General features: G+C 31.6%; 3 protein-coding genes across 4 annotated transcripts in view; all 3 read right to left on the bottom strand.

Annotated features, from left to right (window-relative positions):
• Positions 1-52,647: 52,647 nt before the first annotated feature.
• On the bottom strand, positions 52,648-60,460 carry LOC112277401 (E4 SUMO-protein ligase PIAL2). Of its 2 annotated transcripts, XM_024509626.3 has the most exons (17): positions 60,350-60,460; positions 59,981-60,232; positions 59,677-59,749; positions 59,309-59,374; positions 58,855-58,929; positions 58,155-58,282; positions 57,868-57,919; positions 57,515-57,577; positions 57,160-57,227; positions 56,575-56,626; positions 56,372-56,456; positions 55,719-55,890; positions 55,316-55,367; positions 54,684-54,800; positions 53,901-54,578; positions 53,612-53,659; positions 52,648-53,229 (listed from the first exon to the last, which is right to left on the bottom strand). In XM_024509626.3, the coding sequence occupies exons 2-17, from the start codon at positions 60,148-60,150 to the stop codon at positions 52,759-52,761; spliced, it is 2,370 nt and encodes a 789-aa protein (XP_024365394.1). In that variant the 5' UTR covers positions 60,151-60,232; positions 60,350-60,460; the 3' UTR covers positions 52,648-52,758. The 2 variants fall into 2 exon arrangements, with proteins under 2 accessions (XP_024365394.1, XP_024365395.1); XM_024509627.3 differs by lacking the exon at positions 53,612-53,659 and having other exon boundaries at positions 54,102-54,578.
• A 7,733-nt stretch (positions 60,461-68,193) lies between these two features.
• LOC112277217 (protein FATTY ACID EXPORT 6) lies at positions 68,194-69,871 on the bottom strand. Its single transcript, XM_024509296.3, has 3 exons — positions 69,528-69,871; positions 68,684-68,771; positions 68,194-68,439 (listed from the first exon to the last, which is right to left on the bottom strand). Exons 1-3 carry the CDS (start codon positions 69,724-69,726, stop codon positions 68,367-68,369), a joined length of 360 nt encoding a protein of 119 aa, XP_024365064.1. The 5' UTR covers positions 69,727-69,871; the 3' UTR covers positions 68,194-68,366.
• A 1,015-nt stretch (positions 69,872-70,886) lies between these two features.
• LOC112277216 (NF-X1-type zinc finger protein NFXL1) overlaps positions 70,887-72,089 on the bottom strand; it is a 6,246-nt gene continuing 5,043 nt past the window's right edge. The window contains exon 4 of the mRNA XM_024509295.3: positions 70,887-72,089. This exon is cut by the window's right edge and continues 581 nt beyond it. Within this exon, the coding sequence (XP_024365063.1) occupies positions 71,036-72,089 (1,054 nt within the window). The 3' untranslated portion in view covers positions 70,887-71,035.

Below are 72,089 nucleotides of genomic sequence, written 5' to 3'. Positions count from 1 at the left end.
TATCTTCAAAATTAATACACTTTTCTTGCATCTTTTCTTATAGTCCCATAGGCAACCCATTCATGATGTGTGAACTTGCCCATCTCACCATGTGGACTACTTCAACTGACATCTTTGACAATTTTGCTTATTTTTTTATACAAGCTCCAATAACTACCAGCTTCGGCAAATTTTTCCACTTCCCTACTTGGGCCACATTGGCTGTCAACTTTGGCACCTTTGCTTGCCTTTAATTTGCAAATATTATTGCTTCCATTTTCGTGGTATCCTTTCTATTTGGTTGGCTTCTTATCTACCTCACGATACTTCTTAAATCTAAGATTGGGATTGGAAGTCATGCGTTGTTTGGATATCTATGCCTTCTTCCCTCACACGTTTCAAATGCACCTTATGTTTACAATGATACCTCAAATGAATCTAATCTAGGTTCAAGGGCAAATTTGGCTTCTGGTTGGCACTCAACTTATATCACAAAAGATACTTTCCTACCTTGTAATGTCATAGATATCTCTATACTTACCTAGATAATATGAATAGGTAGAAGTAGATAAAAGTAGATTAATTTGACAATATCTTATAGAGAAGCTTCTTAGAAGCTTTATAAATATGGTTTTATCTTTAAACATGTCTATAGGTGATTGATAGGTTAAAAATTTGGCCAACAAATTAGCCACGTATTACATGTATTGGTAGTTTGTGGTACAAGCTCACAATATGGTACACTTATAGGAAACTTGCCTTGCAAATTAAGACATGTATCTTGTAAATTGAACATGTGTTGGAGGACCTATAGAATGTTGCTACATAACTCTTTAGTAGATAGTATATATAGAGGTAAGAATAAAGCATTTTTCACTCTTGTCAATTTTTTTCTTTCTTCCAATCTAGTTTCAAGAGTCTCTAGTTTTCTAGTCTTTGGCAATAGTTGTTCTAATTTCTTGTTAAATAAGATATAGTAATCTCTCTTTGATTTATTTCTTACTTGTTTACATTTTTTCTTTGAGTTCTTGTCCTTCATATATGATCCAATTGAAAACTAAGATTCTACCATATTATACCTTCAAAAGAAAATCCAATAGCTTTTTTAGCTTTTTTTTATGCCTTATTGAATGCTTCTTATATTCTAGTAGAAGCTACAACCTACAAACAAACAATTAATTCTTCCAAAGTTGTCAAATAGAAAGAAGTCATTCAAAAAGAATTCAATTTTCATATAGCCAACAATACATGAAAATTCACAATACTTCTATTAAACTATTATTTCATTACTTGTAAGTGAATGTTTAAAATCAAACTCCAAAGCTCCTATAAGATTGTCTAGTTCAAAGCCAAATTTTTGGTCTATGACTTCAATCAAATACCAAGGTTGGATTACACCAATTTTTTTTTTGGTAGTGCACATTCAATCCATTTGACTTATTCTTGCCCTAGCGGTCTAACTCAATCTATATGTATACCAAATAAATGTCAAAATAATATTCTTTAATAGACTTTCCTAAGAGAAAATACACATACAAGCCTTTAAGGGCATCATTCTACCACACCTTAAGCTTATGTATTGCCTTTATAAGATCCTCTACAAATCATACAATTTTCTTACAAATAATTTAAAGTGATCAATGTTAACCTTACTATCTTTGGCTTTATCAACTCCATGGCTAATAGTAATATTTATTACTTAATTCAAGGCTCTGATTTTACTATCTTTATCCTTTGTATAAATAATACTCTAATTATATGCCATAGCCTCTTTCTTTTCTAATACATTAAGGCACAACTTTACTTCCACTATATTAATGTGTGCCGTTTAATACATAAATAATAAAAATTTATATATATTGTACCTATCTTAAGTATACAATTACGTTGATGTTAGTAATTTTTTTGTTTTAATTCAAATTCTTATTTTAGTTCATGTATTTATTTTAATTTATATACTTATTTTAATTTATGTATTTATTTATTATTATAATTTATGTATTTGTTTATTTCTAAATTGAGGATTGGCCATAAGATTGATAATTGAGAAGTTTAAAAGATAAAGATAATGATAAGGTAAATCACATGTAGTGGATTCTCATCTTAGAGTCATCTTGGTGATATTTTTGACGTATGAAGGTGACTTAAGGAAGGAAAGAGAAGTACAAAAATATAGTTATTATAGTTATTGTATCTTTTATTTTGGTTAATAAAAAAAGAAAATTTTAGGATTTAAAAAAAAGTCTATTGTGATTGATTGTAGTCTTTGATTAGAGCAAGCTTTTTCAAAATTATTTAAAATAAGTTTATTTTCTTATATGCAAAGTTTGATAGTGAAAACCAATTAGATCAAAGAAAAATAATGTGCTTAATCAAAGGAAGTCTAGTAATTTTGTAAGAAGGGCAAAAATCTAAGCAACAAAGATCTCCAAAACAAGAAGCTTTGTGCTTTTTTGTACTAATAATTTTTTTTTTGATATATTTTTGGTAAACTTGGTATAAAAAGTTTGAGGTAAAAATTGTATTTATTTGTATGTATAGAACATAGAATGAATAAAGGTGAATAATTGGTTGAACTTGATTGTGGTACTTTGAAAATGTTTGAGACTTTTAATTTGTATATGCATCAATAAAAGATTGAACATCTAAAGGAAGCTTTAGCAACAAAGATATTATATTCTATTATTGATAAATTCGATAAATTTTATGGATGAGATGTTTTAAAGTATACTTAAGTTTATACAAAATAGATGGAAATAAATAGAATTTTAGAGAATAAAATAATTGAGAATTTTGAGCTTGTTGTGATTCTCAAAATTGAAACAAAGTAATAGAAAAGTCGTAGTGCTTCCAAAAATACATTCATATCCCAAGCCATCTTCTTCAACTTCTAAGTTTGAAAATTCAAATATAAATGAGTTGCTAAAGGATATTTAATAATTGAAGATCAAGTTGACTAAGCTTAGGATAAAAAATAAAAATAAAAATAAAAAAATATATAGATGATTCAATTAAGTAATCATTGGGACAAAAATCAAGTTTATTAGAAAAAAGGATGCTTTATGTTGTATATGGTGTAATAATATTGATCATTCATGGAAGAAATGTGAAGACTTAATGAATGCATTAAAGAGGGACAAATTATTTTAAGGATAAAAGGATTTATTTGAAAAAAAGTGGAGCACCATTAAAAAAAAAATTGACAAAAGAGATATGAAGGTTAAAATAGATTGTACATAAAGGATTCATGAAATAGAAGCAAGAACATATGATATTAGAATGAAGCATCTTACTTATAATTATGCAGGTTTAAGTACTGAAGTCTTAAATTATGTAAGTTTATTATAGCCAAGTACTATGAAATTTATCAAAAGAAGGGAGTTTAATAGTAGTAAACTACTTCGTATCAGTAATTCTATTTATTAAACCATAGATTGGAATGATTTGATTGATACTTTATCCATTCATACTTATGTAGCAACAAATTGATATGACAATATCGTGATATAATATAACTAATAAGTGAAAGAGTGTAGAAATTATTATATTATAGAAGACCTTAGAACAAAATATTATAAAAAATTATCTTAGAAATATAGATAATAGTCAAAAGAGTAGTAAAACTAAAAAGTACTAATATTTTTTTTTACAAAATGAGCTTCTATTTATTTTGTGGGGCCATAAATAAGAAAAAAAAAGTAAATTAAAAAATTAAATAATACAAGCATATGTAAGAAAAATTTAAGAATAGATTTTAGCAAAATTTACTTTAAAAAGCCAAGAATTGATACCCAAAGAGGACCAATTATCAACTTGGGTCGAAATTAGATCCTAAGGCACATAACTGCATACCTATGGCAACTCTAGAGTTTTTTTGTAAATTAGAGTATAGAATTTAAGAGCATACTTGATAGGATTTCTATGAGCATTGGTTTTGTCTAATTTAGATTTTTAATTACTTTGTAAGAGCTTTACAAAGTTAAGCTTGTTTCGGATGACTCAAATTTTTGTGGAAGATAATAAGGTTAATGTTTTGGACAATTTCAAGAGTTTTGTATTAGATCTATAGATGAAATTTTGTGGATTAATAGTTATAATGGTGCTTAGTATGTACTGTAAATTTTAGCTTGATCTAATAATTTAATTAAAGAATTTTGAGGTTTAATTGAGTTGAGATCTTGAAAAGTAGAATTTTAGGTCCAATGAGGGTTTTTAAGATTTCTTGCAATCTACTTGTTGGATTGGAGTGAAAGTTATGTGTGTATAGGTAGTAGAATTTTTTTATTATATATATGAGAATTTTGAGATTAATTAAATGATACAAAGAAGAGATGTTAGTACTTGAAGATCAGCATCAAGGTTGGAGAAAGAGGCCAGCCAATATCTGAGTAGATTTTAGGATTTTTCTTTCATTTAGTAAGTGTGATTGTCTTAAGATTTGTTGTACTTATTTTTAATTAAGATATTGAGAGGTGTGTAAAATTTAAAAAAAAATCAAAAGTTTAATCAAAAGATTTTAAGGTTTTATACTACCTTAGGATTTGATTTAGGATTTAGGATTTGATTAGGATTTGGTTTAGGATCTAGAATTTGTTTAAGATTTGGTTTAAAATTTAGGATTTAATAAGTATTTGGCCTAAAGTTTGATTGAAGTCCATTAGAATTTAACTAGGATTAAATTATGATTTGATTGAGATTTATTTAAGATATATTTGTGATTATTATAAGATTTATTTAGAATTTTTTAAGGATTCTTTAAAGGTTTATTTTGGATTTCCTTTGAATTCCTTTAAGATTTCTTATTATTTCATTTATAATTTCTTTTAGGTTCGTTTGGATTTGATTAAAGATTTCTTAGTATTTTTATGGTTTAATTAGATTTTATTTAATATTCTATCATAATTAGAATTTTGTTGTTGTAATTTCTATGCTACCTTTTATAACCAAGTGCTCAATGCATTCACATATTATGACAATATTGTAGTAGAGGGAAAAAAAAGATATAAAATATAAAGGAGTATTTGAAAAAACTATGTAATAAAATAAGGAAAGATAAAAAATGATTCTACTAAAAAAGGATACAATGAATGTTATACTATCTACTTCAAAAAAAAAAATTAAGGTTTAAGCCTAGAAGCTACAATCAAATATTAAAGTGGCAATAAAAATGAAGCAAATTTTAGAGGAGTACATATTAAATAGAAAAATAGAATTTACTTTGAAAAAAATTCTTAGGATTATAAAAAAAGAATTTTATGAGGTTTTCATTAATATTATTAAAAAAATAATGACAAATTATGAAAGAAACTTTGACTTTTAATGCAAATAGAATAAGAGTGGTGAAGGATGATGAAAGTGATGATTATGTATATGGAGATATTTCTCAAGTAGAATTTATCATAGAAGATGGTAAGAATGAAGTATCTAGCCACTATTTTTGTAGTCATTGGATTATAGCAACAATAAAAACATCATTAAAGTTGAGAGATCTTAAGAATTTCTTATAATATTGATTGATTATGATTTGGAGATAAATTTGATGTCAAAATAGTTATATAAAAGAAGAAGGTGGTCTATTGATATGAATCATAGATAGATGATTTATGTAACAAACAATTCAAGGAATTATTTGTATTGAGTATATCCAAATAAGGTTATAATAAGTTATATTAGTAATAAGAAAAAATTCTTTGTGTAAGATAGGACTATATATCCTATCATTTTATGGTATTTATATATCACAAATATCTAGGTGGAAACAAAGGTGATTCAATCATGGATTGATATATATATATATATATATATATATATATATATATCTATCTAAATATATATAAATATAAGAATTAAAATTTTTAATGAAAAAAATCTAATTTTTAATGATTTGTACAAACCATAAAAAAAATTGAAAGAATCAAAAAGAAAATCTTTTATTAAAAAGTATAAAGAATTTAAAGATTTTGAAGATTCAAAGGATATTTAATTCATACCATTGTAAAATAAGGTTGCAATGATGAAAGGGGTGATGGCTTCTTATCAAATAAGAATAATGATAAAACCATTTATATGAATTATATTAGATTATTAAGATATTGGTATTGGAATTTTAATATTTAAATTAGAGTAGGAGGGCGGCAAACACCTAAGTAGATTTTAGAATTTTTCTTCTATTTGGTAAAAGCAATTATCTTCAAATTTTGTGTCCTTATTTCCAACTCACTATGTAAATTTTTAAATAAGATCAACAATTCAATTGATAGATATTGACATACTAAACTATGCTAGAATAAGTTTGAGTAGGATTAGGATTTGGTTTAAGATTTGATTTAGGATTTAAGCTTTGTCTAGGATTTGATCTAGGATTTAAGCTTTGTCTAGGATTTGATTTAGGATTTAGAGTTTATCTAGGATTTGATTTAGGATTTGGTTTGGGGTTCAAGATTTATTTAGGATTCATTTTAAGATTTAGGATTTATCTAGGATTTGATTTAGGATTTAGGATCTTTTTAGGATTTGGTTTAAAGTTTAGGACTTATCTAAGGTTTGATTTAAGGTTTGATTTAGGATTTAGAATTTTTCTAAAATTTGATTTAAGATTTAGTTTAGAATTTAGGATTTGTTTAAGATTTGATTGAAATCTATTAGGATTTCAACTAGGATTAAATTAAAACTTGATTGGAATTTATTTAAAATATATTTTTGATTATTTTAATATTTTTTAGGACTTCTTAAAGCTTCTTTTAAGGTTTATTGTGGATTTTTTTTAACTCCTTTAAGATTTCTTATTATTTCTTTTGTAATTTTTATTAAGGTTTTTTTTGAATTTGATTAAATATTTTTTAGTATTATTAAGATTTAATTAAATATTATTTAATATTCTATTATAATTAAAATTTTATTATTGAAATTTCTATTCTACCTTTCATAACCATGTGCTTGGTGCATTCTTAAGTAAGACTTCACATAATATGACAATAGAAGCTCGTGCCTTTCTTTTATGAAGAGTTGTACGGTGGCACCCTATCTTTTGTAGTTAGGTGCTAAGACAAAGCCTCAAGGATTAAAAATTAGTACATTTGGTGCCAAGTTCCAATTATAACAAACTTACATATGGATCAAAAGTCAAGTTTTTTTAATTGTGGTGCAGTAAGGAAGGAATACTTATTTTTTTATTTCTTTTATTTTTTGTGTCATTTATGGCTATCTCCAAATAAAGAAGCTTATTTGTTATAGTACACAATACAAGTTGCTAGGATGCAATTCCAATGAAGTCTTGGTATGCAACAAGATTGGCCTCCAACAAGGGCAATAAGAAGGATTAGTACGATAAAAGAAAGTAGTTAAAAAATTCCAATGCAATCATCTAAATATATAATTGGCAGGTCAATGTTCTAATTGGCATCAATGAATTTTAAAAATTAGGAATTTCAAGCTACAATAGTGTATAATTTTGAGAGCTAGGATTACTCATATATTGACATGGTTTTCTCTTAGTGGTTTAATTATTGTTCTATATAATTAGATGTGGAATTCTCACATATGATATCTTAATCTAGATCCATCATCATTTAATGAAATTAAAATAATAAAAGTAAATTATCAATATATTTGGTGTTATGTATTAGAACTAAGTACTCACATAATCTGATAAGTGGATGGTCATTTTCTTATTTAATAGTTGTTAAAATTAGTAGAAAGGTTGATTCTAAAAATTCAAGTCATACAATCAATTGAGATGAAGACAAGTCTTGAAGCCATCCAAAATACATCCAAAATAGATTGAATTAAATTACATCAGAAGGATTCATGATTATATCGATCAATACATCTACTTGAAGCTAGATCAATTCTGAGCATTGGAATATTCTTAGGTTGTCATCTAGGCCTTTTTTGTAAGAGATTTTTTGTCTCATTTTTAAGGTTGGAATCAAAATTCAAGACAATTCTATACTTGCATGTCAAAAGTCATGAGGAGGTATTTAAATAAGAGCTCTAAATAACAAAGTGGTGTCATTAGAGCTAAAATTCTAGTTCCAAGCAGTTGGCATAGATTCCATTATTGTACTTATGCCTACCATGGAGTTATTAATCTTGGCCATACTAGAAGCTCAACAACTCATCTTCAATACATAGAAACCTCTTCCAACATTTATACTAGCTTGATTCAAGAAGTGATCTATATAAAAATGATACTTTTTAAAATATCTTAATCTACTTATGATTACAAGATATTGAGAAATACCTTCGAGGAGAATGAATTTGCAACAAGGCCCTTTTATCAATTTCAAGAGTATAATACATAGTATTAGAGGTTGAACAATCAAAGAAGCTTAAATTAAAAAGGTGCACCTTGATTATAAGAGATAATGATTAATATAATTAAATTAAAATACCATTAGATTGAAGGTTTGTATGAATGAGTTATATTGGATGATTTCTTAAAGATGAATTTTTAAGTATGGATGAAGTAGGTAGATAAAATATTATTCAAGGATAAATTGTCTACTTATCTCTACTTTGAATATTTAATAGATGCAATGGATAGAAGAAAATTGTCTACTTTTATTAAGGATGTTTATAAGTTATTCTATTTTAGACATTCTTATATTGAGGTGGATATCATATATTAAGTCTATGAATCAAAAGTTTAAATATATTGAGAGAAAAGACAATATGATTGTAGATATGTTGTAAAGAAAAAGATATAAAGATGAAGGCAAAGTAATTGACGATAAAGAAAATGTAGACACTAACTTTTATTCTATTAATTTTACAAGAAAAGAAAGATTATGCTTACTCATATTACATGAATTATTTTTGGAGGATTATATGAAAAAAAAATTATATATTAGAAAGTACTTAAATATATTAAAGCAGCAAGAAGATTGGACAAATCAAGAATTTAAAAGAGTTTAATAAAAGACCTATGGTTAATTTCTTCAAGATAGATTTTTATAGAAATATCTAAAATAAAAAAGTAGAATACTACAATAAGTTGCATGTGGCTTCAAAATCTAATAAAACATCATTAAAGAATTCCATAAAAATTGGTGAGAAGATATTGAGGTATTTGAGTAACATTTGCTAAAGTGAAAGAAAGGTAGTAGTAGAAGAATGTGCATAAAGATATAGCGAACTTTGTAGGATCTTTAAAAATTTATCAAGTATATTTTAATATATGTCATTAAGCTAGATTGCATTCAACTTATTCATTGGTAAGTTATTACAAGTGGGTAATTGATTTGATTGCAATGCCAATAGAACTTGGTCAAAAAAAGTATTTAGCAAGTACTAAATACTACAAATAAGTAGAAAGAAAAATACTACAAACAAAGACTATAAGGAAGTTTGTCAATTTCTTCTAGAAGATATTATTCATTTTTATGGTTGTATAAAAAAAATCATGATGGATTGAAGAAAATTAAATGTAAAAGAAATACAAGATTTCTTTAACAAAATATAAATTAAATTTGCATTAACTGTGATTTATAATGAAGAAGCTAATGGCAAGAGTGAGTAATGGTATTTATCAATTGTAAAAGCGTTGGATAAAGCATGTAATTACAAATTAATGGATTAGCATAGATTTTTATCATTTGTACTCTAAATAGATTATTATGAGTTAAAATAAACTTCTATTAATAAAAAATATATTCTAATTCATAATAATTAAATTGTCTATATAGTTTATAAATATTATCTATTATTTAAATCTTAATAAAAATACTTTTAATATATCTAATTTAACTTCTTTAATCAATAAAAAACCATCCAAGTTCTAATTTAATCTAACTTTGTTTAGCTCCTAAATTCCATCAAAGTATAAATTCATCTAATATAGAAATTCCACTCTTACGTAAAAATAACTCTTATGATTGCTCCCAATTATAATTTTTATTAGCTACAAATGCTTCTTTTATTATAGTAATAAGATTCTTCAATGCAATATTTCTTCTTACAAGCTTCATTTATAAGAAACTCATTAAATGAATAACAAAGAATCTTTGTACTGAAAATTAATGGAGATATGACATTATATCATGGATGAAAAATCCCTCACATTTGCCCTTGTTTAGCTTCATTGCATGGATTGACTAATGATATGCTTTTAGTCTAAAACTACTCCATCTAGCTCTTCTTACTTTTTGCCACATACTCATGTACAACTTATAGAGCTATAACAACTTAGTTACATTATAACAATTGTGAGTCACTAAATTGACTCACTAGTTGTTTTAGCATAAAAAGATGTATTTAGAGTGCTTAAAATCATAATATATGGTAAGTAGTATAGAAATCTTTGGACGAATAGAAAATTAGAATGTTCTAGAAATAGAATCTTAGTAAGTCTTGGAGATAATTATCTTAATTCATTTAATATTTTTTCCTTATTATTAAATATTAAAGATTATTTATTAAGGCCAATACTTAAATTGGCCTTTTATCTATATATATATATATATATATATATATATATATATTACTTATAGAAAACTATTAATGTTAATTAATAGCTAGAAAAAACATGAAAAAGAACCTCATGTTTTTTTAGTTATTTATATAAAAAGTAGGATTTATAAGTGGATTTAAATTAGTTTTATTACTGTAAAAAATCATCAAGATAGAAAATTATAGACGTTAATTGATATTGATATTATAAAACCATTATAAGAATTTTTATAATTTATTTAGAATTTATTTATAATTTATTTAGAATTTATTTAGAATATTTAGAGTAATTTTTAAGACTTTGGTAAAAATGAATTTTACTACTTTGGAAGCTATTATGAAAAAATGGAGCAAGATTTGAATGCCATGCAAGAATAGCAGGCTAATTTGATGTTTTTGAACACCATGGTAAAGTCAAAATTATAAAAATATTGGATATATTAGTAGAAAATAGGAGGACTAGCAACTAGTATAGTCCTTGTAAGAAAGGAGGTGCTCAAGTTCCATATAGGTTGTAGCACCTTGAAGTTAGTTAGAAGGATAAGACCAAGGCTTCATGGCCTCTCTTAGATATCCTTATATAATTCATGTGAGCCTTGGTGAGGTTCGAATCTTTGATCTATAAGCAAGTTATTCTTGACGTAAAATATTTTTAGTTAACTTTTTATTTATTTACTTATTATTTTTAAACTTTCATAACTTATTCATAGTAACTTGGATTTATATGTTTCTTACACCATTGAAAAGATTTAAAAAATTATATTTCTAAAATTATATTTTTTACTTATATTTTTTTATTTTTTATTAGATAAAAACTCAATAAATAATCCAAATCAAGTTTTGGATTGTATAATTGCTTGATTTCATTTATTTCAATTGTTTTGTATTTATTCTTTTTTTATTCTTATTATTTACTTTTTCTAATTTACACCACCAATTACAAGAATTTTATACTCACATTTTGGTATGTTTGCTAAAAAATGGTACTTCAAATAGTATATGTGAATATGAAGTTGCTTATTGTAATTATCTTGCTTGGTTTAATTGAATAAACAATTCAAATAAGCCGTCATTATTGGCAAGTTGTCTATATCTTTCCTTAATTTTTGTAAACAAGGCATTTTAAATTTCTACTTTATAAGATAGTCAAGAATTTTATTATTAAATTAAAAGTTGATTGCTCTCGGATTTTCATTAATTAATTTTTACTTGTTGCATCTTTTAAGTTGAAACTTTTTGAGGCTATATATTTTTTTGTTAGCTTTTCAAAATTGGGCATCTCTACCATTGAAATCCTTCTAACAAGTACTTCAACCTTGGTACAAATGATTAACTCAAAACATAATCAATAATAGTAGTGCCTTGGCCATAAGAACCTCCAAACATCATTAAGCAAATAACTTACCACACATTATTTGTCACCATTATACCATAGCAATTAGCCTCACTGCCAACTACTTTGACTTCTATCCTTGTATTAAATAGCTACTAGTCCCCTGCAATAAATTAGATAAGAAGTACTTATAGATTAAGGTTGAACTACAAAGAAGAATCAAAAACACTAACAAGGAGAAAAAAAGAAGCAGTTGCAAGAACTCCATTAGAACTCTAGCTAATTCTATAATATTAAATGTTTCATATTCTATAAATCAAAAACTATGATCTATGTAGCTCTTAACTAAGACATTAAAAGTGCTCTTTTTTTGGCTTCTAGTATCATGTGGTAATATAACTATATGATAAAAAATAAAAATAAAAAATATTATTATAAAAAAATATAATAAGAAGTATAATAGAAAAAAAATGAAGAATTGTAAAAAGATAATACAAAATTTAGATTTAATATTGTTTTTTATAAAAATAACTTCTATTTACTTTGTATAGGTATAAATGAATTAAATCAAAATAAATAAGATAATAAATTGATATAAAAATATTTAGAAGAGAATTAAAAATAAGTTATAGCAAAACTTATATCAAATTATCAAAAATTAATACCTAGAGAGGATCATTTGTCAATCTAGGTTGAAATCAGACCTCAAGGCACAAAATTGTGCACCTACAGCAACTATAAGGTTCTTTTGCAAATCAAAGAGTGGAATTTGAAAAAAGACTTTATAAAGTTTCTTTAGGCATTGATTTTGAGCAATTTAAGTTTGTAATGACTTTGTAAGAGCTTTGCAAAGTTAGGGTTTTTTTTGGTGAATTTGATTTTGTGAAATAAAAAAAGATTTATATTTTGGAGTATTTTTTGAGTTTGGTAATAGATCTATAAGTAAAACTTTGTTGGTATGTGATTATAATTGTTTTTATTGCATACTATAAATTTGATCATGATTAAATGGTTAGATTGAAGATTATTGAAGTTCAAATAGATTAAAATCTTAAAAATAGAGATTTGAAGGTTAGTGAGGTTTTTTAAGATCTTTAGTAATTTGCTAGTTAGATTGAAATGAAATTTTTGTTTATGGATAGTAGATTTTTTTTCAAATATATATGTGAATTTTGAGAGATATTTAATAGTGGAATTAAGAGATTTTGGTTTAAGAAGATCAGCATCAAGATTGGAAAAGGAGGTTGGCCAATATCTGAGCAGATTTTAGGATTTATCTTCTATTTGGTGATTGCAATCTTCTTTAAAATGTTTGTATTTATTTCTAGTTTATTTTTTGAGAAGTATGCAAAATTTGAATTAAAAATAATGGTTTGATTGTTAGTTATAAAGGTTTTAATTTACCATAGGATTTGTTAAGAATTTGTTTAAGATTTAGGATTGGTTTAGGATTTAGAGATTTGTTAAGATTTGTTTAAGGTTTAAAATTTTATTAAGATTTTTCTAAAATTTAATTAGGATTTTTTAAATATTTGATTAAAATTTGATTAGAATTTGTCTAAGATTTGATTTGGCTTAGTCTATTGTTTGTCTGGGATTTAATTAAAATTTATCTAGGATTTTTCTAAAACTTGATTAAAATTTAATTAAGATTTATTTAAAATTTCTTTATATTTTTTATAATTTATCTAAAAATTTAATTAGATTTGATCAATATTTGATTATATTTATTAAGCTTTAATTATAATTTATATATAATTCTATTAGAATTATTAGGACTTATTATTGCAATTTTTTTGACTTTCTATAATCAAGTGTTTGGTACATTCTCAAACAAGACTTCACACAATATGACATTGGTACATTTTTGTTTTTAATAAAATGTTATTCATCCAATTTTTGTAATATGGTATTGTAAAATAGATAAATAAACTTTGTGATAAGTTACTGGTTGGTTATTAACAACCTTGAAAATAAGACTGATGGTTAGGCAGTTTAGCTGGTAACAGTAGGTTGTTAGTAGAATAAATGGTTAAGAATTCAAAGGGTCATAACCTTTAGAATCTGTTGGTCGACGGATCATCTTTTTGGTACGATAAATAGGTTGAGGAAAGAGAGATTGAGAGCTAGACTGAGAGTCGTAAGCCGAGAGCTAGACTGAGAGTCGTAAGCCAAGAGCCAGACTGAGAGTCATAAGCCAAGAGCTAGACTGAGGGTCGTAAGCTAAGAGCCAAATTGAGAGTCGTAAGCCGAGGTAAGCTTGGTGCTACCTTTTTGTTTTCTTTATTATTTGCTTATGAAGAATGGTGATTGAGAGAAGTATTGTTGAATTGATAATCGTAGAATAGATTATAAGTTGAATTAAGATGGGAGTAGTAAGCCTCGATGTTTTGTAGTTTGATACATGATTTCAGATAGCCAGAATACAGTCATTTGTGACACTAAGAGACCCAATTCATATAACCAGTCTTTCCCCGTGTTCGAAGCCACGTCTATTAGTTCAATTGCTTTGATCTACTAAAGCTTGAACGCAACGAGAACAACATTTTGGCACTGCTACCGGGGAAATGATTATAATATGAAATGTTAGAAATTGATTGTATGGAAGATGAAATTATATGTTGAATGAGAATGTGAGAAGATCCAGGTCTAGGGTTATAAATATGTGAGTTATAATTTAAGGAAGTATTGATTTTGTAAAGAAGGATGAAAGATTATGAGTGATAATCACGGGAGGGGAGGATTATAAAAAATATAATCGACAAGCAAAAGAAAGATAGGAGTGATTACGCGTAAGAAATAGCCTATGGGAACGACAAAAAGGAATTACAGGTCCAAGAAAAATCAAAGGAAGAAAAATTCAGATTCAAATAGTAAAGAAACCTGTGATAACACCAATAGCCATGGGAGTGCTAGAAGTACCAATTGCAGTACAAATGGGAGCAATAGGAGACCGAACTATAAGTGTGGCACCATTACCTACTTTTAATGGTTGGTCGGGCTCTGATCTCGATCACTATATATCTCATTTCTTGACAACTTGCATGGCTAATAATGGTAAAACTGAAGACATTTAGTTGAAATGGTTGCCAACAACTTTAAAAGATACAGCTTTTGAATGGTATATTTGGCAACCAGTGAGTAGATTTCGTAATTGGGAGGCCTTGAAGAATACCTTCCTAATCTATTTTAGACCAATTAGATTTGAAGATCGGCTTCGAGAAAGTTTTATGAATAGCAGGATGTTTATGAGAGAATCCATAGAGTCTTATTATGGCCGAATCATGGATATACTTCATAAATGGTCAAATAATCAAATGCCAGATGCATTTATATTGTCCATATTAATTAACGGTTTGCATCCACCAGAATTGAAAATATTTGTAAAAGTGGCTCGACCACCTACGATAGAGGCATAGTTGGCATGAACAAAGGTATAGAAAGAATGTCATTATGACTAATTATTAATAGTAAGGGCCACAATGATTCCAAGTTCAAGAAGCCAACAAATACAATTGGAAAATGTGTCGATGGATAATTATCCACAAATGGCTGCCTCCAATGAGAAGAATATTATGTTACAACAACCAATTAATTCTACACCATTCCAAGCAATAGCGCCAATAATGATATCTTATTTTACATCGCCAACCTATCAACAACCGAAGTTGTTTACAAATGCTACTATTAAAGATCCAAATGAAGCCTTATTATTAAATCTAACAAAGAAAATAGAAGAATTGGTTGTGAATTTGGCTAAAGATAAGGAGAAAGGACATAAGCCTTCTAATACGAGACCTAATATATGATATAGTAATTGTAAGGGACAAGGTCATTTTGATACGGAATGTCCATCACTCAGACAAATGGGTGTTCAATGTATATTTTGTAGAGGAAAGTAACCTACCAAAAACTGCTGGCATTTATAAAGGCAATGGCAATTCAGTAATCAGACCATGATTCCATCGACTCAGTGGGAAGTCAATCAAGTTCAAATGGAAAATACATATGGATGGAATGGAAATCGATCTAATCGACAAATTTGAACATTCAATAATTTTTAAAGTTCTAATTTTAATCAGGGGTCTGCATCAAACCCTCAGAACTATGGGAAGGACCAGCAGAGATATCAGCAATATGCTCCATCGACGTCATCGAACCAAGTATCCTCCGTACTAATGGGACAATCAAGATTATTTTCTAACCCTACATGGAACAAGCCTAATAGGTATATACTGGTGGAGACATCCAACATGCCAAATGGGGGTACAGGAAGACCACTTCGTTGTTTCTATTGCAAATAGATTGGTCATTATACGAGTGAATGTCTGAATCCCAGAGTCAGTGACGATTATGCACCAATATGTGCGAATTGCAAACAGTCAGGACATACTTATTAGCAATGTAATGCTCCGTTCAATTTCAATAATCGAGATCAGCAGATCCAAAGCCAAGAAAAAATAGAGGAGATAAATCAAAGTCTTCAAGATTCACTAGTTTATTGGATAGAAGTAGTCCAAGTTGTCCTTACAAGAAGTCAACAAAAAAAGAAAGGACCAATTTAACATTTGGGTGATCCTGAAGCGAAGGGCCAATTGAACCCAATTATGGAGACATCTAATCCAGGTCCTGACATAGGCCCTTTACTCAGTATAAGACCTGAATCGTTTGTATACCCCAATGAGATACCAATTATGGAGGCTTCAATTCCATGTCATTCTGTTTTGTTCTCTACACAATTTCGAGAAGCCTTCTTTTTGTTGAAAGATCCTCTAAAAGGCATGAATTTCAAGGAACCAATATCAGTCCAATTGGGAGAATAATCTTACCCATTGAAAGAATCAATTTTACAGGCTCCATCAAATTGAGTTCTTAGAGCTTTACCAATTTCCAATATAGAAAAAACCAATTTATCTGCATCGATGTCTAGGACTGAGAAGAAGAAATGGACAATGGGAATTACGACTAATACAGAAGCATATGATATTCTAAAATATTTGGACACCATACAGCCCACGATCTCTATGAAGCAACTATTAGCGGTAGCAACTGAGTGTCGGACTATCTTTAATTCCTCATTAATTTGTCGTAGATCTCGAAATAAAGAAACCCAAGAAGTAAGTTTGAATTTCGATCCGAGTGCACCTACGATTGATGTCTTAATTGATGGAGTATTATTATCGTGAGTGTAAGTAGACGGAGAATCTAGTGTAAATCTTATGAATGCCACTACAATAGAGGAACTGGGTTTGGATCACTTATTACCTACTACAGTGGTTTTGAGAATGGCTGACTTCAGTCGAATTAAACCTATGAGTATTTTATGAAGTATTGATATAATAACTTCGGGGATTACCTATAAAATTGATTATATTGTTTTTCGATTACAAAGCTCTATATTTTCATACCCAATTTTATTGAGGCAATCATGGTTGTATCAAGCTAAAGCTCGAAATGACTGGAGCCATGGTACATTGACAATTGAGAAAGGTAATGATAAAATTGTGCTTCAAATGTATCCTCTCCAATATTACGAAGAAACTTAAGTTGCCAATTCAGAATTCACGTCGGATTGTGAAGATGAGTCTACAAAAGAAGAAATTAGTACACCTGCTCCAATTTATGCTGATACAAGGCAAGTTGTCAAGCACACTAGAGTGAACTACCAATGGAGGGGACCGGGAGAGTACTTAGTTCCTCCAAATATTATTGACGATTCTGATCATATGATTGCATATTAGATGAATAGACAAGATGTTAATCATATTAGTGGTATGGAACTAGAGTCGAAAACTTCTAATGTGTCGAATTTTATGAAAGATTCTAGAATTGAACAGAACATCAATCTAGAGACTCCTGAAATTCCACGATGTCAACCAATTAATTTAGGTATAGGAGAGGCTCCCCAAATCATTCAAATTTACGATGGTATAAAAGGCAAGGAGAAAGAAATTTGGATGGATTACTTTTTAATACATAAAAATTCTTTCGCATGATCGTATGTGGATTTGAAAGAAATTCCAATTAAAATTTGTGAACATCAAATTATATTGGAGGAGAACGCTACACCAATATGCCAAAGATAACATCGATTTAATCCAAAATACTCACTTATAGTAAAAAAAGAACTGAATAAACTCTTGGAGGTTGGATTGATTTATCTAGTTCCTTTCAGTGAATGGATTTCACCAATTGTTATGGTATCGAAAAAGAATGGAAAATTTTGCATCTGTCAAGATTTTTGAAAATTAAATACGGTGTCAGGGTAGAGAGAGTTTGCCTCAAGAAAACGCTGGGCTTCTGGCTATCACTAATTATTCAATCAAGCTTGAAAATAAGGGAGGCCCTAAGTTTATATATAATTTTTTTCTTTTTGAATAATTACACCAAATACACAATTCTCAAGTAACCCACAACTTCCAAAATATGATAAAATCTTCTAAATCCTTGTTTATTCTTATGTGGAGATTTTTCCAAACTTCAACACCTCATATCTCTTAATCCGACCGTCCAAACAAACTCTAATTTTACATGAGGTACGGATGTCTTCTTATTAACTTCTACAACAATTTTCAACTGCAAATTCATTGCAGATCTTGAGATATCTTCAAAACCCTAATAGTCGCTTCAAACCCTAATCTTTATATACCCGCGTGCAATTTTCTTCATATCTCACAAACCATAAGTCCAAATACCACGAAACTTGTATAGATAGCTTCTTAACACAAATTTTTACATTCTCCCAAAGTCAGAGCCAAAATTTCGTTCGAAAACTCAAGTTATGGCTCCTAACACTACTTTGAACAAAACCGCTCATTTACTGCCTTTGATTTGAATGCGCTGTCTTTAACTCCCTACAACTCCTTCACATAAACTCCAAATGCAAAATTTCCTTCGCAAAAGATGTATGTTTTGAAGTTTCTCTTCCAACCGCACCTTCCGATCTCCAAAAGCTTCTGTAAGACTCCTCTTAAACTCAAAAGAGTAACAGTAGGTCTCAAATTCATACCTTAACTTCAAATGGCTATAACTTATTCACCCTAACTCCAAACTCTATAAAATTTGTACAAAAATTGTAGCCAAAATCCTAAACTTTACAACCCTTGCCTCTGATTTCCTAATGACCTCTTTGAAGTCGCCGAAACCCTTATCAAGGTCGCGGGCAGCCTCCTAAAAGCCCATTGGGCATGGATTTCGACCAATGGAGATGAAGATCCTTATTTCTACCTTCATCCAACCATGCCTTGGTTTCATCCCTCCCAATTAACCTCCTATTAGTTTAAATCTTCATCTTTAGGCCCCTATCTCCTCTCAAGGCTTCATACTTAACATTAAGGTTCTATAACTTTTATATACTATAATCAAACTAAGTAAGGAAAATAAAATAAAGTTTTTTTTTTTTTTTTTTTTTTTTTTTTTACCAACTCTTTTTAATTTAATCTATTAATCACTTTAATACACATTTAGATTTATTAACATATAATATGTTTTAACTAATTTTTACATACTATAAGCATTTATAGTACGACAACGGCTACCAAGAAGGATTATTTTCCTTTACCATTCACAGATAGTATATTAGATGTTGTCGTTGGACATGAATATTATTCATTTTTTGATGGATTCTCAGGTTATAATCAAGTTAAGATTGCAAAAGAAGACCAATTAAAAACTACTTTTACTATGGATTGGGGGACCTTTGCCTATAAGGTTATGCCGTTTGGGCTTTGTAATATATCCGCTACATTTCAAAGGGTAATGATGCAAGCATTCCAGGATTATCTATGAATTTCAATGGAAATATATCTAGATGATTTTTGTACATTTAGTACAAGAGTCAGGCATTTAAAATGTCTAGGTCAATGTTTGAATCAATGTGCCAAATATGAAATTTCTTTAAATTTGGAAAAGTACCAATTTGGTGTGCCTTCTGGTAAACTGTTGGATCATGTAGTTTCGATGGTAGGCATTGCTACAGATCCAAATAAAATAAAGATTATATTAGAATTAAAGCAACAAGACACTGTTACGAGTGTTCAAACATTTGTTGGCCATGTTAGTTATTATCGGTGATTTATCTATCTATTCACAGTTATATGCCTTTTTCTTAAAAAATCTCTTGAAGAAACCACCAATTGACGGAACCAGTCCATTTTGGACAAAAGAATGTACAATTTCATTCGAAACATTGAAACAGAAATTGATTTCAGTACCAATATTGGTGGCATCTTATTAGACAAAACCATTCCAAGTTTATGTGGATGCATCTAATGTCACGATTGGTTCTCTGCTAAGCCAGAAAGATGACCGGGGTTTTGATCACCCTATTTATTATGCAAGTCGTCAATTGGTAGCAGCTAAAAGAAATTATACAACAACCAAAAGAGAAGCATTGGGAATGATTTATTCCATACAAAAGTTTCGACATTATCTTCTTGGTTATAAATTTGTTTTCTATGTCAACCATGATGCTTTAAAATATATGATTAATAAGCCTCAATTGAGTGGTTGTATTGCATGATGGGTTCTACTCTTGCAGAAATTTGACTTTACTATTTAGGTAAGACCAGGAAAATCATATTCCAATGCGGACCATTTATCTTGGTTATCTAATATATTGGGTAATGAATCCATTAACGATGTACTACCCGATGTGGAACTGTTTGCAGTAGATGTAATTACTCCAAAGTATAGTGAAATAATTCAATACTTGACATTTCAAACCTTTCCACCTAATTTCAATGAAAAGCTTAAACGATGCTTAATATTAAAATGTGTACCTTATACGATGATTGGTGAAGCTTTATATAAAGAAGGCAAGGATGGAGTTTTGCGACATTGTATTTATCAGACTAAAGTGCGTATTATATTTAAAGGTTGCCACTTGGACAATTGTGGTAGATATTTTGCGGGAGACAGCACGGCTCGTAAAACTTTACAGACTGGTTATTGGTGGCCAACAATGTTTGCAGATGCCCATCAATTTGTCCGTCATTGTGATCCATGTCAGAGAACGGGTCGACCTATTGGAACTTCAACAATGCCATTGGTATCAATTCTGGCTCAAACGCCTTTTGAAAAATGGAGAATTGATTTTATAGGACCAATTGCACCAACCTCGAGAAATAGAAAAAAATGGTATATACTGATAGCAATGTATTGCGTAATAAAATGGCCTGAAGCAATAGCTATAAAAATCGATAGTACAAGTATAGTAGCAACGTTTTTGTATGAAAATATTATTACATGGTTCGGTTGTCCACGAGAATTGGTTAGTGATTGGAGAACTCATTTTATCAATAGTACAATTAAAGCACTCACGGCTAAATACGAGATAAAATATCGGATGACTACATTGTATTATCCTAGAGCCAATGGACAAACAGAAAAGACTAATGGAATTTTATGTAAAATCTTAACAAAAACAGTTTCAGAAGCGGGAACAGATTGGAACACTAAGTTATTCACAGCTTTATAGACATACAGTACTACGTATAAAGTTACTACCACTGCTATCCCTTTCCAATTGATTTATGGCCAAGAAGCAATCTTACCTATTGAATTGGAAGTCCAAAGTTTACGAATTGCTATAAATAATAGATTGAGAGATCAAGATTCATTACGACACCGTTTAGAAGAATTAGAAAAATTGGATGAAACTATAGCCAATGTATTAATGATAATAGAAACTATCCAAAAATGAAGGAAGACTTATTATGATAGTAAGCTTAGACCAAAGACTTTTATGCCAAATGATTTGGTACTTCTTTACAATAGTCGATTTAAAAATTTTCTAGAAAAATTTCAAGTTTGATGGCATGGGCCATATCGAGTTCTTGACAGATTTTCAAATGGTTCAATATAATTAGAAGATTTTATGGATAGTAAATTTATGACACAGATCAATGGTAATTGGCTTAAACTTTACTATATATAAACCCGGGATGGATTTTCTATTACAAAAGAGATTGTCGACCCAATTGATTGGACCATGGTAAGAAGTAGAAGGGGGGCTCTTGACAAGCATCGTGTTTTCTTTTGTGGTTAAGGAGAAGATGGCGACCAAGATATCTAAGATAGTAAGGATGGGGATCGATTGGAAGGAATGGCAAGAATGGCTGGAGGTAGAGGTTACAATGTTGTAGACTAAACTAGTAGCATTAGCGAAGGAGGCCAATAATTTAGTATGGACCAATATGCCAATTTCAGCAATAACACCTTCAGAGATACCACCTTCAGAGATACCTTTGAAACTGACAGAAGAATGGCACAAGATGTTGGAGGAGCGTGACAACCAAATTGCTCGACGTGAGTCTCACGTACGAGAATTGGGTTTGTTGAATGAAGATTTGAAGGTGTGTTTGGATAGAGAACCATCGAACACCGAGGCAAACGACGAAGATGTAAAGAAGAGAAGGTCACCAATTCAAAGAATAGTAAGCCAATGCCATTGACTGAAGAAGCCAACGCTACTACGTCTTTATAAATTGAGTCTAAATAATGTTTGTGAGGACGGTACATAATTAGGAGTGGGACTATGTAGAATAAATAAATAAACTTTGTGATAAGTTACTGGTTGGTTATTAACAACCTTAAAAATTAGACTGATGGTTAGGTAGTTTAGCTGGTAACAGTAGGTTATTAATAGAATAAATGGTTAAGAATTCAAAAGGTCATAACCTTTGGAATCTGTTGGCTGACGGATCATCTTTTTGGTAGGAGAAATAAGTTGAAGAAAGAGAGATCGAGAGCCAGACTGAAAGTCATAAACCGAGAGCTAGACTGAGAGTCATAAGCTGGGGTAAGCTTGGTACTACCTCTTTATTTTTTTTATTATTTGCTTATGAAGAATGGTGATTGAGAGAAATATTATTGAATTGATAATCATAGAATGGATTATGGGTTGAATTAAGATGGGAGTAGTAAGCCTCGATGTTTTGTAGTTTGATACCTGATTTCAGATAGCCAGAATACAATCAATTGTGACACTAATAAATCTAATTCATATAACTAATCTTTCCTCGTGTTCGAATCCACTTCTGTTAGTTCAATTACTTTGGTCTATTGAAGCTTGAATGCAACGAGAACAAGAGGTATTAAGGTTAGATGAAAAGTGCTACAAATGAATATCATTGGATAGAGTTTGGATAAAAATGGATGTTTTTTGTGAACAAAAACTTGGATGAGTTGCATGTTGTCAAAATTCCATGGCCATTGAAATGCTACTGAAGCCGAGGACCTACTAAAGCCTTGTTGGAATCTTGTTGGAGCTATTAGAGCTGCTAAAGCTGGAATTTAATTTTATTGATAGTGATTTTTATTTTATTAAATTTTATTTATTGCTAGTAGTAAAAATAATTTTTTTACTCTAATATAACTTGATACTACTACTATTTTTAAATATTATATCTTATAGATCATTTTTTTATTTTTTTCTATAATAAATTATTACTATTGTATTAATTATATTTGGCAATAGCATCTTTAATAGATTGTTGCATAAATTGATTAAATGAGAAAAATTATGGCACATAGATATTTGTTATAAAATACTTGATGTGCATTTTCAAGCTCTATATGTATGTAGATAAGACATTAAAATGTCCTACAAATATTGATGAAAAATTAAAATAAAAATCAAGCAAAGCAAAAGCACAAGCATTGATTACATTCAATATTAAGCCTTTGCAATTAAATTTTATACAGAAATATAATATTGTAAAAGAGATGTGGGATATATTAGCTAAGATCCAAAAGCCCTCAAGTATTATTATTCAGATATTTTTAATAAAGAAATTAAGTAATCTTTGATATGTAAATAGAAAAGCTATGGAGATTTTTTTGAAGAGATTTTTGATCTTAGGAATCAATATATTGAAGCAAATGGTAAAATAGGCGAACAAATCATGGCATTTTTTATATTTACCACATTATTAAAATCTTTGAAGCTACTTATTTAGTCAATTTTATTGAGAAAAAGAAAAGAATTTACAAAAAAGATAGTAAAATTTATTCTTCTTGAGAAAGAGATACAAAAGAAGAAAAAGATTAATTTTCTATTTTTTGCTTTAATAGAGCATGCAAGAAAAAAAAAAGTCTTAAAGAAACACCATAAACAATAAAAAGTAGAAGCTTAAGATTGATAAGTCCAAGAATATTTATAGAGCTTGTGGACAAAAAAAGCATTGATAAGATAATACAAAATGTCCTAAAACAAACATCAATGGTATAATAAATGTTGAATTTATTATTATTTTTTTTAGTTAAAAAAATATTATTTAATTCAAAAATAATGATTGCATCATTGTGTCAATTATGACATTATGTATGCATTCATAGTAAAACAAATGCACACATCTAGAGACAAGGATAAGCTTTTCAATTTTGATAAAAATATAACTATTTAACTCCAAGGCTATAATGGTAGCATTAGCAAATTACAAGGCTCAAATAAAATGCATCTCTCAGTTTTAGATCCTACCAAAAAATATATTTTTGTAGTTGTGAAGGATGTCCACTAGCTTTTTGAAGCACATGATATTTTATTATCAGCTGCAATTTTATGCAAGAAAGTTTAGAAATTTAAATTGGATGTCAATGGAGTTGATTGGATTCTACTTTTAAGTGACTTATTCACACAAGGTATACTAGCAAGTATAGCTTATCTTATGCCTTATAAAATTGAAGAAGTTGCCAAAATTTTTAGCTTATTTAATTTCAAGTTGTATACTTTTTGAATGAAATCAAGCATTACTACATACTTTAATACATATAATATGGAAGGTAGAGTAGATGAATTGTGTTGAAGGATTAAAATTCAAGAAGAAGAAAGATAAAATATCTATATGCAAGTCATGAATTGTTAGTAAGGCCCATAGGCAACTTTTTCATAGAAGCATAAGCATGCCAATGGTATTTTAGATATAATAGTATTTGACCTTAGTGATTCTAATATGGATAGCTTTGGTTGTACTAAATAGTTAGCTATGTGGATTGATGAATATTTTGGCTATTATAGCCTTATACTTCTTCAAACTAAGAACCAAGTATATGTTGCTAATAAGACTTGAAAAGCAAAGGTACAAAGAAGAGCTGAAAGAATGTAAAAACTTTTTTCACTAATCAAGGCACTAAATTCTTGAATAGAAAGTTTGGTTCTTACTTCAAAGCTAAAGGTATTTGGCACATGATCACTCTTATATATATACATGAAATTATTTTTATAATATAGCATATGATGTAGACTATTTTTGAAGGAATATAAATACTTCTAAATAATTCCAAGTTGGATTGTCAATATTAGGTATCTGTTATAAAATTTGTGACTAGAACTCTTAATTTTCTTGTACTTGTAAGACTTTTTGATAAGATACTACATGAAATTTTTTATAAGTGAAAAATCTTCTCTTCAAAATACTCATTGCTTTGGTTTTCCTACTTAGTATCATATACCAAAAAAAAAATGTCAAAAGTTCAATACAGAGGTAAAGAAGGATATTTTTGTTGGATATTTAGAAGTGGCAAAAAAATATAGAATTTTTCTACTTGAGGAGATGAAGGTGATTTTTAGTCAAGATATGATTTTTCTTGATAACAAAGATGAATTACTTCATGAGCCACTAACCATCCAAGTAAAAATTGGAGAAGATATGGATCATAGAATTAATCTTTATGTACTATATTTTCAACATCCAAATGAATTAGAAATATTTCAACCTCAAGCCTTAATATTACATGTATATGATGGATTGGATAGAAAAATAGTTGAAGAAGAATCAAATCCTATACCAATAGAAGTAGTAGAATTCTATTTATTAGAAATAGAGGCAACTACTCAAACTCTACTACCAAGGAGTTGTTATGTAAGTGGCATTGATTCAAAATAATATTATAAGTGGTAGTAGAGTGCATTACATGCCTCAAAAAAAAAAGATTAAAATTTTATTTGAAGAGATTATGACTTGCCAATTGAAACAATGGATGTACTTCATGTTGATGAATATATAAAATTAGAGACTATTGAGCAAGCTATGAATTCACCTTTTTGCAAAAATAGAGTCATGACATGAAAAAAGAACTTGATTCTTTGAAAGATAATGGTATGTGGAAATTTTCATTTTTACCCAATGATAGAAAGGTTTTAGATTCAAAATAGGTTTTCAAAAAAAAACTTACTAGTAATAGCTCTATTGAATTTTTTAAAGCACAATTGATTGCAAAAGATTTTATTCAAGTAAACATATAAGAATATACATATAATATCAAAGCTTTGTCGTTTTTTCATTAAGAGTAGATTATTTCTTTCTCTTGATAAGACATAAGTGTATTAGTAGTTATAGATTACCTTCTTCTATATTGATATTGTTTCTAGAAATTTATTTTCTTGGTTCTTGAGTATTCTATTTTGTGAGAATAGACACCTTTCTTTTTATTGTGCTAGCATGATAGAGCTTGCTCAAATAAAGAGTATAATGGTTCAAATGCAAGAGCAAATGTGAGAGTTAATGCTTATAATGCATCAACTCAATCTACTACCTTAAGAAGTAACAAGATTATCAAGCAATGAAGATATAGAGATGATTGGAATTGCTCCAACATCTACACCAAGCCATATTACTGCTCCTACAATAGAACATCATTCAAATTTCAAAGAACCAAAAATTGAATTGATTGAGAAGTTTGATAGTATAAAATCTAAGTTTTGAGGATTCATCAATCAAGTACAATTAGTAATTGAACTACAACCTCAAAGTTATCCAATTCAAGGATCACAAGTCGAATTTATTAAAACACTACTTTCAGGGTCTGCTTTATCACGGTTTTCATCATTTCTTGAATGATGTGATCTAATATTCGATAATTTGAAAGCATTCTTAGTAGAATTTTGATCTATATTTAGATAACATAATGTAATCCATATTACAACCAATAAGATTTGTATCTTGTGACAAGGCAATCGATGAGTGATATTATACACTTTATAATTTTGATAATTAGTAACAAATATCAAATAGGATGATGCAACACTCATCAGCCAATTTTTCTATGGATTACAATATGAAGTAAAGAAATTGATGCTCAATTTATCTTATTCTCAAACATTGAATCAAGTAATTAACTTATCTATGATATTCTCTTAGAGCATCATCTATATGATTGCTCAATCAATCTTAAAAAAAAGAACTCGGCCACTATTTGATCCAATCTATAGTTTATGACAAAATGAGTTGGCTGAACTCAAGAAGTACATTGATGAGAACTTGGCCAAGAATTTCATATGCCATTCAAAATCTCTTACAAGATCTCTTATCTTATTTGTGAAGAAAAAAGATGGATCATTGTAAATGAGTATAGATTATCAAAGACTCAACACGATTACCATCAAGAATAGATATCCTTTGTCTTTGATATTTAAACTTCTTGATCAATTGAATCAAGCTAAGATCTATACAAAAATAGATCTACAAGGAGCATACAATATAGTCTACATTAAAGAAGGAGATAAATAGAAGATTATATTTTGAACAAGATATGGACACTTTGAATATAATGTCATGCCTTTTGGACTCACAAATGCACCAGCTGCTTTTCAACATCTTATGAATGATGTTTTTTGTGAGTTTTTAGATGATTTTATTATCTATTACTTAATCAACATATTAATCTTCTCTAAGAATGTAAAAAAATATGATGTTCATGTTTGTTATGTGTTATAAAAACTTAGAGATCCAAGATTGTACACCAAGATGGAAAAGTTTTTATTCCATACTACTCAAGTTGACTTTTTAGGATACATTATTTCAAACAATGGTCTAATACTGGATCCTAAAAAATTCACACAATCATAGATTGAAAGATTTCAAAAATAATAAGAGATGTACAATGTTTTTTGAGATTTACCAATTATTATCGGATCTTTATCAAGAACTTTTTTCAAATTGCAGAGTCACTTACATGCTTAACTTATAAAGACAAGCTCTTGTGGAGTAAAGAAACAGAGGCATCATTTGAAGCTTTGAAGAAAGCTATTACTTTTACACCAATCTTACATCACGTCAAGTTCTTCAATACATTTTTTTATGGAGATAGATGCATTTGACTTTACCTTAGGTGCAATCTTATCAAAAATAGGAATAGATGACAAACTCCATCCAATAGCTTTTCATTCAAGAAAATTTTCAACATCCGAGATTAATTATAAGATCTAGGACAAGGAACTTCTTGTAATCATGGATTCTTTTCAAAAATAGTATCAATATTTAAAAGGCACATGAAGTCCAATCACTATATATATGGATCACAAGAATCTCAAGTATTTTATGTCGGCACGTGTTTTAAATCATCACCAAGCTTGTTGGAGCATGTCTTTATTAAGATTTGAGTTCTATATCTCTTATCGGCTAAGAAAACAACAAGGTTTGTCTGATGCCCTTTCTAGATGTTTTAATCTTACACCAAAAGAAGGAAAAGTAGCTTTTAACTAACAAAAGATAATTTTATTGAAGCTAGAATAATTTCATCTCTGAATAATGAAATCAACATTGACTATTGATTTGACTTTTTACAAGCAAATCCAAACAAGTATGTCCTCAAACCTTCTTGTTCATGATATTAAAAATAATTCTTCTAAGTCTTAAGATACTTCTAAGTGTGAGTTTAAGAAGAACTTACTCTATTTTGAAAGACACTTATATGTTCTAGAAGGAGAAGCACAATTACATACTCTTGAAACTCGTCACAATTTTCCTACAACAAGACATTTTGGATATAATGAAACTTTGGAGCTTATATCTAAAGATTTTTGGTGGCCTCAAATGTGGAAGGTTGTTAAAGAATTTTTTCAGACATATAATGTTTGTTCAAGATCAAAAACTCCTCTTCATTGACCTCATAGACTCATCCAACCATTATCTATACTAGAACAACTATGTTTTTCTATTTCTATGGATTTTATCATAGATCTTTCAATTTCAAGTTCATATAATTTTATATTCGTGATTGTAGATCATTTCATTAAAATAGAATATTTTATACCATGTACAAAATCTATTACAAGTGAAAGAATAGCTAAACCCTTCCTTAACAATATCTATCAGTATCATGGATTATTAAGGAATATTATATCAAATAAAAGAACATAATTTTTATTGAGATTTTAAAAAATTCTTTTCAAGATATTAAAGGTGGATATAAAACTATCTTCAGCTTTCCACTATCAAATTGATGGACAAACAGAATGGATAAATCAAATTTTAGAGCACTATTTGAGGTATACCATCAACTATCAACAAGATGATTGGACAACTCTTTTGCCATTGGCAGAGTTTGCTTATAATAATTTGATACATTCTTCTATTCAAAAAATATCTTTCTTTGCCAATTATAGTTATCATCCATAATTTGATACTTTTGACTTTTCAAAAGTTAATAATTCTATGACAAAAGATGTAGCAAATTGATTGTCAAAGCTAAATGCAACAATGAAAGCACAATTAAAAGAAGCTCAAGAATGACAAAAAGCTAATGTAGATGTCTATCGCAAGGAAAAACCTCAATTCTATGTGAGAAATAAAGTATAGTTACTTTATCTTAATATTAAAATTATTTGTCCTTGTGACAAGCTAGATTATCTTAGGTTTGGACCATTTTTTATTTGTGAATAGATCAATCTAATTGCTTATCAATTATACCTATCGATTTCTATGCAAATCCATTTTGTGTTCCATGTTTCTTTACTTGAGCCATTCAAGATAATGGATATACAAGGAAGAAGACAAATGCCACCACCTTCCATAAAAATAGACAATAATAAAAAATTTGAGGTCGAAGAAGTCTTAGATAGTAATCAAATATTAGGATAGTCTTCTTTCTCTAGTATGGAACATTATCGATGATTGAAGGGACCTATCAACTACCTTCAGAGGGAACAAAGATCAATATACATCGCAAACACAATTTGGTGCATCTTGGACTTCATCAACATGTAATCACTGCTCCTTGTAGAACTCATCTCAAGAAGGGGGGATAATATCATGGACATATATATTTATCCTAATAATTATCTAGATAATAAGAATAGATAGAAGTAAGTCAAAGTAGATAAATATGATAATATCTTGTAGAAAGCTTCTTAAAAGCTTCAAAGATGCTACTTTGCCTTCATACATATCTATAGGTGATTGATAGGTTGAAAACTTGGCCAACAAGGAGGCCACATGTCGACATGTTGACCACTTATAGTACAAGTTGGACATATGGCGCACACCTACGAAACTTACTTTACAAATTAGACATATGTCTTGTAAGTTAGACCCATATTAGAGGTCCTATAGCATGTTGCCACATAGTTCTTAGTTAAGTAGTATATATAGAGGTAAGACTGAGGCCTTCTTCACTCTTGTCAACTCTTTTCTTGTTTTTAGTCTAGTTTCAAGAGTCTTACATTTTCTAGACTTTGGCAATAGCCATTCCAGTTCTTCCTTGAATATATATATTTTTTTTCTATTTTTTTATTTTTTTTTTAATATAGATTTCATAAGTTTATATAACTTCTTCCAATTTTTGTCCTTGACAATGGAGTAACTTCACTTATATAAGACTAGATGTCTTATATTTCTTAACCATTATTTACTTGTGATTTTATTTTATCAAATTTTTATGTATTTTTATTTATTTCTTTTATTTCTTTATAATATAAATTATTATTATTCATTTATTATTATTATTATTATATTAATTAATTAAATATTTAAATTACTCACAAATCAGGTTATGAGAGTTTTTACATGCAACACTTTCTTCAAAAACATCCATACTAAAACATTGATCATAACACCACGATTGCTTATTATCACATTAAAAATATGTAAAAGAACCCTTCTTAACTTACAATCTAACGACTACTAAAAATCAACTATCACCTTATAATAATATGGCAAATCATAGGAAATCTACCATAGTTATGAATTCCCAAGCTATGTCCTATCCTTGTTGCTACCAAGTTGTTTTCACATTCCTGCAACACCATTGTCTTGATTTCTTTCAATAGAAATGGCTTCACCTCACTACTTCTTCTGAAACAACTACGCATCTTATATCTGTCAACACCAATACAGTACAGCATCATCATGGCTTTTCTTTCAGTCAACTTGAGCTCTTCTAAAATTGGCACCTCCTCCTCTTTTTAATTGATTATCTTTTATATTAATTTCAATCTACTTCTATTCCTAAGACTAAGAACTTCTTTTTACCGTAACCCTTACTTTCTTCTTTTTAAATTCTTCCACTCATCCTTTAAAATTAAATCACAATTTAGTCTTTTACGTAATTTTAGTACAAATTGTTATTTTTTTTTGTAATCTCCACTTCCTTCTTAAGCACAAAACTTTCTAAGTAGTAAATATGTCCTCAACCAAATCCACCATTGCTCAACTTTCTTGTCTATTATATACCATACCTTTTGCCACCTCATCTTGTTGTCTTCATTAATTTTACCGCATTCAAATTTTGGCACTCCATACCTCATCTATCTAATACTATTGACATAATCTACTAAGTCCAGAACCGTCTAAACTGGAACCTATGTAATTCAGACTGATCCAGTAAAGTAAGTTGTTAGTCTAAGGATTTTTGTTTTTTGTTTTTTGTTTTTTTTTTTTTTTTTTTTAAGTCCCTAACATATCCTTATGAGAGATTATTAAGAGCCCTTTCAAAAGTCTTTTTTATTTTATTTTTGCTTAGAAATAATATGTTTAATTTTTAATATATTTTTTTAGTTCTAAAGATTAAGATAACATATTTTCTATCATTTTTTTATTACTTTATCAATATAATACTACTATCTCTATTTAATCTAATTTTAAACTACAATCATTTCATCCACCATTATAATTTTGCTCAACTCTTAATAAGTAAATAAGACTTTTTTTCAATAATTTATCTTATTTAACTACATCCAAACTTTTTCCTTCCTACTTCCATTGATTTAGTCTAATATTTATTCTAACTACATTGTGAGTCATAAAATTTGGCTTACAAATATTTAAAAGATTTTAGAAGGTTGAGAAGTTCTATTAGAATACAAAAGCAAAGTGTTGTGATTGCTAAAGACTATATATGGTTTGAAGCAATCTGGATGTAGATGGAATAAGTAGTTGGACAAATCTTTATTGAATCTTAATTAAAAGCTCTCAAAATTAGACCTTTATTTATACATAATGTACATTGAGCATCTAATTCTTATATTAATTATTTATGTCAATGACATACTTATTAGTAGCAAGAACTTTGAGATCCTTACAAAATGTAAGGATGAATTATAAGAGTACTACAAGATGAAAGACCTTTGTGAATCTAGTGATTTTCTTCAAATTGATTTTTTTCAAGATAAGAAAAATGGTATTATTAATTTGAGTCAAATTAAGTACATTTGTCAAAAGTTGGAAGAATTTAGAATGAAAGATGCAAAGGCATTGTTATACCAATGGTACAAAATCATGTCACTAAGCATGAGAATGATGATTTTTTGAATGCAAAAGATGTAAAGTTTTATCAAGAAGCTTTGGATTTGATATTGTATCTTGTAAATGATACAAGGTATGATATTATATTTGCTTGTCAATATTTTGTTCAATACATAGCATATCCATATGTTTTGCATTAGCAAGGAATCAAACAAATTATCAGAAATTTTTACAAGGAATAAAATATTTGGTATTACAATATGGTAGAAAAAAAAAAAAAAAAAAAAAAAATCAAGTTATATGCTATAGTGCTACAGATGGAGTAATTTTTGTGGAAATGCATTGTTTAATAGAAGGTGTTGAGAAAAGAACTCTTTAAGTAGTTGCTAATGGTCAATAGACTACAAGTGTTGTTAAGGATATCCCATAAGGTAGGGTGCTGGTCTATAGTGCATTAGAGTACAAGGGGAGGACTGGTCCTAGGAGATATCCCATATGGATTGTAGCACTTAGTACCTTGGTACTAGTATATAAGGAAAGGGTTGTCATGGGAAGAATTATCTCATACCACACTCTATTTGTTATAGTGCAACCTTGCTGGTCCTAACTTACTTGTGTGGAGTATGTTTTCTATGTTTCAATAGGTTATGGGCCCACATTCTCTTACCAAGTAAGTTGTTCTTGCATTTTATTTTCTTTGTTGCTTGTTTGGTGGTTGAGATCTTATGGTATAGTATTACTAGTGTTTTGTTGAAGTCATTACTCCTGGATTTGTGAGTGTATGAGGTTAGTGCAAGACCTTGATAGTGTCTTTGCTGAAGTAACACTAGTATTTGAGAGTTTTATGAGAAATTGAGTCATTTTGAGTGAGGTGATGTGAGGGAGATGTTTGAAAGCCATAGAATTACATGACATAGCATTTCCCACCATTTAGACGTGATTTGGACTCAAAGTATGCAAAAAGTTGCAAAACAGCGAATTCTGAGTTTGTAGTTCAACAATCTTTGAGTAGTCATATCTTTTGCATTACAACTCCAAATCAAGAGATTTTTGGACCTACTTGTAGCTTGAGATGGCATCTTTTGAGAGTGATAGCTTAAGAATGGTAGAAAAGTTTAGAGGTGACAACTTTCACCACTGGAAGGCCAAAATGGAGCTACTTTTGGCATCATTGGATCTTTGGGACATAGTATGTGAGGAAGAAGAGGCACCTGGATTAAAGGCAAGCATGAAGGAGCAAAAAGACTTCAAAAGGCGAGAAAAGAAGGCTTTTGGCATAATTGCCACCAACTTAGATGAAACCAACTTTGCTCATGTCATTTCTTGCAAAGGAGCAGCAGATGCATGGAAGACTCTTTGCAATGTCTATGAGAGTAGGAATCTTTCTAATGTGCTATGGTCAAGGCAAAAGTTCTTCACCGTGAAGATGGAAGAAGGTGAAGATCTCATGGCTCATGTAAATAAGGTAAAAGCACTTGCAAACCAACTTGCTGTTGTTGACAAGCCTTTACTTGAAGAAGATGTTGTGATGACATTGCTCTCAAGCCTTCCGGACTCCTATTCCTCCCTCATTGTGGCATTGAAGTCCATTTCAAGGAAAGACCTCACTTTGGACTATGTCACGGCAAGACTAGCCCATGAAGTGACCAAAAGAAAGCAAAAGGAGTCTATTGGGGAGCAATCAGCACTATTTACAAGACCAAGTAAGGCAAGTGCCCCTTTTCAACATTATCCTCCTAAAACTTGTTACATTTGTGGAAAACCAGGCCATTTTGCTAGAAATTGTTTCAAGGCAAAGAGAGGAGAAAGAGAGAATGTCAACAATTCTTTTCATGACCATGGAGGTGAAGACTTTGCATTCATGGCAAAACAAACTCCTTCCATGTTTGATATGAGCAAATGGATAGTGGATTTCGGATGTACCAAACACATGACTCCATACAAGTGTTCATTTAACACTTATCAACCAATTCAAGCAACCAAGGTTTGGTTAGGTGATAATTGTATGGTACAAGCCATTGGAATAGGCACCATTGTAGTGGAGGTGGTGGTGAAGGGCATAAGCAAGAGAATCACTCTCAAGGATGTGTTGCATGTGCCAAAGATGAAGAAGAACCTCCTTTCGGTGAGTAAACTTGTAACTCATGGGTACAAAGTGCAATTTAACATGAACGGATGTTTTGTGAGAACCATGGAAGGCAAAGAAGTAGCAAAAGCGACTAGGAATGGCAATCTCTATATTATCAATTGCAAGAGGATCAATGGAGTGGAGGTTGCTGCCTTTGCTGAATTTCCATCAAATGAAGAGAAGATGGGCATTTGGCATCAAAGACTTGGGCATTTGAATGCCAAAAGCATGAAGGGGCTTCAATCCAAGGTAAATGGCATAGACCTTGGCCATTCTACCATGAATCTTGCTTGTGACGGATGCATTCAAGGCAAACAACATAGGACACCATTTCCTAGAGGAGTTGTAATAAGAGCAAACCAATTGCTGGAGCTTGTGCATTCGGATGTTTGTGGATCCATGAGGACACCATCTATGAGTGGTAGTGAAAAGTGGGAGATGTGTCCAAGTGGGAGTAGTGGTGTGTTTGTGGACACATCTTCAATTCCAACAAACAAACAAGAAGATGAAGAAGTGCATTCTCAAAGTGAAGAAGGAGAGGAAGTTGCGATGATAGAAGAGCCCAATACTATGAAGACTTCAATTCCAGCAAGATACAACAAGGACAATGAAGAGAATGAAGATGAAGAATACCAACAAATGAGTAAGAGAAAGCACTCCATGAGTCATACAAGGCAGCAAGAGGTGCAAGAAGGCTCATCTTCTTTGCATGAAAGAAGATATCCAACACGTGAGAGAAGACCACAAGGTGAATGGTGAAAGAACCACATCTTTCCACAACAATTGGATGTAAGTGGGTGCTTAGAACCAAGAGAGATGCAAACAATTGAAGGTCAACAATGGGCTATGTATTCTTTGTTTGAGTGGGAGCCATATCTTCGAATAGCAAGAGACAACCAAACATTGCAAGGTCCACAATAGGGGCGGAGTATTTGGCAGCAAGTCATAAAGCAATGGAGGCAATTTGATTGAGGTTGTTATAGGAAGATATTGGACTTGTGTAATTGGAGGCTACTCCATTGAGGTGTGACAATCAAGGATGTCTTGCTTTTGCAAAGAATCCAAAGCATCATGCAAGAACTAAGTACATTGATATTCAGCATCATTTCATAAGACAGAAGATAGAGATGGAGGTTATTGATATGATGTATTGTGAAACCAAAGACATGTTGGCTGATTTATTGACAAAAGCCTTAGTTAGAGAAGGACACAATAAGTTGAGTAAGGCATTAGGATTGAGAGCTAATTGACCAATAGCAAAGTGGGAGTGTTGAGAAAAGAACTCTTTAAGTAGTTGTTAATGGTCAATAGAGTACAAGTGTTGTTAAGGATATCCCATAAGGTAGGGTGCTGGTCTATAGTGCATTAGAGTACAAGGGGAGGACTGGTCCTAGGAGATATCCCATATGGATTGTAGCACTTGGTACCTTGGTACTAGTATATAAGGAAAGGGTTGGCATGGGAAGAATTATCTCATACCACACTCTATTTGTTATAGTGCAACCTTGTTGGTCCTAACTTACTTGTGTGGAGTATGTTTTCTATGTTTCAATAGAAAGTAATATATTTATATTGAATGGAGTAATTATTACTTAATTAAATAAAAAGTAATCTTTAATTTCTATTTTATCAACAGAGGTAAAGTATACAAATTGGAATATTGTAACAAACAAGACTTTGTGACTTTATAAAGTACTTTGGAATTATGATATTCTTGAGCCAAAAAAAAAATATTTATAAAGATAATCAGAATGTTATTATTATTGCCTAAAATTTGGCACATCATGGCCGTACAAAACATTAGGATATAAAATATCATTTTATTAGGCAATGTGTGGAAAAAAGGCAAATTGATTTAAAATATTATCCTATAGAGTAGATGGCAGTAGATATCTTCACAAAACTTCTTCTTAGAAATAATTTTTTAGCTTTTAGGAATATATTAGGTCTTATTTTAGTAAAGAATTAAGTTCCATTTCTAGAGGAAGAGTATTGAATGTTCTATATTTTATGTATCAAAAGCTATGACTTATCTATTTCTTAAACAAGATACTAGAAGTGCTAATTCCTTGGCTTCTAGCATATTTTTATTTACAATAGAATGTTATTCATTCAATTTTGTAATACACAATGCTACCACAAGTTACAAATTAATAACAATCAATACAAAAAAATAGTATGAACCAAAGATATTGCAATAATTCTAGTAATAATACCACCTTCCATATTACACATCTTCTTTTCCATAAATAAGAAGAGATCCACAACTTACAATATAATATATTGTATTAGATGTTCAGATTGTAGTACTTTTGTACTAGAACAATTAATATGTAACAATATACAAATCATACTTTATCAACACTAAGTTACATCTGTCACTCAAAAATCCACCTTCTATTAATGCAACAAAAATAAGTAGCAATCAAATCTTTATGCCAATGTTGTGTTGTGGTTCGGCTACCATGTGAAAATAATGTGTTTATATATTTAATACACAATATATTAGACAATATGGTGAAAGCCATATTAATTGATTTTTGTTGGTTATAGGATTTGGATAGATTACTACCTCAAAAAGAGGTTATTTAAAAGAACTTCTATTAGAATTTTTACAACTTTATTTTCTTTTGACAGAGACTTTTGAAGTTGGTTTTATTGGTAGTAATTTTATACATTTAGAGTCACCTTTATTAGACATTGATGATCCTTAAAGCTTATTTTTTGTTCTTTAATTTGGTGTTTAAGGCATATAATATGTAAATCTTATATGAAAAGGGATTGAAGAGGGGTTTTGGTAGCAAAAAAGGTAGTTAAGATATCTATATGAATGAATGGAGATAGATGATATAAATCTCCATTACTATTGGTCAAAAATCATGACCAATGGGCTTCAAGGAGGCTACCTAAGGCCATATTAGGGATTAGGATTAGTCCTTCGGAGGGATCTAAATATCAAAGGCTAGAGTTGGCAAGTTCAAATTTTTGGCTATGGTTTTGGTGCAAATTTTGAGTCATTTGGAGTTTTTATGAAGGAGATATAGGTACTCAAAGTCAAGGTATTTGTTTTGTATCTACTATCACTCTTTTGGATATAACGTGCGCATATGGAAAGAAATAGAGGATCGACAATTAGGATTGAAGAGAAAAAATTTTCAGATATATTTTACATATACTACTTGATGAATTCTAAGTCAAGATAAAAGAGATATTAGAAGTTGAAGTTAGTGCTTTAAATTTAAGCAGTAATAAGTCATCTGAATTTCTAGTGGTTGTATTTTGAATTATATCTTGTACAATTTGATAAGATTTTGACTAAAAATTTTCAAAAAAAATTATTTTTATGTAATAAACTTTATACATAAGTTTTGTAGTATTTGGATTTTGAGTTTGTGAGATATAAAGAAAATAGTAATCATGTGCTATGAATTAAGGTTTTAGAGTACGTGCTAGGATTTTTGAGATTTTAGACAATTGATAATGAATTTATGGTTAAAATTTTTTATAATAATACTTAGAGTAAATTCTATATTATTTGTAAATTTGAAAAAAATTGAATGGTTGGATCAAGAGATATGAATTTCTAAAGTTTAAAAAAAAGAAATCTTTTGTAGGAAAAATATGCTTTGAAAGGATTTTATTATAATTTGAAAATTTTATACAAAATAAAGGGATTTTTGGAAGTCAAGTCTTTATGCATATATTGAAGATGGATTTATGGAGATATAATTAAATTTTGATATAAAGATAAGCTTTTGAAAGGAGATTATGGATATTCTTTGAAATTATTAAAAATCTAACTTACTAGTAAATGGTTAGTTATGATTTGGTATATCCAAGAATGTTAGGAAATTTCTAGATATTTTAGAAAGCCTTATGTATAAACCTTCTTAAATATAAAAGATTTTACTAGTATGACATCTTTTTAATATTGTTGTATTTATTTATCTTCTATTTTAAAGATTAAATTACTTATTGGAGCTTCATCAATAAGTTAAAACTAAACTTTCTACAACTAGGTACCTAGTGTATTCCCAGATTGAAAACCACGTAATACAACACTGCACCCTAAGTTTATTGAATACTAGCCATATTATTGCACGACCTCTTTGCTCTACTACTTGAGGAAGCCATTGCCTATTCACCACTTCATTACAATCAAAAAGAACAACCTATTCTATTTTGATGTCAAAAAATCACTATATACTTTATTCTACGACTTTAAAAGAAAAATCAGCACCATTGGCCAACAACACAAAAAAATAAAATAAAATAAAATAAATGAATAAAAACCAATAACAACATGTTTAACCAACTAAATAGCAATAATGCCAAGCATTTGTCATGCTATAGACCTCCTCTAGCAATTGCAATATAAATACATGGAAAAATAAAATTAAAAAAGCTTTGTAGAATTCAAAGCTAAAAATTCAGCATGAAAAAGGGAAAAAAAATAAATAAAAAAGAAAAAAGAAAAAATAAAAAAATGCTTCTTGTTTCTTTAGATGACACTTATTAGACGAGAGTCAACTGCAATAGAGAAAATTTTAAGAAGAGTCTTTTGAGAAAATAGGAAGATAGAAAAAAAAACATAAGAAGGAAAAATGGGCTCTAACCAGTCAGAAATAAAGTAGAATAGTTTATTTTTATTTTCTTTTTTTTATTTTTTATTTTATTTATTGAAAATTTATAATATTTTTTTTTCTTTTTTTGAATAAGCTTCAATCAATGATTCTTCTTAATTTTTTTTAATATAATTAATAATTCAATAAAAATAAAATTATTTTTATTAGACCATGAATTTATATTAGCTAAATTGAAGAATAAAATATTTATTTTAAAATTCTTTCTTATAGAATTCTACAAGAGATCTATTATTGTAATATATATTTTATTTTTTTCTATTTATTTTTTTCTATTTATTTCAAAATTTCTATATTAACTAACTAGACTTCGAACTTTATACACATTAAATACATTTTTTGTCCTAAATTTACAAATGAGTTAATTTTGTGACTCACAACCACACCTCTCATAGTATGGTTATAAGATATATGCTGATGGGATTAATGTATGGACAAAAATCAACAATTCCAATTGAAGAAGTGGTACTTATATAGAATGTATTATCCTAGAAGGATGGGCTTAATAGAGATGTATTATTGTCATTAAAAAATTTACAACTTAAGAAGAAATCAAAAGACATTCATATAGTTATAAAGAGATTAAAAACAAGAAATGAAGAATAAAGAGAGATTTAATCATAAGAATTGATTGTAAGCCAAGACTCTTCATAAAAGAGATTGGATGTTGGTTTGTGATAATAGTTTTGATAATCAACATAACACAAGCAAAAAGTTTTTCAAGCAATGGTTTGAATCTTATATTATCATCCAAGCTTATAAAAATGCTATATACTTATTATGAAGGTTAGATAGAATAAAGCTAAAATTATCAATTGTAAGTAGGTAAATTAAGTTGTTTCAAAGAAGAAGTGATAAAATCATAAAAAATAATGAAGACCAAGACCTTGATGACTTTGAAGATGAAGAAATAAACAAAGATTAATATGTATTTACATTATTTAGAGTCTAAATTGGCACATTCTAGAGGATGTGTAAGTTTAGAAGTCATAGATGTCATTATATGGACCTTTTAATAGATAAACAGTAGGCACTCATGTATATTGTGCCTACCTTAAGAATACAATTAGATTAATGTTTGTAGATTATTTTTTTAATTTATATACTTTTATAATTTATATAATTTTTTGTTGTTTTAATTTATATATTTATTTGTTTTTAAGTAGAAGATCATTTATAAGATTAAAAACCAAAAAGATTAAAAGATGAAGATAATAATAATAATAAGATAGACTATATGTGGATTCTCATCTTAGAGTCTTTTTAATGATATTTTTGAAGATTAAAATTAGGATAGAATAGACTATATGTGATAGATTTTCATCTTAAAGTCTTCTTCGTGATATTTTTGAGGATGAAGATAAAGACAAGATAGACCACATGTGGTAAATTTTCATCTTAGAATCACTTGGTGATAATTTTGAGGATAAAGATAAGGATAAGGATAGACCACATGTATTAGATTCTCATCTTGGAGTCCTCTTGGCGATATTTTTGAGGTATCAAGGTGACTTAAAGAAAGAAAGAGAAGTACAAAAATATGGTTGTTATGGTTATTGTATCTTTTATTTTGGTTAATAAAAAAGAAAAAATTTAGATCTTGAAAAAAAATCTATTATAATTGATTTTAAACTTTGATTAAAGTAATATTTTATAAAATTATTTTAAATAATTTTATTTACTTTTATGCAAATTTTGACATTAAAAACTAATTAAATGAAAGAAAAACAAAGTGCTAAATCAAAAGAAGTCCAATAAATTTCTAAATCAATGACAAAACTTTGAGAGATCATAACTTGATGTTTATAAAAGTTGTGGTCATGAAACTTGGAGTATAGTTATTTTCTTAAATCAAAAATTCATTTATTAACTTTTAAGGTATTTTGAAATTTATTTTAAGAAATACATATAAAATAATAATTAGGTATAGGATTGTGAAGAAAAAGTAGTGACCAAAAAATTATCTTAGGAGATTTTCTTACTATAAATAATTTAAGTCATCAATCATTGTAAAAATTTTAATATAAAAAATATATAAAATATGTGATTTATTATAAAAGATTTCAAATCATGTTATTGATTTTACTTTGAGTTATAAGAATTCAAAATGAAATAGATCAGATTAAATGCAAGTGAGGACTTGGTTGACAACTTAGTACAAATCAATACAAAGATGAAAATAGAAACTAAATAAAACATACATGAGCAACAAAAATCTCCACAATAAGAAATTTCGTGCTTTTATAGATCAACAATAAATTTCTTGACATTACTTTCTATTCTTAGATTTAGATAAGGTACATCAATCCTTAGCTTACAAATAATATATACTTTATAATACGATTGGCTTCAAATTATGCAATCTTTGTATATCAAAGAAAAACTCTTGAAATTTGGATTCTTAGAGTTGCACCATGTTTTAACTTTAATCAAACTAGGCATTTATCTCTTTGTAATAAATTGCCTTATTTCCTTTGTGTATAATTCTATAGTATACTTTGCCATGCCACATACTACAAAGTCATTTCTTATACTATAAGCTATTCCAACAAGGCTCAAATAGTATATTTTTCTAGTAAGATCCAAATAATATGTCATCTTGTGATGGTCCATATTACTTGCTATTCCAACAAGGTCTGCAATAATTATTGTCGTGGTTACTTCTATGTTGCCTATTGTCCAGGCTCTATCTACATTAGCTACTACCAAACTTCTTTTTTCTTATACTAATGAAATCGGCTCAATAAATTTGGCCACTATTTATACTCATCTTAATATAGCTTTTTCTATCAATATTATAGCCATATATATGCATAATCTATAAAACAGGATCAGATTATTTCAAAAATCTAAAACTCTTTTAATCCATAGTAATATAAATTCTATCACAACATAATACAAAGTAGACTACAATAAAAGAAAATAGAACAAAATTGAATAAGATGGAAAACCAAACTTAACTAAGAAAAAAGGTCCAAAGCCATATCTAACCACATATGCAAATGGCCCTAGTTAGTCTTATTTATACTTTGTTCAACCATCTTGGAACTTTTTAGAATATTCTTAATGATGGATTTTACTTAGATAACTACTGTATGCTCTTTCTAGAATGTTCTATAGTAGATCCTATATAGTCCATTAATTTAGCCTCAATTCTAAAAACTTCTATAAATCTTTCAAACATGGCTCTAATTATCTATCTCCATGTACTAATAATACAAATATCTTATCTATACCCTGTTACAATTAATCTCCTTCTACTAATATAAAAAGTCTTCCTTTCACTCTCAATAGTATTTTTAAATTATTTCTTGGCAATGGATGAGATTCTATGTAGGTTTCTATATTGTATTGTGGATGAGATAACCTTTTCAGAGGACTTTGTACTAAAATTGTGGATGTCTACTACCATGGTGAAAATAGCGATGTTCCAAAATGCTATCTACTTCATATTATTGTTTGTCATCAACTATAATTGGTAGTGGTGGTGGTTGATATCACTCCAAAAAGTGCCTTAGCTTAGTATAAAATTCCTTGACTTGCAAAACATGAAAAATCAAATGGACTCAAATATGTGGTAGAAGCTCAAGGCGATATGCAATATCAAAAATCATTGTAAAAGTGCAGAAAGTTCCAAGCCATTAAATTACCAACTTATGGATTTGGATTGATATAAAAAATAACAAGGTGGCATTCAAGGATAACATCTAATCACCCTCTTCGAAGGTCTTGTATTTTTGGTGATTATCCATGTACTGCTTCTATCAATTTTGTGCAATAAAGAAGCAATGTTGTACTTCTTGTAAGGTCATTGTAAGTCATTGTCATGTTGTGATTTAGTTGGCATGTGAAAATATTATATTTATATATTTAATATATAATTTATTAAATAATATGATAAGAATCATATTTAAAGTTTTTAATTGATTGTAAAATATAATTAGATTACTATTTTAAAAAGAGATTGTTTAAAATAAGTACTATTAGAATTTATATAACTTTTTTTTTAATATAGTGGCTTTTAAGATTAATTTTGGTTGATAATAACTTTTACATATTTAAAGTCATCTTTGTTAGACATGGATAATCTTTGAAGTCTTATTTTGTTTCTTTTATTTGATGTTTAGGACATATAGTATATAAATCTTATTAGAAAAAAGATTGGAAAGGGAACTTGGTAACAAAAAGAAAATTTAGGGCATCCATATGAATGAATGGAGATGGATGATGAAAATCTCTATTCTTATTGGCCAAAAATCATGCCCAATAGACTTCAAGGATGTTGCCTTAGGCCTTATTAGGAATTAAGGTTATTCTTTTGATGCTATTTGAACTTTTGAAGCTAGGATCAGCAATTTTAGATTTTTTCTATAGTTTTGGTGAAAATTTTATATCATTTGGAGTTTATATGAAAGAAATATAGGCGTTCAAAGTTGAGGTATTGGTTTTGTATCTAATATCACTCTTTTGGACATAACATGTGCATATAGAAAGCAATAAAGGATCAGCAACTGAAATTGGAGAGACCATATTTTTGGCTATACTTTTGGCATATTGATTGATGGATTTTAAGTTAAAATAAAGAAGATATTGGAGGTTGAAGTCAGTACTTGCAAATCCAAAGGTAGTAAGTAACTCGATTCACTAGTGGTTGTGTTTTGACTTATATCTTGAGTAATTTGATAAGATTTTCGCTCAAAATTTCCAAGAATGTATATAGTCATGTTAATAAATTTTACACATAAATGTTGTAGCATTTGAATTTTGGATTTTTGAAGTATGAAGAAAATAGTGCTCAGGTACTTATAAGTTAGGATTTAGAGCCCCTGCTAGGATTTATATTAGTATACATCAATACTTATTGTGAGTCATTGTCATATATTGTAATTTGTAATCTGGAAATACATGGGATATCCAAATGTAGAGAATTTAGCTTTAACTTATTGACTAAACTCTAATAAGTGATTTATTCTACTCATAACTTATATATAAAGTCTTGGCTTTCAAAACCTCATCACTTTATATAAAATGTCCAAATTGTAGCAAAATCCGTTAAAACATATTTTTTCTATAAAGGATTTATTCTTTTTAAACTTTAAAAATTCATATCCCTTAATTCAATCATTTAATTTCTTTCAAATTTTAATATATAAACTTTTCTACAAAAAAAAATAAACTATAAAATCACTACTGATCTTTTGATATCTTAGAAATCCTAGCAAGGATTTTAAATCCTAATTTACAAGCACCTAAGCACTATTTTCTTTATATTTCAAAAATCCAAAATTCAAATACCACAAAATTTGAATTTAAAGTTTACTAACATAATGATATACATTCTTAAAAATTTTAAGCCAAAATCTTTTCAAATTACTTAAGATATAGATCAAAACACAACCAGCAGTGAATTGAATCACTTAGTATCTTTAGATTTGCAAGTACTAACTTCAACCTCCAATATCTCTTTTATTTCAACTTCAAATCCATCAAATAGTATATCAAAAGTATAGCCAAAAAAGTGGTCTCTTCAACTCCAATTGCCAATCCTTTATTTCTTTTTTTATGCACATGTTATATCTAAAAAGGTGAAAATAGATACAAAATCAATACTTCAACTTTGAGTGGCCATAAAGTTATACAAATTCTAATAATAATTATTTTAAATAAAATCTTTTTAAAGTAATAATCTAACTATATTTTAAAATTAATTAAAATCTATTAATATGATTCTTATCATGTTACTTAATAAATTATTTATCAAACATATAAACACAATATTTTCACATGGTAACCGAATCACAATACAACATCCACTTCCTCCAAACTTGTACATCCTCTGATATGTACCAAGAAGAATCAAAGTTGTAGTCCATGTCATATTACTTTTTCAACATTGTCTTTTTTATGATCAATGTCTTCTTCTGCTTCATTTCTAAAGAAATAAATATCTTCTCTAATACCTTCATAAAATTCTTGCTACTTTAACTAGTGCCGCTTATTAATTTTTTTTTTATTTTTTCAATGTACTTCTTTCACAAATAAATCTTCTAAAATTATATATATATATATATATATATATATATATATATATATCTGCTATATTAAGATCTTTATCAAATACATCTACTCTTTTTAGGACTTTTTCAGATTTTTGCACACCTCTTTGCTTTCATTTTTATAAGCTATTAAGCTGTGTATGTATAGCAAATCCATTCTTAGATAATTTTATCCACTTGTATAAAAGGTACTTTTCTTTCTATGCCAAAATATATTTTTTGATGTACTACTATATTTCCGCTCTATAGTAGTACTCTACAAAAATCTTTAAATTCCTTATTATTCCTTGGTAATGAATTATTCTATAGATAATTATGATTGCGCTCATGGTTAGCACCTTCAATTAAGAACTGTACTCCTCTTTTGCCATCTAAGCTTCTGATACGGACATATGTTGATCCATCATCTAATACTTTACTTTCTATTCTCATAGTTGTAATATATGATTGTCCAAAAATTACTAGATATAAAGTAGTATCTTGAACAAAGAAATTTTATTCAAAAGTTGCATCTCTAATTTTCACCTTTATATTAGGATAAGCACCATAAAGATCTATCTATAAATTATTTGCTATCCAAATCACCCAACCATGTTCAGTATCAATGGGCCACTTTCAACATTTTTAAATTTATTTTGACCTAATATTGACCTCATATCCATGGTCAATAAGAGCAATTACTAGATATACTAAGTCTCCTATTTTTACCAAGGTTTCTATGGTGGCTCTAGCCCAATGATTCCTAATATAGTAACTATGGCCCTTATCATTAATCTTGCTTTCATCTAAAGAAAATTGAACCTTTTTATTGATACAACGTTCAGCCAATTCTACTTCTTGTTCTTCTATCACTGTTGTATCTAAAGCATTAGACACTGCAAACTCCCCTATCAATTATCTTTTTATTTAATAATATCAATAATGACATCATGAAATCCTTTCTTTGTAATGCCTAAAATTTTTCATAAAGTAAACTCAATTTTGGCATTCAAATGGATTCACAACAAAAACATCTTTTGATGTTCAAAGAAGAGATTGTTTAGCCAATCCTTGAATATCTACTCGTTTGAGCTTTTGTTTGTTCTTCTTGCTAACAAGTTTCAAATTCTCTATGGATAAAGATAGATTGGATTATTTAGATCTAGTAGAATGATGCATCTACTCAACTATAAACATACCATTCAACTTAACATAATTTTTAATCTATCCAATTCTTTGACAATTTAAATTATAAGCTCCTCCATCTGCAATCCACTTGAGTACCTTCCAATAGGGAAGAGAAACAAAATAGAAATAACTAAAAGATGAATGCTTTCTTGAGTATTACTGGAAGGAAGACTAATCTCAATTTGAATTATTATATAGAAGTATTGTGTATAGGAATGATCCTAAGTAATTTTAATTGTAAAAAAGAATTTTGTATCAAGATTCCAAAAAGCTCGAGTTCTTTTTTTTTTTTGCCTTTTTACAACAAGAAAATTTAAAAAATTACCTACTACAAGAATTAATAATACTTGTTTATTAAAAAAATATATATTCTTTGCAAGAAAATCATACCACATTGAAGAAAGACTCACTTATTTGCATCTCTAGCCAACCTTGTATATATTAGAGAATTCCAACGTGGACTTCCTCCTATCCAATTTGAACTAATTAAATTTTTTAATATATATATAATTGAATTGGGATAGAAAAGGATTCTAAGGCTCTATTGATTGTAAAGGAAATAAAATCTATAAGAAGGTTTAGAAGGTTACCTCTTCTTATGTCTTCCTCCTAGATTCTATCTTCCAATTCCTAACTCCAGCTCCTTGTATTCAAGTAATTTTCTAAAATTTTAAAAAAAGAAATAATTAATAATATTCAAGGACTTACTTGTTTATTGGAAAAAATAATTAAAGCTTGAATGATACTATGGAGAAGATACTTACCTTAAATTGTGACTTCAATTATAGATCTATTTGTTTCTTCTTCTCTATTTTTTATATGCATTTTTTTTTTAAGATTTTTTTATCTACCTTCTATATCTAATTCTTTCTTCTTAAATTTTCTTTTCTTTTCTTGATGAACAATTCTCTTAAATTCTTTTTAAGCTCCTTCTATACTACTTTTGTGAATAGAAGGGATATAAAGGATAGAGGGAGTGATTAAATCTCCCTACCTCTAGAGAAGGTCCCTCAACTAGAAAAATTACAAAGAAGGGGAGTGATGAAACCTTAAAGTCAAGCTCCACCTCTTATGCTTTTGGAACTAATTACCAACTTAAGAAAACCACTAAGTAATGCTAACACTAATAATAAATTAATCAAATATTATTTAAATTTAGAAATAATAATATTACATAAAAAATCAATTAATGAAGAAATAAAAAAAAACATATTAAATTTATTTCAATACATAAAACTTATCATATACATAAAAGAAAAAATGGTATTAATAAATAAAAGTAAGAGTAAAAATTAAAATAAATATTTATAAAAAGACAAGTAAAAGAGAAAATAAAAGTAAAAAATAGAATTAAAATAAAATTTAAAAGTAAATTAAATCTATTAATTTAGTTTAGTTTTAATAATTAATTAGATAATTATTTTAATTTAATATTAATATTTTATTTCTATTTTATTTTTAATTTTATTATTATTTTTAATTTGATATTTATTCTTTTTTATGATATTATTTTATTTCTTTTTATATATATATATATATATATATATATATATATATATATATATGTATATTTTTATTATAATTTTATATAATTAAAAATAATATTTTTAATACAAAAATTTAAAATATAACATAAAATCTAAAATTTAAATGATAATAGAGATAGAAATTACTAACCTCAATTATATTCTGCTCATGGCAATAACTTCTTTCTATTCCAAAAATCGCCACAAATTCAATTTTGATTCAATAGCATTACATGCTTACTACTAAAAACTCAACTTTAAGTTACTTGCTCTCAAAAATTTCTATAATAAGATAATTACTAGGCACTAAGAAATGCCTTTCTAAACAAAGGGTACATAAAACTTCAAAAGCTGTGAATCTCTTCTTAATCTAAAATTCACTAAACTTTCAAATTAAATTTAATTTGAATATATTATAGCTTTTTGAAAAGCTAGCATCATGATACACAACGTCAAAAAGTTTCAAGACAAAAGATATAACATATAAAAATTGATTGATAAAAATTGGATAGCAATCCACATTCAATTCAATCATTGAAATCCTTGACTATCTTATAAAGTGAAAATTTGAAATGCTTTGTTTTTTTACAAATAAGAAAGAAATGTAAAATACTTACTAATGATGAAAACCTTTTTACATTTCTTACTAAATAAAACCAAGTAAGATCAATCACAACAAGCAACTTCATATTCACATACACTATTAGAAGCACCATCTTCCAACAAATGTACCAAAATGTGAGTGTAATATTCACTCTTCAATTCAATTACAAGATGGCTCCAATTAAGAGTTTCTTGTAATGGGTGGTGTAGAGTGGAAGTAGCAAGAATAAGAATAAAAGAAGCAAAACACAAACAAGTGGAACAAGTGCAATCAAGCAATTGTATACTACAAAACTAGCTATAGTTTTTTCATTGAATTCTTACCTAGTAAAAAGTAAAAATTAAAAATTAAAAATTAAAAAATTATACTATAGAAAGTGAATTTTTTTATCTTTCTAATGATATAAAAAGCATATAAATCCAAGTTACTATGAATAAATTATGAAGGTTTAAAAAAAACACAAGTAAATAAATAAAAAATTAAGTAAATGATTTTTATCTCAAGGATAACTTACTTAAGAGATCAGAAGTTTGAGCCTCACTAAGGCTCATAAGTAGTATATATGGATCTCTAAGAAAGGCCGTAATGCCTTAGTCTTACCTTCCTATTTTCTACTAGTAAAATCAATATTTTGCATTTTTGACTTCACTATAGTCTTTAAAAACATCCAATTGGCTTAGGAACCTATTGTGGCATTCAAATCTTGCTCCATTTCTTAATAGTGGCTCCCGAAGTGATAAAATTCATTTTTATCAAAATCTTGGAAATTACTCTAAAAATTCCTAAAATATTTTAAATAAATTCTAAATAGATTTTTAAAATTTATATAATAATTTATAATATTAAAATAAAATTTAAGCTATATTTTCTTACTTTGATAATTTTTTATAGTAATAAAATCAATTTAAATCTACTATAAATTCTACTTTCTATATAACTATCTAAAAAGACATGAGGTTCTTTTTTATCCTTCTTCTCACTACTAACTAACATTTATAAATTTTCTAATAAGTAATATGTATAGATAGAAGACCAATATAAATATTGACTTTAATAAATATTCCTCAATAATCAATAAGAAGTAAAAAATACTAAACCAACTAAGATAATTGCCTCCAAGACTTACTAAGACTCTAATTCTACAATTAACATTCTAATTTTCTATTTCTCTATAGATTTCAATACTATTCACCATATATTGTGATTGTAAGCACTCTAAAAGAATCTTTTTATTCTAAAACAACTAGTGAGTTGATTTGATGACTCACAAGACTGGACTATCTCAAAAATATAAAATCCTTCTAATCTAAATGAGTATAAATTCCATCACAATGTAGGATAGATCAAACTTCAACAACAACAACAACAAAAAAAAAAAAAAAAAAAAAAAAAAAAAAAAAAAATTGAACAAGAAGCAAACTTTACTAAGAGAAAGGATCCAAAGCCATATATGACGAAATATCCAAATGGCCTTAATTAGTCCTATTTATATTTTTTTCAACTATCCTAAAATTTTCTAAAATATTTCTAATGATGGATCCCACCTAGATAACCACTCTAAAGTCTTTTTAAAATGTTTTATGGTGGATCCTACATAGTCCAATAACTTAGCCCCAATTCTACAAACTTCTATAAACTTCTCAAATATGATTCCAACTATCTATCTCTATGCATCAATAATATAAAAATCTTATTTATATTCCATTACAATTCAAATACAAAGCATATCTAGGCATGCAAGCATACTTTTAGGTACCTCCAAGATTCAATTGATATATACATTAAATATTACTATAATTTATTACCATTGCATTCCATATTCAACTATAACAATATTGATTAGGCAAATAAAAATGACAAACAACAATCAATTTTTAGATATTATTTTATGATGTTTCAAGGCTTCATCAATTGGGATTCTACTTACGAATGGCTAGTGCCCTATCTAGTACAATAGCAAAATATATAGCTACAGTGTCAAGGTAGAGAGATTTGCCTTAAGAAAGCATTGGACTTCTAGTTATTACTAATTACTCAACCAAGTCTCAAGATTAAAAAAAAAAAAAAAAAAAAAAAAACACCAATTTTATCTATAAAATTATTTCTATATGAGAAATTACATCAATACATAGGCCTTAAGTACCAAAGATCACCAAAAATGTAACAAAAAAATAATAAAATCTTATATATTCTTAAAGTGAATTTTTCCCAACTTCAATAGCTCATATCTCACAATTGGACCATCCAAACATATTAAAATTTTATATGAAGTATTGATGTACTTTCAGCAAGTGCCACAACAAATTTCAATTGCAAATTTGTTACGGATCTTGAAATATTGCCAAAATCCTTATAGTAGCTTCAAACCCTTACTTACATACACTTATATGCAATTTTCTTCATATCTCACAAATTAAGTATTTAAATACCATAAATTTTGATATTTAGCTTTTTAACCTAATAACACACACTTTTAGAAATTTTGAGCCAAAAATTTGGCCGAAAATTCAAGATATGGCTCCAACCATTACTATCAACAAAACAACTCATTTACTACCTTTGAATTACATGTACTCTCTTCAATGCTCTATAACTCCTTCATACAAATTCCAAATATAAAAATTCTTTCACAAAAGACATAGATCTTGAAATCACCCTTCTGATTGCATCTTTTGATTTTTAAAATATATTATAAAATTCCTTGTATCTTCAAAAGAGCAACAATATGTCTTAAAATGACACCTTAACTTCAAATGGCTATAACTTCATTATTCTTATTTCAAATCCTCTAAAATTTATACACAAATTGTAGCTCAAACCTTAAACCTTATGATCTTTGCTTTCAATTCTCAAATGCCTCTTTTGAAGTCATTGAAATCTTTTTTATGATCACAGACAACCTGCTAAATTACAATTGTAATCAATTACAATATATAATATCTAAAATATAATACATAAATATTACAATTTACAGTAATTATATCAATTACAATACAACAATGGCCACTGCCACCTTTGAAGCAATTTGGTTGTACTACCTTATAAGTAACCTCCATCAAACCACCACCCTTGAATCTACAACCTTAATACATTGTAATGACCAATTTGCATCAGTTTTAGTCAATACCACTAAGTTCCAATCTTGTAGGAAGTATATTAACATTTGATACCATTTTATTTCTCAACTCAACAACCTCAACATAATCAGATTCACATATTGACCTGTAAAGTCCATAAGCCCTAACATCTCCCCAAGCCGTTGTCTAGCCCAAAGCTTACGAAACATCTTTTATTGATTGGCGTTCTTGGAGGAGAACTTAACCTATACCACATCTTGGTTACCAAGGCATATTAGAAATCAGCAATCAAACATTAAATAATAACCAATTTGTGGTATGATAAACACTAAACAAATATTGTCAATGGATCATGACCCTTCTTAGGCACACCTCTCTCAATATGATAAATTGAAATACAAAACAATATTCAGCATTTTTAGGTATAAAAAAAGTTACAACTCATTGTTTTACATGAAACTGAATTACACTCCTAATTTCAATACTGACAACCTTAATGAGGTAGATCGCAGACAATGTTGATGGCACACACTACCCTTACACATGCAGTAGAAAGGCTTGAGGTTCAAGGAGTAGGCGATCCAATGATCGTCTCGTGGTCGCTGTGTGTTGCATCAAAGAAAAGTAAATGTTGCATTGTTATGAGCCCTCCACCTCACAGAGAATAAATGGCGAAAAATTTGTGAACTCAATTTTGTCTGTGGTTGTCGTTTCCACTATTGCGGACCTGTATCAAATAGGTGCCTGTGTTGAGTTCGTTTTCCTTTCGGTTTTATGTGCGAATGTGAGGTTCTAGAACCACTGGGTCGAGGCTAAACTAGTTAGAATGGTTGTGGACAGGTGTTGTAGTTCTCTACTCTAAGTCAGCAACCACAGGAGTTCTTTACAATGCATGATTCGAGTTATGGAAAATCATACAACAGAAAGCTGAATTGTATAGATAGAACAAGAGTTACGAAGAAATCTTCGCCTTAGTCCAGCCTCTAGTGTGATGTGCCCTATAGTTTCACTTCATGGATTTCGAAACCTGCCACAACTTGGATGCTGCTGGATGATTTTAGATACCAATTGTACGTATGAAGCCCCTATCTAATTCGAACTATAGGGTGGTGAATGATCGATACACATTTCCTCTCCAGAATATGTACCAGGTGAAAACATAAAATACTGCCTAGACCCCAACGTGTACCAAGACGAATCATAACCCAGTCTCGGAGACGAGATAACACAAGAATACATAGATTCTGCTGACATTCCTCATTCGCCAGAAAGGCAAAAGGTACAAATAAAAGTGCTTTGAATTGGAAGCAAATGTTTGAGAGAAGATGAATGGTTCAATGGGAGTGATGAGGCGCGCCAGAATCAGAGTGGGGCTCAAAATTCATCCATCCAGCAGACGTTTCCACACCGGTGAGCATGGAAAGGTCAGATTGGTTCGCCCACGGGACTCCATTGTAAGGAGGGAGATTAATTGCAGAACTACTTGATGTAGGCATTCTGATCTGGTATTGTCCAATGTTCGCTACAGGAGCTGCATTAGCGGCTGGATTAAGGATACCCGCTGAAGGAGCTACCGAAACTCTTGCTTGGGCAGCTGATGGGCTTTGATTTATTGCACTTCGTCCAATCGAGTTAGGCGCGATACTCCCTCTCATGCGTCCTGCAGGTCGCCAGGATGTTTCCGAGGGTGAAGCCTGTACTGGACTTGCACTGCCAGATGGCCGCTGCCCTGAAGGACCGCCCCGAGCTTGTTGTGCAGTAGTTACAGGCCCTCGCCGTTGCTGCTGGCGTGTCTGGCCAAGATCCTGCTCATTATGAATAACATACCACACGAATAAACTACTGGTGAGGTCGTGGCCAGAAGCAAGACAATAATTACTTGACAAGAAAAAAATTATGAAGAGAACAAACAAGATTGGCATTGAAAACGTGTTTCAGAATATAAGATGTACGTATATCCAGTGATAAAATACTGACTAGTGAGCAGGGACCACAGAAGTTGCAAGTTTATAAGCCACACAACGTAAGACTACGATTACTATTTGAAAACGGATGGAACTGAAAGAGTGAGTATCACAAAGACCAGTATTAAAGGCTTGCATCTCAATTTAAAACTATATTCCTCTTCCTTAATGTTATAAAAGCGGGGTGGACTCGGGATGTAACCCTTTCGAATTGAACGAACACCTGAGAATTTCCTAAGGACTGTTGCCCAGCTTGCCGCTGCCGAACCGACTGCAAACAACTTGATTGGTTAGCGAGATTGGAATGGTCAACTAGATGACTTACACGAAGCCTCTTTAAGACAACAGGAATTGTTAATCAGCTATTATATTTTCATAATAATTCCCTCAGATATAGCTATATTCGTGCTAGCTCACATTACTTTAATCCACCAGAAACATTCATCATACTCAAATGCGCATGTAAGCATATAAGAAGAAAATCAAAAGGTCGTGACGATTGGGTCACTCACCGCAGTTTCTCCACGCCACGGAGCGCGGGCTTGGGGCTGCTGCAGCGGTGTGGTCATGAATACGCTACTTTGAGACAATCTATTGACAGGGCCTGACGGGCTGTTCAAGTGAGAGGCTGTTCGTGATTGGGAATATGTGGCTTGAATATTCAGACTCATGGTAGGCACAGTTTGGGCCTGGGGAGTAGGTTGACTTTGTACCTGCCTTTCAGCAGCCCCTGATATTGGCGTATGCAAACCGCCTCCGTTAACGTTCATGAAAATACCATCATTACGGTTGGCTCCTGCAACCCACGAGGGCCCTGCAAAACTAGATGAATTCATAGGAGAACTTGCGGTGATATCTGAACGATTAACGGTTGGATATCCCACAGTATCACCTCGGCCAACCACAGGATGGAATGTTTGTGATGAGAAGACTCTATTTTCATTGATTGCTTGTAGGGTCTGCAAATCAGGCTTCCTTTCTCGTTGCTGGAATTCATCGGCGTTCTGTCCTAATCCTGTTACCTCCTCGTCACCAACATCAGAGAGATATATCACTTTACATCCGTCTTCACCCCCTTCAATCACATCAGGACCTGTATTACTCGGATCCTCATCTGTGGGGACAGGCATCCAGGACCCATCCTGCGACACTATGACTTCATGGATTTTCTCGTCTGTTTCCTGGAGTACCTGCACTTCCAGAAAGATTCATCAGCATTCTGTAAACCCTGAAAATATCTTCACTATCGAAATCCCAACTTGGTTGTTCAACACACAAACAAAGGTGGAACTAACCTTCTCCATCTGCCGGTCTATTCGAAGGTCAGGGCAACTGACGGAACGGTTGCAGCATGGACAGCGCCACACTGGCCTCTTCTCATTGATCTCCAGGAAGCTATCAAGATCGAAGCACTGTAGCAGAAGCATATCAGCATATTTTTGAAATAAAACATAGTTGAAGAAGGGACTAAACAGACTTCGTGCCCCGTACTATTTCTTGACTTCTCTACAATGTTTTCTCATGGTCAAAAAAAGAGCCACCACATGCTCAGTCACATGGATAATGCCAAAAACAAGAGAAAAATTGCTGAATTCAGGAAAGGATTATAACATATATCATCACTGTGCACTTCAGAAATTCTCCAAGCACACTGTGGACAGTAATAGGCCGCTTCATGACTAGGGAAACTGGTACTCATCATAAATGTAGTATCAACCACAAAACTACCAGGTTGTATTTTGCTTCTACTGTACCCATTAGTTGAAAGCAACTTAGTTGTCTCATGTATACTTGGAGACTTTTCGAGGTCTACCTTAAAAATCAAACGTTCTACATCCACATGAGCATTACGCCGTGTATTGCAAAAATCGAAACAACTGACACAAATGAAGCGATGAAATAAGAAGAAAAAGTAGATGAGCATCACCTGTAAATGTCTGCATGTTGCCGCTTTCACTGGCGTAACCAACCGCTGATGACTATTTCCAAGCAATAATCAACAATAAAACCAGAAAGGAACAAAACAAAACAAACGAAAAGACAGAAAAAATTACAAATAAAAACAGCGATAATCAGTTGTGAGTAGTCTAATTCTGAAACTGGCTTTCCGTTAAACGATTATGACCACAGCTCGTGGAAGTTTCAAATACAAGACCCATATACTAAGACAAAAAACTACCAAGAAGTAAAGACGCAGCATGCACTGAGCAGAGTCGAAAAACAAAGCTATAGTACGTACTCATTACCTCACAGAGAGGAATATGAGATTCTTTCTGCCAGAGTTTCTATGATAGTGAGCGCAGCAAGGAATGCAAATACTAGATCAGCACCTGATGGGACATCGCAAAGAAACTCTAGAAGCACCTTCCACCACCTCATCATCAATCTCAGTAGGATCTACGTCATTTGCAGCTCTTGAAGGGGCAACATAGTCCTCTAGTTGTGTATTTCTTGAAGACCATTCTATGGTTCTTGACGAGGCCACCGCTATGACATATGGTACTGCAGGTGAACAAACCTAATATTATCACATCAAAGGTTTAAGGTAAATTATTGAACACTCCAGAATCTCCAACCGAATTGGAGATACTTCTATGAGATGTGGTGACAAACTTGTACAAGCAGGAATTGCTCATCTTTCAGAAACTTTTAATAATTACACTAAAAATGTGCATCAAACAATCCACCGCTAACAACTGAGTAGGTTAAAAACTGAGATTAAATGTAGTTGAAAACAGACCAGAAAAGGTGACCATGAAATTGATTCAATACGATGTTGACACTCATGGTCTGCATACTGTGGTGGTTAATTTAAGTGTCTAAAGTACAGCGAGGAAAGGTTAAAAGAAAAAATCCAACTGCAAACACGAAATATTTCTGTATGAAATCGTGAGAAGGCAGAAATTAAAAAGCCAATAAATTTAAGAACAATCTAATCTTAGCTTGCAGCATGGGGAAAAGCACCAACTAGGCAGTTGATTACCAGAAAACTCCCCAATAACTTGCAGAACATTAGCTCCCACTTTCACGAGCCTTGTCACATCCGAAGGCATCTGTGGACCAGCGTCCTGTGTTATACATGCCACTTTCTGTGAGAATTTTCCTGTGAAGTACGTGCAGAAGGAGTGATCAGTGCGTTTGAAGATGCTTGAGATCCGCAACACTGAATCTGGGATGCAGCCTTACCATGTAATTTGTAACGAACCTCTTCTCTACTTGCAAACCGTTTATCAAGATGCTGCACCCCCAACATGATTGCATAGATATTAAAACAGAAACAAGGAATTAAGCAGACAGTTCACCGACAACTCAGAACATACATCAATCGATATCTACACGATTCAGAAGGACCTTAACACACAGCAACTTGGAAGTTCTTGAAATAACATGAGTGTTAAGGTGAGCCTTTTGCAAACCTAACTCAACAATCAAAAAACAAATGTAAAGAAGGCATTTGATTGTTGATACATGCTGAAAAATGTTAAAGAGGTAAAACCGAGTGAACAAACAAAAAAATCGAAGCCCAAAACTGGCAATCACGGGAATGAGAATGCTTCTTAAACTGGCAAATGAACATCATGATCTTATTTGTAGCAAGAACTGGGCATCGAGAGCTGGATATTTATAAACAGGCTTCGATTGTTTGCAACTTGATCAAGTTCAAAATTTTCGGGATCTAAGCTAGTTTCTGAACTGAAATTCAAATCATTCCCTTCCCTAGAAAAAATTAGAACTAGCTGATCCAGGAGAAAACTTGGAGAATATGTTTACTTGACTTGAGGTGGAGTAACGAGGCAATTAGCAGTTCCCGTCGTATATTTTTGACCGACGTATAAACGCTGCACAAATCACCCACTCAGAGCATTTTAATATGTTGTACCAACAAAAACGCAGTGCAACAAGGCATATACGCACACCTCCAATTGAGAATCATCGACATCATCAACATACCCTGATAATAGATGCCCAGTACATCTGCATTTTGTGCATTAAAAATACGCATGATAGGATGTCTAAACCTTCAAATAGACTACTCGAGATTAGAAATCATAATTCCAAATATACATCAAATAGTTTGTTCATGGAATCAAAAATAATTAAATAAAAATTAGGGAGTGAAACATACCACTCGATCCAACATGTGCATGTGAGGCACATGAAAATCGCACATCAAGACTTCATAACCAACCTACAAAAGTCATTACGGGACATAAACATTCAATGTACTGAAAGAAAAAATGTTAACTTTCAAAATAGACAAGATTTTCTTGTGAAATTTACAATCCACCCAAAAGCCTTCACCATACTCAACAGCTGTGTCAAGAAGTGGTAATACAGAGTAACAAAAATTCAAATATTAATCATAGACAAGAAGTGAAGCATGAAAAAGGTTGTCTGAGTTCAAAATTATAAATAATAATAAGACAACATGCCAGTGATCTTTCAATGAAGGCTGATTCATGTGAACTGAAAGAAAACCTTCGATTGAACAGCAACAAAAATCGCATTAACTTGTAACCGGGGATAATACCTGCAATGATTCACATAACCATGCAATCAAATTTTCCACATAAACATCTATGCCATGCATAAACTATAATTCTGAAGATTAAGACCATTTCTGCCCCAACAAAACTCTACCAGCGAATGAAGAAGGCAGACCAATAAGACATGAATTAAATCAAGTCATCAGCCTTGAAGAGTATGCATAAAAACAGAATCAAGCAGAGCCGTAAAGTACTTCCTCCCCCAAATACTTCACGTACCGACTGCTGATAGAATTAAGATACATCCCAGACTCATGATGATCCTTAAGGGCCGATCCTCCACAGTGGAGAGGTTGCGCTGGGGCTTGTCCGGCAACATCTTGCCCTGTTGTGAAAGCATCATAGAGCTGCACAATAATGGAATGAACATCTCCATTAACAACAAAGGCTGAAACCTTGACCCTTCAGGCTCGACCGCTTAGGCATGATTATACGGGGTTATGGCTTACAAATAAAATAAAACAAAAGGAGGAGGTACATGCGACATTATCCAGATAGTACATCAAGATTCGTCAAATGTGTTGATGTATCATAGAATGTAGTGATTGGGGGTACATAACAGTGGTTAAAAGCATCACCCTTTGCTTTATGGAAGCATTTGGTGATCGTTACAAAGAAAAGATTCGTACGCAAGAAGATATCCAAAACTCCTGATGATATCTTCTATATTTACTAAACCAGAATCCGAAACCCCTGTTTACCTCAACACTTCTACTGCTCACACCAGAACTCCTTGTCCACTGTCAAAAATCTATGAAGTAGGAGGTGGACACAGATGAGTAAAGAGATTTCCTCAATAATAAAAATGTGACTCAGAATCCAGAACTCGTTACTCTGATTGTTGCCTCTTACTCTGCCTACATCATGTACAGCATACATGTTCTCCAAGAGACTCAATCAGCGCTAGCAGAAATTGTACCGATTTCAAAGTCGCAAATATGTCATCCTTCTCCTTGGACTGTGTTTGAGACAACCATTCTGCTCGGAATGCACTCTGACCCAACCAGAACCGATCCATCACGTCAGCGGAATATATTTGACCAGACACCGATCGACACCAGATAGCGGTGAGAGAATTCGAGAACACAGACGTAAGTGGCAAATGCAATTAAGTTCTCTGGCAAAAGCCATGTGCTCACATGACGTTACTTTGACCCTTCAAAAACACACGGCATTAATTGAAAAAGCAGATTACTACATCAACATGACAAAACAAGGGATCGAAACATTCCTTGCAACAACCAGGATAACGATCGCTAGAGGCTATTGCTATCCATACATCCCCTCCAGACAGAATTTCAGATGTGATGTGTGGTAGATCATCTTCTATAAGCAGTTTCAAAGGAAGCTTGCAACGAAGCACTCCGACGTACCTTGACCGATAAGAGTAATACCAGCAGCGCTGGTCGTGCATCTGGAATGTTCTTGAACTTGCAAACCTGCGTTAGGTACAAAAAAAATTTTACTTCACTGTACAATTAATACAATTAGATTTAGAAGAATATGGATGCACAAACTTAACGCCTTTGAGAACTCGATACACCAATAAAGGGGGAACAAAGAAGGGAAACTGCTAATACATATGGCAAAACATTTCAACTTAACTAGCGCTCTTTAGCGAGCGAGCGAGCGTGAGGGTGAGGAAGTAAAGGGGCTCTAGTATCCAGCGAGTTCATTAGTTAATGCAGGCAATCTCATGAGCAGCATACAATATAATGTCCATATCCAGAATAATTCTAACCTGCTGAATTAGTCGAAGCAACTCATGTCTGAATACAGGCCTCGTATTGTTCGCCACCAAAGAATCGAGAATTCTGCACAGTCCACCATTGCGTCCTGATGCTTCAAAGTAGGCAATTGACCTTCGCCAATTGCAAACTCTTGACCAATTTTCTTGAATCACTCTCTAAAGATCAATCACACGGACAAAAAGCTGCACATATCTCTTGAGCACTTTTCGACCGTGTCCCAACAATCAACAAATAACGATTCATAGAAACCCTCACTCAATCACAAGACAAAAAGAAACACTAGTCCAGACTTACTTAGAGAGCAGCAAGCACTGGTTACTCATGTACTTCACATCCACATGCGAAATCGGAGCTTGCAGTATGTTTTCCAGCACACGCATTTGCTGCATGAGAGCTTGGTCCGTCCATGGCTGCAGCAGAGCTACATTCCTACCCAACTTCCTCCTCGAGCTCCTAGTGACCATTGATAATCTGTTGCGGTATCACTTCAGCATCTCATTTATCTTCTCTCTCGCGATCCTCCACGCTCACCAAAACCCCTGACACCTACAAAAGTAACAAGTCTTGACTCATCACAGTAGAAAAATGGCTCCACAGCAAATTCAGAACTCTGCACCTACTGAGAGCATCAACACATCATTCAGCCACGGAATTGAGCCCTACATGAGAAGCTCCCGAGCAGCCTTCCCGTGACGCAAGTGCCGCAATCACCACGACGAGGGGAGGCAGGAAGGGGGAAGGGCAATGACTGTGAAGGTATTGAATGAAGTGGCAATGGCGATGGCGATGGCAGAGACAAGGCCAGTGCCAGTATTCCATGGGAGAAACCCTAACGAGGAGGTGCTGTGGGAAAAGGGTTCCTACTTAATTTTGTCCTGCACTGGTCTATATTGCTGTTTCTAGAAGCTTCATGTGTGTGGGATATATCCCCCTTGAACAAATATGCCTCACACAAAATCTGTTTGGTCCTTTGTTTATTTTTATTTAATTATTGATTTTTAATTTCTTCTATTTTGGATTTCTTAATCGACGGCTCAAATTTTTCTGGAAAGCAATTTCGTTTGTCTACAAGGTTCACTAATTGAATCTGGATGTTTTGGGAGTGATTTGTGGTAAGAAATCCCAATTTTATATTTTTTTAGAATAAAATATTTATTCCTGGTGATATGGTCAATTATTAAAATTATTACACTTTGTTGCACCATAAAATTGCTATACAATTGCAGTTACATTCCAATGAGAGTATCAAAAATAATAATGATAAAATTTCTTGTATTTTTATTGAAGAGCATTTAAATGATTTTTTTAATGAAAAATTTTAAAAAATATATTTTGGATTTATTTAATTTTAATTATAATTCCATTTTTAAAAAATAAATTAAAAAATTAGATTTTACTTTTTTTCACTTCTAGTTGACTTTTGATGATCAAAACTACTTATAAAATACTTTTTGACTATTTTCAATTCAAATTTAAGTTTTATAAATAGGTCTACACACATATCAAAAGCACCTAAATAAAATAGTTTTTGTACTAAATTAATAAACTTAATAGAAATACAAAATATATTAATTGAATATGATATTTGTTATTTTATAATTATATAAAATTACATAATATTTAGATTATAGTATATTAAATATATTTTAAGAGTCCTTAAAAACAAACTTGTAAACTAAGCTTATTAGAGGATGAATTTTTAAAAAGAGTGTTGATCCAAACAAAGAAGTTAATTAAAGTTGAACAATTTTAAAACTTTCAATTTATTTATTTCACTTTATTGCATATGGATTAAGAGTAAAGAATGTAGCCCAAAAGCCACAAGAACATGAATTAATTGTCTTTCTACAAAGTATAGTCCAAAGGTAGATTGACTTGGCAAAATAATTAACATAACTTGATATTTTAACAAATTTTGATGTTGTTATCCAAAATCAAGCAAATGACCTCCGAATTGATAAGATGTCACGGCCATAATCATGTAAGCTAATAATTACATATAGAAATAGGTAGAAGTAAGTAAAAGTAGATAAAAGTAAATTAATTCTATAATATTTAATATGGAAGCTTCCTAGAAACTTCTTAGAAACTTCTTAGACGCTGCTTTGACTTCATAGGTGTCTTTAATTGACTTTTTGGATTAGAAACGTGGTCAACAAGTTGGCCATGTGCCACACATGTTGTTAGCTTGAAGATCAAGCTAACTATGTGGCCCACACGTAGAAAAACTTGCCTTGTAAGTCAAGGCATGTGTCCTACAAAGTCAACACATATTGGAGGTCCTATAGAACGTCGCCACGTAGCCCCTAGTTAGATAGTATATATAGAGACAAGAGTGAAGGCTTCTTCACTCTTGTCAACTCCTTTCTTGCTCCTAGTCCAGGTTCAAGAGTCTTTAGTTTCTTGTCTTGTGGCAATAGCCATTCCAATTTCCTTTTAATATACCTACTTGTTTATATTTTGACTTATTATATCGAGATAGCCTTTTTGTGTATATTTTCCCTCATCGAGTCTTTGTCCTTGACAGATTGACAAGAGTACACTTACAATATCAGAGCTTTGTTTTTCTTGAGTAAGAGTGGATTACCCCTTTCTCTTGACAAGACATAAGCGTATTAGAAGTTTACGGATTACCCACTTCTAAACTGATATTGTTCTTAGTATCTTCTTTGTTATCAAGTCTTTCTTTTCTTTTGTCTTGAGCAGTATCAAACAAATTTTTCTTCTTAGTGTCATTATGATAGAGCTTGTTGAAATGAAGAGTGCAATGGCACAAATGCAAGAGCAAATGAGGGAGTTAATGCTTGCGATGCATCAACTCAATTCACCAACACAGGAAAGAACAAGGATAGCAGAAAGTGAGGATATAGAGATGATCGGAGCTGCTTCAACATCTACAACAAATCACGTTCTTTCCCCAATTGTACAACACCCTGTAAGCACTAGAAAACCAAGAATTGCCTTACCCGAGAAATTTGATGGTACAAGATCAAAGTTTTGAGGGTTCATCAATCAAGTACAATTGGTAATTGAACTTCAACCGCAAAGCTATTCAACTCAAGGATCACAAGTCAGGTTTATTGACATTCTACTTTTTGGTTCAACATTATCGTGGTTTTCGTCTTTTCTTGAACAACGAAATCCAATATTGGACAATTTGGAAGCTTTTTTGGCGGAGTTTCGATCTATGTATGGTGAACACGATGCAACTCGTGTTGCAACAAATAAGATCCGAATTTTGCGACAAAAAAATTGCTCTGTAACAATATATGCTTCACAATTTCGACAACTTGCAATTGACATCAAGTGGAATGATGCTGCACTCATCAGTCAATTTCTTTATGGATTGCAATACGAAGTAAAGAAATTGATGCTCAACTTACCTGATCTTCAAACTTTGAATCAAGCAATCAATTTTGCGGTAAAATGTGATAATCGACTTTTCGAATTTCGATCCGAAAATCATTCACGGGAACCTCAACGTTATTACTCAATGGCAACATCAACATCTTTGCCAAACGTACATTCGGAAGTAGAAGACATGCAAATTGACGCGGTACGTTTTAAACCCCTAACTGAGCAAGAAAAGATTCATCGTCGTCAAGAAGGATTATGTTTATATTGCGGAGAACCTAAGCACACTGCTCAACATTGTCCAAAGAAACGACGCAACTATAAAATGAAGGGTACGGTGGTCAAAGAAGACAACATGTCGGAAAACGGATTCGTCCAGCTACAATAGGGACCGTGCAGCTGGAACCTTGTACAATTCCTAATGAAGGTCCTATCCTCTCCTCAGAACCCTCTCCTTGTTTTATAATAGACTTATATTTAGGACCTAAGAATTACAAAGCCTCTGCTTTATTAGATTCGGGAGCCTCAACATGTTTTTTAGATGAACAATTTGTTAAAAGTCGTAAAATACCTTTTATACAGAAACCTAAACCAGTACATGTAGAAGTCATAGATGGTCGTCCCTTGTCTTTTGGAGATGTCACTCATGAAACTCATCCTATAAAAGTAACAATAGACGATCATGATAGCTACATAGCTTTTAACATAATTAAATCCCCGTCCAATGCAGTTATTTTAGGTTTATCTTGGCTAGAAAAATATAACCCTCGAATAGATTGGAATTCGCGTAAACTTGACTTTTCCCAGAGCGTTATTAATAATTCTACCAACCAAGTAAAAAATTATAAGTCTAGTATAGTAAAACCCGTACTGATAGGTGCAAAAGCATTTATACACGCAGCAAAAGAAGGATCAACTTTTGCTATTTATGCTGCACCTATTTCTGAAAACGTAAAGACTTCAAGTGGTATTCCAAGTCAATATTAAGAGTATCAAGACGTTATTGAAAAAAAGAATGCAGATATTCTTCCTAAGCATCGCCCATATGATTGTTCAATCGACCTCAAGGAAGGAACTCAGCCACCATTTGGACCAATTTACAGTTTATCGCAAGATGAGTTGGCTAAACTCAAGACATATATTGACGAGAATTTAGCGAAGAATTTCATACGCCATTCAAAATCTCCAGCAGGAGCTCCAATTCTATTCGTAAAGAAAAAAGATGGATCTTTACGAATGTGTGTTGATTATCGAGGACTCAACAAGATCACAATCAAGAACAGGTATCCATTACCTTTGATATCAGGACTCCTTGACCAGTTGAATCAAGCTAAGATCTATACAAAAATAGATCTAAGAGGAGCATATAATCTAGTACGGATCAAAGAAGGAGATGAATGGAAGACTGCGTTTCAAACCAGGTATGGACATTTCGAATATAATGTCATGCCATTTGGACTCACGAATGCACCAGCTGCTTTTCAACATCTCATGAATGATGTATTTCATGAATTCTTAGACAATTTTGTCGTCTGCTATCTAGACGATATCCTGATCTATTCTAAGAACGTCAAAGAACATGAAATACATGTTCGTCAAGTATTACAAAAACTTACAAATGCAGGATTGTACGCCAAGATGATAAAGTGTGTATTTCACACTACTCAAGTTGACTTTTGAGGATACATCATTTCAAATGATGGTCTCATGATGGATTCTAAGAAAGTCCAAACAATCATGGATTGGAAGATTCCAAGGACAGTAAGAGATGTCCAATGTTTCTTGGGATTTACCAATTATTATCAGATCTTCATCAAAGATTTCTCATGAGTTGCAACTCCACTTACACGTTTGACTAGTAAAGATAAATTCCAATGGAATCAAGAAGCGGAAGCAGCATTTGAAGCTTTGAAGACATCGTTTGTCTCTGCACCAGTCTTATATCGTGTTGACTTTTCCAAGGCATTTTTTATGGAAACAGATGCATCAGATTTTGCCTTGGGTGCAGTTTTATCACAAATGGGATCAGATGACAAACTTCATCCGATAGCTTTTCATTCAAGAAAATTCTCAGCAGCCGAGATCAATTATGAGATCCACGATAAAGAACTGCTTGCAATCCTGGATTCCTTTCAAGAATGGCGTCATTATCTAGAAGACGCTTCTAGTCCAGTCACTGTGTATACAGATCACAAGAACCTCGAGTATTTTATGTCAGCACGCGTATTGAATCGTCGTCAAGCTCGTTGGAGGACCCTTTTCAAGATTTTAAAAGTGGACATAAAGCTATCTTTGGCTTTCCATCCTCAAACTGATGGACAAACAGAGCATGTAAACCAAGTCTTGGAGCAATATTTAAGGTGTACTATCAACTACCAACAAGATGATTGGACAACCCTTCTGCCATTGGCAGAGTTTGCTTATAATAATACGGTACATTCTTCCATGCAACAAACACCTTTCTTTGCCAATTATGGCTATCATCCACGACTTGATACTTTTGATTTTTCAAAAGTTGATAATCCTGCAGCAGAAGATATGGCAAATCGGTTGTCAGAGTTACATGCAATAATGAAGACGCAATTGAAGGAAGCTCAAGAACGACAAAAGATAAATGCAGATCTATATCGTAAGGAGCAACCACAACTCAACGTGGGTGATAAGGTATGGTTACTTTGTCGCAATATCAAGACTACTCGACCTTGTGACAAGTTGGACTATCGTAGGCTTGGCCCCTTTTCTGTTTCTGAACAGATCAACCCAGTTGCATATCGGTTACATCTACCGGAGTCAATGAAGATCCATCTTGTATTCCACGTGTCTCTTCTTGAACCATATAAGACAGTGGATATACAAGGAAGAAGACAAATGCCACCGCCTCCTATAGAAGTAGATAATAATGAAGAATTTGAGGTGGAAGAGATATTAGACTCAAGGCGACACCGAAATAAGCTGAAATATCTTGTTCATTGGCGCGGATATGATATTAGTGATCGCACATGGGAGCCATCCAGGAATCTAACAAATGCATCAGCTAAAGTCAAAATTTTTCATCAACGACATCCATCAAAACCAAGATGAAAATCTCTCTTATAAAAGAGACAAGATTGAGGCAAGATAACATTCAATTTTCTATCCTTGTTTGTAACTTCTTTGCATTTGTGACGCTAATTAGATGGAGAGCCAACAACCAGCGGATTCAACTCAAGAACCTTCGTTTGTTGACCTGCCAGACGAGACATTACGATTGTCACAACCTTCAAGATGACGCAATCGAGATGAAGTTCTTCAAGAACGACATGTTCTTCCTCGAATAGATGGTGAGATACAACGCGTTTGGTATCACGATTTGGGAAGGGACTCCCAATGTTTGGTGATTTTGCTAGATGTAGGAACAACTCCTGATGGTCTTTCAAATATTCTATTCGAAGGAAGTTACGAAGGCCTCAACAATGATCAAATAACTGGGTGGTCTTCCCGCCCTGGTATGGGACACTACTGATGGTTGAAAGGCCCTATCAATCATCTTCGAAGAGAACAGAGATCAGAGTATGTGGCGAATTCTATTTGTCGCATCATAGATTTCTTCAATATATGATGACCGCTCCTCGTGGAACTCGTCTCTAGAAGAGGGGGTAATGTCATGGCCATAATCATGTAAACTAATAATTACATATTGAAATAGGTAGAAGTAAGTAAAAGTAGATAAAAGTAAGTTAATTCTATAATATTTAATATGGAAGCTTCCTAGAAACTTCCTAGACGCTGCTTTGACTTCATAGGTGTCTTTAATTGACTTTTTGGATTAGAAACGTGGTCAACAAGTTGGCCATGTGCCACACATGTTGTTAGCTTGAAGATCAAGCTAACTATGTGGCCCACACGTAGAAAAACTTGCCTTGTAAGTCAAGGCATGTGTCCTACAAAGTCAACACATATTGGAGGTCCTATAGAACGTTGCCACGTAGCCCCTTGTTAGATAGTATATATAGAGACAAGAGTGAAGGCTTCTTCACTCTTGTCAACTCCTTTCTTACTCCTAGTCCAGGTTCAAGAGTCTTTAGTTTCTTGTCTTGTGGCAATAGCCATTCCAGTTTCCTTTTAATATACATACTTGTTTATATTTTGACTTATTATATCGAGATAGCCTTTTTATGTATATTTTTCCTCATCGAGTCTTTGTCCTTGACATAAGAATTATTCCAACCATATTCCATAATCTCTATAGTCATGCTAATAAACTTGAATACACAACTCTTTATAAATATATATATATATATATATATATATATATAGGAAAATGTTTAAATTACACCCATTTACTAAATTGACCCACCCCATTATTACCATCATAAGAAAAATGGATTAACTCTAAAAACCATCATTACAATCATGGCCTTCATTTCCACCCTCTCATTCTTTCTATTTTTAGTCTTCATCATCCTAATCTTCTTTTGTTTTTCTTTCATTCTACACAATAGGATGGAACAACAAGATATAACAATTTAACTTTTTCCTATACATATCATTTAGTAATGGATGGATTATTATTAATATTTTCTTATATATATATATATATATATATATATATATAATATCTTTTATTCATTCCTACAATTAAAAACATGTCTAATAATATTTATTCATCAATTGGATGCTTTGTGTGAAAAAATATAATTTGAAAGTTTGGACTTTCAAACTTTCTATGCAATCAAAGAATCAACTTTTTTTTAACTAAAAGAATGTACTAACATAAGAATAACTCAAGAATAGTTTTTGACTTGAAATCTAAAGAATATTTAGTATTAACATATATGTATTGATATGTTTGATACAAGTGTGATTTAGATTATGCAGAGTTGCTTAGAACTTACATTTCACATTATAAAATTCAATGTTAAAAACATAAAGCATATAGAAAACATTCGATTCAATTACATTTACAAACAATTTTAAAATTGTACTGATAAAATGTTCAAATTCATTTTAGTATTCCAAAGGAATTACATATTAAAGAAACAAGTAGACTAACCATTCAACATAGAAGTCACTTCATATTTATTCCTCACAGAACTTCCATTTCATTGACCACACAATTCAATTCATGCAGCAACCGACAGCCAGAACTCCGTTAAATCAGCTCACAAAACATGGGCAATCAACAAACCTCAGCTCCCACTTCCATTACAACAATCTAACCTAAGAAACTTACACCATGGAGTTACATTGTATGCCAATATGGGCCTTTATAACAAACCCAGGAGCCCCTCAGATTGCCAATTGACTTAACAATCTACAATAACCAAGAAGCATGAAGAAGAAATGCTCACGCTTCTTTCTTAATAATGCGGTTACCTCCTGTGGCCACCTTGTACAGGTAGAAGAGCGACATGATTCCACTGCACCCACCAAAGCCATATCTCAGTACTAGAGATATTCTAAATATCCTCATGACAATCCATATATTATTAACATAAATAGGACCTTTTGGTCTGCGTTGTTCTTTAGACTATGGATAGCTTCAATACATGGCCCAAAGATGTGTTTCGTAAGGTTTAGGGTTTCACACAAGATGCCGAGTTCAATGCTGGATTCGTTGCTGAAGAAGTAAAGCAGACTAGGTGGTGGCCAGAAGATTCGTACCTCAACGCAGCCACCATGCCGGCAGGCATAAATTTGGAGGTGACCATAAACCGTTGTCCCATAACCCACGTCAAAGCCACAGCCACAACTGCAATTCGGGGTGAACAACCAATTATGAAGAATACCCGGAGCTATGCACAACGTTGAAATGGAACTGAAAAGTTGCAATTCATTATTCTTTGTTCTAGATTTGTGTTACTGTAGACTTTTTTCATGTGATATGGCTCAACTACTCCTGATTCGAACAAAAGGGAGGCCCCAACCGCTGACACAATCATAGCAACCTTAATGAACTATTGCCAGGCTCTATGGCAGTTTAGTATTGCTTTCGTCATCGTTCTATTTCTCGAGTCCGCTAAGGTCACGATGATCTCTAAGCAGATACCCTCGTGAAGGCCATGACGCCATACCACATAAAATATTGACACCCCACAACTCTATGGATGCCAGATACCGACGTCAAAATCAATAGAGGTAGAACAATCTTACCCTAAACACATCAAACAGAGGAAAGGGGCTACTGAGGGATCAGCACTAGTGAGTGCTGACTGCGTTGACTGATGATCGCTTACCATAAGCTTCTTCAAAATAACGTCTCATGAACTCTACGGACACCAAAAGCATCAATTTCGAATGCAAATTGACCTTCTAGAATCAAAAAAGAGCAGCACTAGAATTCGAGCATTCTTTCCGCCACAGTATCGCACAGGGAATACTTAAAATAGTTACAGGATATTGTCCCAATGTCGATCTTCGAATAACATTAAACAAGCAGCACTCTTCATAAAGGGATGAAAGGCCTCAAAAAAACACACGTGCAATACACAGTTGAAAACGTCAGTACCTGTTTCAAGGAATAGAGCCAAACTGGACTTGGACCCTCGCAAGTAGTCTTGGTGGCTCTTGTACGCGGCGAGAAGGAGCAATGCGCCGCTGCCCACGCCACCCATCAACGACGTCGTGCTACCCTTCCTGAGAAACCCGAACAAACCCCCGAACAGCACCAAAAACCCATAGGGATACGTGAAGCAGAAATCGTGCATTCTGACCGTCGGGTCGTACTCTGTCGCCTCTTCGCTAGATCCAAATCCCGAACCCTCGCAAAGCTACAATCCCCACGATTTCAAACCAGCAGAGCGCGGAAACTCAGAGACGAGCAAGAAGAGTTGGGTCGCAGGATTGCGGTGCTCCGTTAGCAGATGAAGACGATGCGCATTGAAGCCACTGATTATGTTGTTTGTCCGTGAAGGATTGATTGCGGCGAAGGATCCTCCGTCTTGGTCAAGGGTGGCTGGCGTTGTCGCCATAGCCGTAGCCACAGCCAGACGACACCGGTCCCAAGCAGCCCCCATTCAGAGCTTTGACTTCGGCCATAGTAATAGCCACATCCATAGATAAATGAATAATGGACGGGAGTGCAGACGGATGGATGTGCGATGGATAAATACGTAACTAGTTTCTATCTTTTGGGTTCATTACTAATGAATGTTAAGGCAGGAAAAGATAGATTATCAATAAAAAAAATGAGCTTTTGAAAATTTCAAGGTCCCATTCACAGTGAAGACTTTCAAGGCAAGAGTGGACATTGTGGTTAGCCACAATATGGGCTAAATTGGCAGAGTAAGAACAAAATTGTCACGGTTGAGATTAGCAAAAGCATTCGTATTATGGGTGCACTCTAATGAACAAGAACTACATACCAGAGTGCCCATTCTGAGTATCTACCAGAGTCAAGTTCACATACAACTGTCCAACACAGCGCTGGTGCCAACCAGATCAGTTCATGACAAATGCGGCTTATCCAAGTGCTTGTTTCACATTCAATCCAGTGTGGTGAAGAAAACATTCAACCATTATGATATACATGTGTTCTCCACTCATCAGTTACGCCATCAGAAACACTATATAATTTACCAAGGACGCTTCACAACGTTTTGAAGGACGTCCACCAGACTGCTCTATCTCACTTCACCCATTGCTCTACTTTTCCATTGAATCAACAAGAAAAAAAAATTATGTTCAAAAGAAACCAGCAACGGACACTGAAAATATTTCGTGACTGTTCAAATGACTTCAGCGTCACTCTCAAGATGATGTGAAAAAATAGAGCATGTTAAGTATGTTGAAGAATTACAAATGTACCTCAAACATTTAGAGCATTCAGAGTGCCAGGGAGTGTCTTTTTATAGAATTACAAGAAATGTACTTCAAAAAGTCGGAGATCATTAAATCCCAGGACTTAATCCGGCAGGATATTGATTACAAGGATGACTATTACAGTATAAATCAGAAATAGCCAATGTTCAATGACTCAAAAGTATAGTACACTTTCTCGCTTGACAAGCAATTTCCTCAGACTGCCTTCTCCCAATCATCATCATCGCCATCTGGCAACAAAGCTGGCAGCAGGGAAGGGCCTGCCAAAGAACCTTGTTGGCTGAACGCTCCAACTTGATTACCTATTCTCGCGGATGCAGCAGAGCTGTCGGCAATACTCGACCTTGAAGGCACAGATGATCCAATGCCTGATGTGCTTCCTTCTGAAAGCCCATTACTTAAAACAGAATTGTTGTTTGAAAGTGCGCTCCAAGGATTCTGAGATGCAGAAAGAGGACGAACCTTCGATTGCCAGGCACCAGTCTCTTGCTTGGCTCCTTTCTGGTCGTCCCAAGCATCTTCAACCCAATTTGACTCCTGTATACCTTTCCTGAATGCAGCAGCTTTAGATCCTGTCGGAAGAGAGGTCTGCATTCCCCAAGCCCCTCCCCTGGCGGAAGAACTTGCATCGGCTGGCATGGTTGTTGCTCCCCTGTATTCTGAAGCATGATCGACTCTCCTAAGTGCAGTAGCAGCTCGAGCAGCATCCGCAAATATGGCCAAAGCATTCTTATCGTTCAACCACACGAGCTCACACTCGCCGCCAAAGCGCAGTACAAGAGTGCTTACATCGGCTTCACGCGGAAGGTCAAGGAGCCCTACCACAAGACCAGGTTCCATGTCCAACTGAGCGTTGAACGGAGGAGCACGAACAGGTCCAGTGACACCTGCAAACGGTGTTTTTGGTAATAATGATCTCATCGGCACCTTGGACTTGGGTGTAACGTGGACAATAACAAATCTCCGAGGTTCACGACCATGCCCAACCTGACCTAACCCCCATCGTTCAGCCATCTGATAGATCACCTCCCTGCGCTCCTTTGGCATTGCACTAAAAACATGTAACCGAATGCTGCCTCCTGGCCACGTCCCACTTTTAGGTCCTTGTACTAAATACTTAAAACGGTCCTCTACCGCAGCTGCCCACTGTGGATCCCTTCTTATAATTTCAGCTAGTAAGTCGGATCCTACCACCCCTCCTTCTAAGCCAGGAACTGCCTCACCTGGTACACTGGCACCAAAAGCATCC

Source organism: Physcomitrium patens, chromosome 25, assembly GCF_059467195.1.
Source record: "Physcomitrium patens ecotype Gransden chromosome 25, ASM5946719v1, whole genome shotgun sequence".
Classification (NCBI taxonomy): domain Eukaryota; kingdom Viridiplantae; phylum Streptophyta; class Bryopsida; order Funariales; family Funariaceae; genus Physcomitrium; species Physcomitrium patens.
This window is presented reverse-complemented; position numbering and strand designations above follow the sequence as displayed.

Coding starts and splice junctions, on each gene's coding strand:
- LOC112277401 (XM_024509626.3), bottom strand. CDS start 60,150: ATGGTCACTAGGAGCTCGAGGAGGAAGTTGGGTAGGAATGTAGCTCTG. Junction 59,375..59,676: donor TGCTTCGACTAATTCAGCAG/GTTAGAATTATT, acceptor TACCTAACGCAG/GTTTGCAAGTTCAAGAACAT. Junction 57,578..57,867: donor TTGTTGCTGTTCAATCGAAG/GTTTTCTTTCAG, acceptor TGACTTTTGTAG/GTTGGTTATGAAGTCTTGAT.
- LOC112277217 (XM_024509296.3), bottom strand. CDS start 69,726: ATGCACGATTTCTGCTTCACGTATCCCTATGGGTTTTTGGTGCTGTTC. Junction 68,772..69,527: donor GGCTCTATTCCTTGAAACAG/GTACTGACGTTT, acceptor CCCGAATTGCAG/TTGTGGCTGTGGCTTTGACG. Junction 68,440..68,683: donor GGCATGGTGGCTGCGTTGAG/GTACGAATCTTC, acceptor TGGTGGGTGCAG/TGGAATCATGTCGCTCTTCT.